General features: G+C 58.6%; 6 protein-coding genes across 8 annotated transcripts; 4 read left to right on the top strand and 2 right to left on the bottom strand.

Annotated features, from left to right (window-relative positions):
- Positions 1 to 848: 848 nt before the first annotated feature.
- ARPC2 (actin related protein 2/3 complex subunit 2) lies at positions 849 to 22,775 on the top strand. 2 transcript variants are annotated; one of them, XM_061456296.1, is made up of 10 exons: positions 849 to 1,054; positions 12,397 to 12,431; positions 13,437 to 13,549; positions 15,536 to 15,581; positions 16,149 to 16,335; positions 16,753 to 16,846; positions 19,109 to 19,235; positions 20,778 to 20,878; positions 21,301 to 21,401; positions 22,331 to 22,775. In XM_061456296.1, exons 1-10 carry the CDS (start codon positions 981 to 983, stop codon positions 22,353 to 22,355), a joined length of 903 nt encoding a protein of 300 aa, XP_061312280.1. In that variant the 5' UTR covers positions 849 to 980; the 3' UTR covers positions 22,356 to 22,775. The 2 variants fall into 2 exon arrangements, with proteins under 2 accessions (XP_061312280.1, XP_061312357.1); XM_061456373.1 differs by lacking the exon at positions 12,397 to 12,431 and having other exon boundaries at positions 928 to 1,054.
- Positions 22,776 to 23,152: 377 nt separating this feature from the next.
- AAMP (angio associated migratory cell protein) lies at positions 23,153 to 35,119 on the bottom strand. Its single transcript, XM_061455852.1, has 12 exons — positions 35,107 to 35,119; positions 27,102 to 27,193; positions 26,632 to 26,781; positions 26,122 to 26,241; positions 25,848 to 25,987; positions 25,602 to 25,746; positions 25,374 to 25,457; positions 25,008 to 25,123; positions 24,602 to 24,705; positions 24,073 to 24,163; positions 23,631 to 23,785; positions 23,153 to 23,426 (listed from the first exon to the last, which is right to left on the bottom strand). The coding sequence occupies exons 2-12, from the start codon at positions 27,187 to 27,189 to the stop codon at positions 23,351 to 23,353; spliced, it is 1,269 nt and encodes a 422-aa protein (XP_061311836.1). The 5' UTR covers positions 27,190 to 27,193; positions 35,107 to 35,119; the 3' UTR covers positions 23,153 to 23,350.
- Positions 28,727 to 34,682, bottom strand: TMBIM1 (transmembrane BAX inhibitor motif containing 1). 2 transcript variants are annotated; one of them, XM_061456109.1, is made up of 12 exons: positions 34,521 to 34,682; positions 31,424 to 31,686; positions 31,226 to 31,308; positions 31,092 to 31,156; positions 30,907 to 30,960; positions 30,714 to 30,764; positions 30,512 to 30,551; positions 30,316 to 30,353; positions 30,005 to 30,092; positions 29,799 to 29,894; positions 29,487 to 29,540; positions 28,727 to 29,391 (listed from the first exon to the last, which is right to left on the bottom strand). In XM_061456109.1, the coding sequence occupies exons 2-12, from the start codon at positions 31,656 to 31,658 to the stop codon at positions 29,248 to 29,250; spliced, it is 948 nt and encodes a 315-aa protein (XP_061312093.1). In that variant the 5' UTR covers positions 31,659 to 31,686; positions 34,521 to 34,682; the 3' UTR covers positions 28,727 to 29,247. The 2 variants fall into 2 exon arrangements, with proteins under 2 accessions (XP_061312093.1, XP_061312180.1); XM_061456196.1 differs by lacking the exon at positions 34,521 to 34,682 and adding an exon at positions 34,470 to 34,504.
- LOC133270580 (probable hydrolase PNKD) lies at positions 35,106 to 38,978 on the top strand. The gene is made up of 9 exons (XM_061455985.1): positions 35,106 to 35,180; positions 36,323 to 36,438; positions 36,638 to 36,750; positions 36,997 to 37,055; positions 37,192 to 37,284; positions 37,525 to 37,688; positions 37,800 to 37,886; positions 37,985 to 38,100; positions 38,290 to 38,978. Exons 1-9 carry the CDS (start codon positions 35,146 to 35,148, stop codon positions 38,461 to 38,463), a joined length of 957 nt encoding a protein of 318 aa, XP_061311969.1. The 5' UTR covers positions 35,106 to 35,145; the 3' UTR covers positions 38,464 to 38,978.
- A 100-nt stretch (positions 38,979 to 39,078) lies between these two features.
- Positions 39,079 to 41,795, top strand: CATIP (ciliogenesis associated TTC17 interacting protein). Its single transcript, XM_061453073.1, has 10 exons — positions 39,079 to 39,147; positions 39,294 to 39,386; positions 39,611 to 39,823; positions 39,937 to 39,992; positions 40,308 to 40,394; positions 40,538 to 40,708; positions 40,870 to 40,994; positions 41,077 to 41,156; positions 41,253 to 41,341; positions 41,554 to 41,795. The coding sequence occupies exons 2-10, from the start codon at positions 39,311 to 39,313 to the stop codon at positions 41,776 to 41,778; spliced, it is 1,122 nt and encodes a 373-aa protein (XP_061309057.1). The 5' UTR covers positions 39,079 to 39,147; positions 39,294 to 39,310; the 3' UTR covers positions 41,779 to 41,795.
- Positions 41,796 to 42,609: 814 nt separating this feature from the next.
- Positions 42,610 to 49,328, top strand: SLC11A1 (solute carrier family 11 member 1). Its single transcript, XM_061455716.1, has 15 exons — positions 42,610 to 42,759; positions 43,329 to 43,462; positions 44,165 to 44,287; positions 44,621 to 44,740; positions 45,449 to 45,555; positions 45,648 to 45,718; positions 45,827 to 45,894; positions 46,029 to 46,184; positions 46,351 to 46,509; positions 46,683 to 46,772; positions 46,938 to 47,057; positions 47,526 to 47,675; positions 47,756 to 47,829; positions 48,513 to 48,666; positions 48,754 to 49,328. The coding sequence occupies exons 1-15, from the start codon at positions 42,720 to 42,722 to the stop codon at positions 48,862 to 48,864; spliced, it is 1,677 nt and encodes a 558-aa protein (XP_061311700.1). The 5' UTR covers positions 42,610 to 42,719; the 3' UTR covers positions 48,865 to 49,328.
- The last annotated feature ends 3,897 nt before the right edge of the window (positions 49,329 to 53,225 follow it).

Here is a 53,225-nt window from a genome sequence, read left to right as displayed (position 1 = left end):
CTTTGTAACCCTGGGGCACCCTCACTCCTCTGAGTACCTTACAGCCTTTAGGGACAACCTGCACCCAGCGGAGCCCCCCGGAGACCCTCGTTCCTCTGGGGCATCTCAGACCCTTGGGACATCCCCGTTGTCACGGCTGTGAAACGCTTGTCAGTCTTAGGGGAACCCCACTCTTCCCGGGGGACACCTCTACAGTTGTAGGGCACCGTTATACCCCTCGGGCGTCACCACAGAAGCCAGGATACTCCAATTTCCCGGGGACACCCACAAAATTTTGGGCACTCCCCCAGCTCCAGGGCACTCCCACAGCCCCCCTAGGGTGTCCTCGCTCTCTGGGGGCACCCCACGCTTTTGGGACCCCGTAACCCTAAAATCATGCAGTCCGCAGGACACCCCTCTCCCCTGTGAGCACCCCGATACCTCCAAATCTTGTGCGAACCCCAATACATTGAGGCACACCCACTACCACTACTTCTGGGGCACCCCTATATCCCTGGTGCAACCCCCACTTTTGGGGGTCCCCCCATACTTTAGGAGCACCTCATATTCCTGGGGAAACCCCACACTTCTGGAACCCCCTTAGCCCATGTGCACCCCACATCCCTCGGGTACCTCCGCACTTTTAGGGACACCCCCTGCCCCAGGCGAACCCCATACTTCTGCCCCCACAGCTGGGGACACCCCCACCCCCCGAAGCACCCCTCTTCCCCTGCCCCTCCGCATCTGGGGGTCACCCCTTGTACCCTGCTCCCCGCCCGCGGGCCCGGGGGGAGGGGGGCGGGCAGGGCATCCAGTGACGTCACGCGGAGGGGCGGGCACTTCCGCGCCACCGCCCGCCGGCCCCGCCGCGGCCGGACGTGACGCGCGGGCGCGGTAGCGGAAGCGGCGGCGCAGGCTCGGGCGGGTCCCCGGTGCGCGCAGCGGGCTCGGCTCCCTCCGGCCTCGGCTCCCTGAGAGCCCCTCCCTTCCCCGGCACCGACATGATCCTGCTCGAGGTCAACAACCGCATCATCGAAGAGACCCTCACGCTCAAGTTCGAGGGCGCGGCCGCCGGGTAGGAGTGAGAGGGCCGGGCCGGGCCTCACCGGGGCGGGGACGGGAGCGGCGGGGAGCGGGATGGGGCCTGAGGGGGGAGGGGCGGGGGGACAGGGCTGTGCCAAGCGCCTGGGTAGAGGGGGCGGCCCGGCGGGTGGCGGGGATGGTGGTGCCGGTGTAGGAAGGGGCCCGGCAGAGGATGGGGCTGATCGGGGCGCCGAGGCAGGATGGGGTGTGTATGTGTGTGTATGTATGTGTGTGTGTGTGTGTGTGTGTGTGTGTGTGTGAGTGTAATGACAGGGCAGGATGGAGGCCTGGAGAATGATCGGGATGGCACTGAGGTAGGATGCGGACCTGGGAGAGAGGAGGACAGAGCTGGGACAGGGTGGGGGGCTGCGAGGTGGGAGGGATGGGAGGAGGGTTGGTACTGGAGGAAGGTGGTTTGGGTGAAGGTAGCTAAGGGGGAGACCACGGAGTTGATCAGATCTTGGGCAGAGGGGAGGCTTGGGGGCTGAGGAAGCAAGGTGGGATGGGCAGAATTGGAGGGGAGAGCAGGTCTTGATGGGGTGGTTAGTGCTAGGGCAGTGAGGAGGTCCCGGGAAGGAAGAGGGAGCTGATGATTGCAGTGTTAGGAGGGCTGAGGGAGCAGAGCTGGGAAGGAGGGAGTTGGGAAGGGAGGGAAGATGGATTGTCAGGAATGTTTGGGTAAAGCAGCCTTCATCAGAATGGGCCCAGCATGGTGCCAGTGCTGGTACAGAATGTGTGTGGGGAGCTGAGGCACAGGAAGCCTTTGTATGGAGTTGTGGTCTCAGCCTGTTGTTTTGGGGGTGGGGAGCAGATTCTGCCCTGTTGTCCTTTGCTTTCCTGAGATGCAGGTGAGAGATGCAGGCCCAAGGGTCAGCCATGGACCCTGGTGCAGGCCTAGTGGTGTCCTGGCCCCAAGGGGATGCGCTGGGGGGACTCATTTGTGCCTGCATCTGGGACACCTCAGTATCTGGGGAGCTAGTGATTATTTTGCTGTGAGTGTTGCACTGGGGCTGTAAAGGTGCTCATCTGAGCACAGCTTAGCCCAGAAGAGCATAGAATCACAGAATGGTTAGCATCCCTTTGTATAAATGTCCTTATCTGCAGTTGAGCTACCCAGGGGCTTGTTGCACTGCCTGCTGGCATGAGGAACGCTGGGCACTTTTGTATGGAGACAAAGCCTAGAGAAGCAAAGCCTGGTGCTGGTTATTTCTGGGGTGGAGACAGCCCTGGTGCCTCAGAGAGCACAACTCCCGGAAGGGACCCCCTAGGGAGGTGCTTTTTTTCTGCATCACGTTTTTCTCCAGCAGCTTTCAATGCTCTCACCTTTTGTGTGGAGTACTTTGATAGAGGCCATTTTCTCGGCTTTCCTCTCTCGGTGGACTTGTTGCACAGGGTTGGGTTTTTTGTTTGTTTTAGGGATCATTTATCTGCTTGCTTCATAAAATAACCTCGGAGACTGCACTGCCTTGCAGGGTAGCTGAGCTGCTCACAGGCATTTTCTTCTTCTTCAGCCTGATTGTTTAATGCAACAAGTTCTCCCAGAGCACAGGCATTGAACTGGGAAGAGAGAGCTCCTGGGTGACAGCTATGGTGTTGCAGCTGCATCCACTGGGAAATTATGTATGGAGGTTAATAGTGTGTGTCAAAAATGCTTGCCCATCAGAAGTTCATACCAAAGCACTCCTCTTGCTGGATGGGGAGACATGTGCATGTGTCCCTGTGTTGGTGTAAATGTGGAAGTGGCAGTGTGCAGGTTTAAACACACCTTGAAACCCTGACTTGGTGTAACCAGAGCTGGGGTTGCTCAGTCTGATCAACCTGCAGGCCCCTGAAGTTCCCTTTTCACTGTACAGCAGAGCCTCCTCATTTTGTGTTGGCATGCTTGCCTGGCAGCCAGACTGTTCCTGGATCAATTTGTAGTGCTCTGCTTCTGCCTCTTACTCATCTGTGGCATGTTCTTTTCTTCAGATGTCGTTTCTAGATAAGTGCTGTGCTTTGAGTGTGTTGCTAGAAGAGAGGAAGTTATTTACTTCTGCATTTTCTTTTGTGCTCATTCTGTGGCCTTCTTGTCAAGGCAAGCGCAGGGCGGAGACAAGGGTCTGAGATGTGCAGGGAGGTGTATTTCTTCTTGGTTTCATGTCTTTTAGGGAATGAGTGTCATGGAATGTTTATTCATGTGAAATTTCTTTTCTGTCCAGTTCTGGGGTCATTCCCATGGCGCTGAACTTGGAGGCAGGAAGATATTTCCTGTATTTCACTATTTTGGTGATGGTTTTCCCAAGGGACAGCATAGGACAGTCAGGGCAAGGTCTAGCCTTCAGGGGTTCCATGACTGGGAGGAGTGAGTGTGGACACTCGGCTGGTTTTGCATCATTTTCTCTAAACCAGGAGTGGAGCTGATGCAATGCACTATGCATTTGTCCGTATCTGTTGCTTTTGGAACCAGGTGTGCCTGGTGGCTTCAGCACCAGCCTGGGAGTTGGGCAGGGCAGGGTTTGTTTCCAAATCCTTTGCCAAAGACTTGTTGTGTGACTTGGGCTGTGTCACTCCCTTCTGCTCCCCACAGGCACACATGGCTCCCTACAGGGCTTTCCTGGGCCATCAGGTGAGAGACACTTTGTATGTCACTGTATCAGATAGAACTAGGTCACATTTAGGAGAGACTGCCCATGACACTATTGTCCTGTATTGTATGTCAAAGTCCACTCTTCATAGAGGTCCATCAGCTGTCTCTGGTGTTCCCAATGTGGAAAGTGCCTTGGCAGTGCTGCACACAGATCAGCACTTGAGGTAGGGCCTGACTCATATCCAAGAGTCCTCCCTTGACAAGGTCCTTGGATCTTGGCAGCATCCACCTGTAAAGAGGGTAATTCCAGATGCAGTTTGGTTTGGTGGGCAAAAACCCATGGAAATCTCTCCTTGGGCAGCTGCCATTGAACAGTGGTATTTAGATCAAGGTGGTGACAGGTAATGGACTTCAATACGTCTTTTATTTATATATTTAATATTGTGATTTCTTGTTTTAAACCCATTTCCTTAAACCAACTACGTTTTAAAATGAAGGTCTAAAGCTGCCAGAACCTGTTGTAGTTACTTGAATTTTCGAGCGCCAGACTGCTGCAGTGGGGGAATACCTGGTCAGTATCTGAAACAAGTGTGTTGAAATGAAGCAGCTCATGAGCTTCTGTAGGTGTCAAGAGAATAAACTGTTCCATAAGCTTTGACTAATTCATTTGGACTTGAGAAGAAGCTGGAGTCACACTTGGGTTCTCCGATTTCTGATAGGGACATGATGTGAGGGGATGAGCTCCACCAATTGGAAGTTGTTGTTTCTCATCATTTTTGCTAATTGCAAAAAACAACAAATAATTTAAGTATAAAACATTTTGATGATTTCTTTCAGTGTCTGGTGAGTACTCATTCTGTTTAACACATGGGGAGGAACTGCCTCCCAAAACAGATTCACTGCCCAGTTTTGTCCTGCTCTAATTTAAGTGACCCCAGTGGAAGTGTGGCACAGGGCTTTGTTCACGGGGTTTGGTTTTCCAGCCATCCATAGCTTGCCCTAAATCTCTGGTAAATTAATCATCTCTCTCAAACTGTTGCTTAGTATGTATCCACTGTGAAAAAGAAAACAAATTTGCATAGCTGGAGAACAGAGTGCCTTTTCCCTTGGATGGGGGTGGAAGGAAGAGAATCTCAAATCATCAATTTCTTTACAGCCCTTGGTAGGTACAAATCTGCAGGGCTTCATGACTGCATAGGAGAACAGCTTGACCTTCCCTGGTGCAGAGCAGTTCCTGTGTGCTGGTTGGAGAGCGGGGTTGAAGCTGCATCTGTATGCTTGATGGTATTTCCCATTTGTGGTCACTTTGGTGCTCATTGACTGTAGAGCTGAGCCTTTCAGATGGAGAGGCTGAGCACTGGGTGAAACCTGGTAGCGTGAACTTTGTGTTTGTGATGTGACATGTGGAGTGAGTTCATTGTGAGGAGACTGAAGAGCATCTGGAGGCTGCTGGGCATGTTGGGAGGGTAGAGGAGCTTTGGGTCCTGATGGGTGCCACTGAGAAACATTCTGCGGGAATGGCTGTGGCCATCTGTGGCTCTGGCACTTCAGGGGAGCTCAGCAACCCCATGGAAAACAGAGGTTTGCTCCTCTGCTGCTTCATCCTTCTTGCTGACACAGCCACATTTTTGTGGCTTCAGGGGAAACAGCACTGGGGAAGTGACCTAGGTTAAAATTAAACAGTCAAAACTGGGTATTTTTAGCCCAGATGAGTTTCCTCATACCATTCATTGTGTGAAGGCTGCTCACCAGCAGCTGAGGAGCAGGGATCGGATCTCCTTCCTGCAGCAGCAGTGGCAGGTGCTGGCTCAGTGGTCTCACAAGCCTAGCCTGGAGCTACACGTCTGCCCCGGCATAACCTCCCCTACTGAAACCATTTGCCTGACACCAAGGCGTGCTGTGGTGATGCTGCCGACAGAAAGTGGTACTCTTGGGTTCAGCATGGCATGGGCAGCACCAGTGGTAGACCTTGACTGTACATGTTGACTGAGCATGTTTGAGCATAGCTCCTGTGCTGCCACAGTAATCTGGCTTCAGCCACCAGGGAAGATGACTTTGTGTTAATGGTGGATCATGAACCACCTCTGTCTGGAGCTAGGCAGTGCTCCACTTTTGAGCAATATTGCAGGGAACAGGAGGGAAGAGCAGCCCAGATCTGCAAAGTGTTAGGCTTCCACAGCTAGTTCTCTCATCACTCCAGCCTCAGTTTTCATCTCAGGTTCCTGAGAGGGGTCTGCTCCTTATTATCCTCTGAGAACAGTTCTTGCTGCAGTCACCTCTGCTTTGCACCAAAGAAAAGTGGGAATTGGTTGCTGTACTAAGGAAATGCAGTGAATGGTGTGCGCAAAACAAGGCTCTTCCACAGAGGCCTGCCCCAGCATCAGATCACTGCAGCAGGGAACCACGGGCTACCTGCCTGCATCTGGAACTGAGATGTGTGGGGCAAAGACCTGGCTGGAAGCAGACCTGTCCAGACCTGTGCTGCAGGACTAGTCTGTGCTTTGTCCACTGGGAATTCCAGTGTTGCTTCCTACCAGCCAGCCTCCTCCAGGCTGCTGGGCACAGAGGAGAAGCTTGGCCACGGAGGGGTCACAACCAAGAGGGGAGAGCTGGCACGTGTAGGGGCTGCCATACACAGCTCAGCATTGCCGGGCTCCTGCTTGAGTGCGTGGTGGGTGTGCTGCCAGAGCTATGGGAGCTCTTTAGTTGCACACACTCCCGCAGCTTACGCAGAGTAGCTTTTGTTAGCTGAGCAGGCCTGGGGTGGAGGAACTGTTCAGATAATTTTAGACATTGCTTATAATTTTCTTTCTTGGGGTGACCTTTCTGTAGCGGGAGCCTGCAGTCTGTCACTGAATCTGGCTTGCTCTCTCCACACTATGTGTCAGCTCCGCTGATCTGAAAGCTCTGCTCGGAGCTTTAAGCTTTGAAGATGCTGCCTTTCCCCCTCCCCTCCTCTGGGGCAAGAGATTAGAATATCTGTATGTCTGCAGCTTTTAAAATAATTGTCATTCACCCTTATTGGGTACAGGCCTTAATTGTAATGTGGGAGATGTTTCAGTACGATTGTTGGCCAAGTTTGCATTTAGGTCTGTTTAATACAGAACATGAGGGCTCTGCATAATTACAGTCTTCGTTCTTCTGGTCTTGTATTTCTCGTAGCATATGGCTAAGAGCCTCCATGGCCTGAGAATGAGGCAAGGAAGTTTGGAAGTTGTCCGAGTCAAAATTGAGGAAATGCTGTCAGGAGAAGAAGATTTGCTGTTTACTTAAGTGCTCGCTGGCGCCCTTCCAAGGGCACTGTGACTTCTCATGGATGTTCTGCTGGGGTGAAAAATTTGATTTGGGTCTGGCTCTGTATTAGCTAGATGGAGTGGAGGATCCATTTGGAGATGAATAGGAGTAATGCAGGCAAGAAGATGTAAAACCTGTCAGGGTCTTTTATTGTTACAAGCTCAGGGCAGATGGGATTTGGTGTGGATTTGACTTCAGACCTGTATTATCAGAAAATGGACTGCTGCTGCTGCTCGGAACAGCTGCCATTTTAGCATCTGAGTTCAGGCAGGGTTTTGCAGAAAGGTCTGGTCTGGCTTCGGTGTTTAGTGCAGAGAGGAGCCATCTCAGTTATTCCTGGTATGAGGTGTTTTTATTGTCCGTGTGGGGCAGAGGGTAGCAAACAGGATCGCTGGGTGAAGCTGTGGTTCAGGTAGCACTGGTGATAAGGAGTTTGCAGGGGTCACAGCAGCTCTGCCCCAGGAACAGATGGGCTGTGCTGTCTGAAATCCTTTGAGAGTAGTCTGGGTCTCGGAGACTTGAACCGGGGTGGAAATGAACCCCAGATGAGCTGGCTGCCCAGAGCCCTGCTTTGAAACACAAAAGGGATGTCTGGGACTGACAGTCACTGTGCTGATTCTCACCATGGTGTGGATGGGTGTCATCACAGAGGCAGGGGACACTGGAGCATGCTAGACCAGGCAATGCTCTGAGACCATGCCAGGAACCTGACAGTAACCAGTACCCACCCTGCAGCATTGCAGCCCTGGTCCCAGGCCTGCTGTGCATCCTCTGCATGAAGCCTTCACCTGCACGAAAGCAGGGTGGCTGGGAGGCTATGCACGGAGCAGACATGCTGTGCTTCGCAGGGCATTTGGCACATCCCCTGCTGCTGTTTCTGCTGGCAGAAGATGGGGTTGCTGGAGGGTTGAGGGGAAGCGATCACGTGCAAGCGACCTGCAGTGCTGTTACTTGTCCAGAAGCTGCAGGAGGCTGGAGGTGAGAACTCCAATCTCTTTTGCCTGGGGGCTTCTTGATGGGGGAACAACAATATAGGCAGCAAAAGGGGTGATTTTTGTTTTGTAGAAATGTTTTAAGCAGCCAGAATAGTTCTGGTGGGGTGAGCCAGAGAAATAAATAGAAGCACTTAAACTTTGGGGTTGTAAGGCTGTTGAACTGTGAAGGACTTAGAGAGCTTACCTCATTCCCAGACACACTTCTGATGCTGTGCTTTGTCCTCCCCTGGGCCAGAACAGGCCTGGGTTACTCGGGTGTGTGCCAGCTGAGGTAGAAAGCCCACCCTGCAGGAGACGACAGGGCTAGTGTGGCTGCAAGGAGCTCTGTATGTGGCTCACATGAGTGGTTGCTTCACTGAGGCTGTACCAGGAAGTGGGCGGATAGTCAGCACCCAAAGTTCTGCCCAGTTACCTACTTCTTCCTTCAATATCTTGCCATCCCCAAGCACAAAAACCAAGCCACTTGGGAAATAACTGTTAAAATAACTTCTCTAAGAAATTATGCTTGCTCAATGAAAGGCTTAAAAATGGGGCTGTGTTACCTGTAAGCTTCTGTGTGCAGAACAAAGGCTCTGTCCTGCAGAGAGACATTAACTGTCTTTGGGTATGTGGGTATGTGGTCTCCAGCATCTTCCTGTCATCTCCTGGGGTACTCAGTGTGTGAGCCAGGGAATTGCCCTTCCGAGGCACTCCAGGGGCTAGCTGTCAGTTGTTTCCCTGCCTTTCTAGGAGGGAGGTGCTGTGTTCAGAGGCTTTGCTGGGAGCCGGTGCTCTGGGAGGCATCAGCTCTGTGTGTGTGGAACACGGCTTGAATGGTGGAGCTTTGAGAAGACGGAACAGAGGCTTGGGGGTGCGTCCTCTTTAATATTCCTGGCTCTCATGTGCCTGACTGTGCTATCTTTGAAACTTCCTACATAGGTTTCTTTTTTTATAAAAAAATTATACTGCCATCCAAGCTCATTCCCAAGTCTGAGTGTGGTGCTCTAAAAGAGGAACACGTCTGCATCGACTGACCAAGTGGGATCAGTGGGGTTTTCTTTTATCTCTGCTATGAGCAATCCTCAGTGAGCAGAAGTGGCTTGGGTACGGCTTAGGGAATTGCTCCCCTTTCCAAGAGCCCAACTTAAATATGAAGCCTTTTGAGCCTCTGTCTCAGGCCCAGCTGGGAACAGGAGATGAGAGCAAGAGAAGGTCACAGGTAGCTGGTACGGCGCTTAAGCTAAAAGGCCTGCCTCAGGTACACTCGCACTGCTTCTTTCAAGTGTGTGGTTTTCATCTTCAGTGATGCAGCACAAAAGACAGAGGCTCTCGAGTCTCCCAACAAAAAGGGCTGTTGCTTTTCTTTTCACAGCTAATAACTTTCAAGAAGAAGCAACACCTCATCGTTTCCACTTAGGATCTGTGGCTGGGGGTTAATTCCTCTGTTTTCACCCTGGTAAAATGTCACTGACCCAGTGCATGGTCTGGGATCATTGCTGTTCAATGCCTTGGTCTCCCTGCATTGTCCATCTTGTGGTTTGGCACATGGTGGTCATTCCTGACCTCTTGGAATGAGGCTGTCTGCAGAAGACCTGATGGAAGAACAGTGCTGGGGAGTAAACAAATACCAAATCATTAAAACCTTTCCAGAATATGGTGAGAGGAAGCAGGTACTGAGTCATGGCTTCCCCCATACATCTTTCTCAATGTATGTTCTGCTGGTCCCCAGCAGCATCCACGTGCATGGACAGAGCAAGTTTTGGCAAAAACGTTGAAGTTGGCCTCTGGGCAGCATAGTTGAGATCACAAGGCTGCCTCGACACATTGGCTTTGGTGTGGGGAATTATTTCAGTGTGTTGGTTCAGACAGGTGTGAATGACCTGCTTTAGAGGCTGGATTTCTGTTAGCAGCACAGCAACCTGTACACTGTTAATAACCAGGATTTGAAGAATAAACAGAGAGATGCTGTGAAACACCAGTAGCACACAGGCATTTTCATCCTGTTCTGATATTCCACTCCTGCTCTCAGCAGTGGAGGTATCTTTGCATTGCTTCCTGGTGGAAAATGACCTATTAATACGAGTCCCCTTGGAGCTGCCAAAGCACTTACGTTGTGCCAGTCCCAATAGAATCACTTTCCAGAAGCAGTTAGATCTTTCACGGGATCTTGCTTTTCTCCAGATCCCAGACAAGCTGGCAAATAGGGTTTGTTAAGACGTTAAATCATCATGCCCACAGTGTAAGATGTGATGTGCCTTTGGCTCACAAGGTATCCCTGTTGATTATTGGGGATCCTAGAGACCACACTGGGCAGAATTAGAGAAAACCCAGATTTACGCTTTTTGCTGCAGAGGTAGCTGGCATCATGCTGGGGTATTTTGGGGGCACAGCTCAGCCTCGGAGTCCATTCCATGAAGTTGCAGGAACTTAAAAAAGAGCCTGTCCCCAAACCTGTATCATGTCTGTTCTGTATCTCTGCCAGCTTCAAGCACTGTTTTATATCATCTGGAGTAAAACAGGTACATAGCAAATAAAAAGCAGGCAAGGGAGAATGTAGGCCCCCTCAGGAAACTCTCGGGAGAACTGGCTACACAGGATTTGGAGAAGGCTGAGGTTCTGAATGACTTCTTTGCCTCGGTCTTCACTGGGAAAGGCTCTGACCAAACCACCCAAGTCTTGGAAGGCAGACACAGGGACCATGAGAATGAAGGCCTTGGGCCCACTGTAGGAGAGGATCTGGTTCGAGACCATCTTAAAAATCTGAACGTGCACAAGTCCATGGGTCCAGATGAGATCCATCCGCGGGTCCTGAAGGAGCTGGTGAATGAAGTTGCAAAGCCGCTGGCCATCGTATTTGAGAAATCATGGCAGTCAGGTGAAGTTCCCAACGACTGGAAAAAGGGAAATATAACCCCCATTTTCAAGAAGGGGAAAATGGATGACCCAGGGAATTACAGACCAGTCAGTCTCACCTCTGTGCCTGGCAAAATCTTGGAGCAGATTCTCCTGGAAGGCATGCTAAGGCACATGAAAATCAACAAGGTGGTTGGTGACAGCCAGCATGGCTTCACTAAGGGGAAATCCTGCCTGACCAATTTGGTGGCCTTCTATGACAGGGCTACAGAACTGATGGACAGGGGCAGAGCAGTTGATGTCATCTACCTGGACTTGTGTAAAGAGTTTGACACTGTCCCACACGACATCCTTGTCTCTAAATTGGAGAGACATCAATTTGATGGATGGACCACTCGGTGGATAAAGAACTGGCTGGATGGCCACACGCAAAGAGTTGTGGTCAATGGCTCAATGTCTGTCTGGGGACCAGTAACAAGTGGTGTCCCTCAGGGATCGGTGTTGGGATCGGTCTTGTTCAACATCTTTGTCGCTGACATGGACAGTGGGATTGAGTGCGCCCTCAGCAAGTTTGCCGATGACACCAAGCTGTGTGGTTCGGTTGATACGCTGGAGGGAAGGAATGGCATCCAGAGGGACCTTGACACGCTTGTGAGGTGGGCTGATGCCAACCTCATGAAGTTTAACCATGACAAGTGCAAGGTCCTACACCTGGGTGGGAGCAATCCCAGGCACAGCTACAGGTTGGGCAGAGAAGAGATTCAGAGCAGCCCTGCGGAGAAGGACTTGGGGATGCTGGTTGATGAGAAAATGAACATGAGCCAGCACTGTGCGCTTGCAGCCCAGAAAGCCAACTGTATCCTGGGCTGCATCAAAAGGAGTGTGACCAGCAGGGCAAAGGAGGTGATCCTGCCCCTTTACTCTGCTCTTGTGAGACCTCACCTGGAGTATTATGTACAGTTCTGGTGTCCTCAACATAAAAAGGACATGGAACTGTTGGAACAAGTCCAGAGGAGGGCCACGAGGATGATCAGGGGACTGGAGCACCTCCCGTATGAAGACAGGCTGAGAAAGTTGGGGCTGTTCAGCCTGGAGAAGAGAAGGCTGCGTGGAGACCTCATAGCAGCCTTGCAGTATCTGAAGGGGGCCTGTAGGGATGCTGGGGAGGGACTCTTCATTAGAGACTGTAGTGATAGGACAAGGGGTAACGTGTTCAAACTTAAACAGGGGAAGTTTAGATTGGATATAAGGAGGGAGCTCTTTCCTGTGAGGGTGGTGAGGCACTGGAATGGGTTGCCCAGGGAGGTTGTGAATGCTCCATCCCTGGCAGTGTTCAAGACCAGGTTGGACGAGGCCTTGGGTGACATGGTTTAGTGTGATGTGTCCCTGCCCGTGACAGGGGGGTTGGATGATCTTAAGGTCCTTTCCAATCCTAACTATTCTATGATTCTATGGTGCTTACAGGAGTGGGGAGAAGTCCAGGATCTCTTGTTGAAGGTTATCTGCTGGTTGAACAGCAGGAGATAGAAGGGTTTCCAGGTAGAGCTGCTTATGAGAAATAAAGGCATGGGAAATAAATCCTCTTTCCTTTGCAGGTCGGAGGCTGCTGAGTTCTCACTTACCTCCTTTGTTTTCTTTGCTTTATAGAAATAAACCAGAGGCAGTAGAAGTAACATTTGCAGGTAAGCTCTGTGGCTCTCTTGTCTTCTCTGAAAAACAGGGCTGGCTTGAATGGTCTGCCCAAATTACAGACTGGTGTGCCCAAATTCACCCAGCATCACTGCAGGGGCAGGAGAGCTGCTCAGGGGCAGATGGTGTGGACACCCTGCAGCATCCCCAGAGCTGGGGCTTTGTTGGCTGCCCCACTGTTTTCTCTGCCCATCTGCCTTCCCTAGGACTTTCCCCACAGCAATGAGTTCAGTGGTGGCAACAGTTTGTTTGCTGTGCAGTCTTCTATTTTACCTTGCCTGTTCTTCAGTCCTGACCTTGATGCTATTTGTTATCAAGTCTTTAGCATCATTTGGTTTGGGCTGTTAGAAAGCTGTCTCGGGGTGGCAGACAAGATGAATTCAGTGCCTGAAGTTTGCTCTCCAGGATGAGAAGTGCCAAGGAAGTTCAAGTGTTCATTCACCAGCTGATTTTTTGCTTCCATTATCAAGAATCTGTGTAAGCTGCAGAGCTCCATAAGGAAGGCAGCTGGAGGGTTGCCTTTCCCTGCCTCCTGCCCTCCCTACCCATTCTTCAGTAAAGTGGAAGCTGTCTCAGCAGACAGTCACTGAGCTGCCTTTGCTGGCAGAGATGTTTTTTCCTCCAGGCTGCATCTCTGGCCTGGTGGGCATGTCAGTCACTTTATGTGCTGGCCATCCAGAAGGCTCCTGTCTCTGTATGTTTGTATCCTGTGTGCGTTGAGCGCAAGCGGATGTGTCAGGGACGGTAAATGACACTAGACTAAAGCTCTCTGTGATGGACAGGTGTCAAAACTGTTTCAGCCCTTTGAGTGATACCAGGTCTCCCTACATGACAGTACCACTTTCTTTAATTATGGGTTTCCCTCTTGCTGTATGTGTGAGGGCTGGAGTGGAGGGAACAGTATTGCTTTATGCAGTTCTTAGAACATGTAGAGAAAACCTTCCTCAGAAATAGGAACCAGTTCCTTTTCCCTCATGTTTCTCTTGCTTGCTTCATAGACTTTGATGGAGTCCTTTACCATATTTCAAACCCCAATGGAGACAAGACAAAAGTGATGGTCAGTATTTCTCTGAAATTCTACAAGGAACTCCAGGAACACGGTGCTGATGAGGTGAGTGAACATCTCTGGGCCTTGAGCCTGTGGATCCTGTCTTACCATGGGCAGTGTTCTTGCAGTGGTGATGGATCTCATGTCTAACCCATAGAGAAGCATCTCTGTCTAACCCATAGAGAAGCATCTGTGCTCCCATCTCATGCTGGTGAAGGGAGCAGCCCTGCGCTTCGAAGACAAGGGCAGAGTGTGTGCACTCTCTCATGAATATGAAATTATCTTATATGACCCTGCAGCCTGAAGGGCGAAAGGTGCCATTAATTTTGGAAGTCTAAACGAGTGTGAGAGCTGACCATATAGGATTACTTTCCCTAAATGATGTGCTGAGCCCACAAGGGAAAGGATGGCACCAAGACCAGTCGGGAGACACGTGGCACTGCTCTTCTGACTCTAACCACACTTGAGAGCAAGTGATGGGCTTCTTCTGCATGTGCAGACCTTGATCTGCAGATTGGTTCCCTTTTTGCTGCTGCTGTGAGAATCAGCAGGTTCAGTTCCTGTTGAATGGGCTAGGGTTGCAGAGAGCCATTTATGGTAGAAAGAAGGAGCCTCTCTGAGCTGTGGTTGGGTGGCGGGGCAGGAAGTGTGACTCAGTTCCTGAGTCAGTTTTCAAATCTTCGAATGGTAGCAAAGGGGGTTCACCAAGGCTCTTCAGCAGGGTTTTGCCTCTGGGTTTCTGCTCTGGGAGGAAAACAAGGGAATGCTCCATGAGTTTATCCTGAGTCTGGTGAGAAACACCAGAGGTGATCTGAACCCAGAGTTAATTCCTGCGAGTTGCTGCAAGGACTACAAACATCAGAATAAACGTGACTGAGTGTCCTGCTTTCCTGGTTCCTCTGTGCAGAGCTTTTGAGGAGCAGCATTGCCTGCTTCAGAAGGTACTGCTGTTCAGTGAGGGTTGGTCTGGTGTGTGATCCCAGGAGAACTGTGTGTGTGACACCACTGTGCACCAGCAGCCGTTGTGGTGGTGGTGGAAGGCAACTTCGCAGGCTTTTAGAGGAAAAGGGGATCCCTGAAGAACTGCCTTGGGAGTGCTGGCTAAACAGAAATTGAATTTTTAAATTGCTATTTAGCAAACTGCTGCTTTCTGTGCTTCCCTGGAGATGATGGAGCTTGTTTCTGCTCTGTCTTGGGTGAAACCCCACTGTGAAGAGCACAAAGTGGGGTTCCTGCTAATACAAAGCATCCCCGTGGGCTGCTGCAGGCAGGCAGGCTGTGGCTCCCTGCTGAGAGGAGAGAGGCTCCCTGCTAGCGCACGGAGAGCCAGTGCATCCTCTCGGTGTGGTGGTGGGTGTCATCCCAGGAGGGCTAGTTCTGCCACAGCATTGAAATACCTCCTGTTCCCAGCCCCCTCATTGACACAGAGCTGTGGCTCAGTCGGAAATTGTCATTGATATAGAATTCAGCAGTGATTATGTTTGAAGAAAGGTTTTTCGCTGTGCTGTAGGCGGCTGTGCTCCTGGGAGGCATCCAAGCTGCCTGGCAGCTTCCTCTCCATCCCCATCTGTCCCATGCAGTAGACTGAGGCTGGGCAGGGGATTGCCTGATCCCAGCTCTGAACTTGCCTTCCTGCAGGTAGAGGGACAGGGTGTGCTTTGCACCTGCCTTTGAATGGGCAGAAGGGTTGTAGCCCTTAGAGCTGTTGCGTCAAGCTCTGCTGATAGCTCTTTAAAGATATGAGGCATATGGAAAGGGTTTTCTTCCCCATGCAAGGTCAGTTCTGGCAAGAACTTTAAAAAGTTCCAGCTTTGAGTTCTGTCCTGCAGCGTGTCCCTGTGAGTGGAGCTCAGGGAGCTCTGCTTAGAGCAGGAGTAGCCAATAGTACTAGAAGCTGATGACTTAATATTTATCTAAGTTTAATTAGACTAGGGGGAGGCAGATGCTGTAATTTGATGTTTGTGAATGGAGACCAAACATGGCCTGGGTTATGCAGGAGGAAATAGCTCTTGATAGCTTGTGCTCTCAATGTGTAATTTTTTTTCCTAGGTATTGAAGAAAGTCTATGGAAACTACTTGGTAAATCCTGAATCAGGTAACCCTGCAATAACATTTACTCTGTGTGTATGTGAATGCAATTCCAAAATGACTTAAATTGCCCCAGAAATGCTCAAATGAAGACTGCAGTTCAAGAGTTTGGTATCTTCGGCTCTCTGTACAATGAATGGCAATTTAAAAGGTAGTTCAGGTACAGCAGGGCTGAAGCAGCTTGCAGCACAAACTGTAATTCTTGATGCAGCCCTCCTCCAGGAAGTCTCTGTTCCTCACAGTTGGGGTCTTTGTTCTGCTCAGAGACACTTTGTGAGACACAGGAAAACCATGGTTACCTGTGACAGCACCTCTTCCTACTCACTGCAGAAACTTGTGAGCAGTTCAGCCAGCACGTGCATCTGGGAGCTCGGGAAGGAGCCCTAGGAGCGTTGCCATGGCCACACATCGAGTTCAGGCATGGCTTCTGGCTGTGCTTGGAGTGGGAAGCAGTCACCCCTGGGGCTTTGGGGGGTGGCTTAAAGCAAAGGTGGGACTTTAGGTGTCTCTCTCTCTGGAAAATGCTGCTGGCTTCATTAAGATATTACTAAGTTTAGTGGTTGTCCATCCCCAGGTTACAATGTCTCTTTGCTCTACGACCTGGAGAACCTCCCCGCAGACAAGGACGCTGTTGTGCACCAAGCTGGCATGTTGAAGCGCAACTGCTTTGCTTCAGTCTTTGAGAAGTATTTCAAATTCCAGGAAGAGGGCAAAGAAGGAGAAAAAAGAGCTGTCATCCACTACAGGGATGATGAGACAATGTAAGTGTTCAAACCAAGCAGCACGGGAGTTGGACAGCTTTCAGTAGTCTCTGCTGCTGCTCGCAGCTGTAGGTTTTGGTGGAAAGTCAGGAAGTCCAAAATACTTTGGCAGGGTATTAAGGGCCTGTCCTAGGCTGTCAGAAGTATCCAGTGAGGGTAATGCTCATCCCTTGGGCTGCAGAGTTGTTACACAAGTCTCTGTTAGTGGCAGCACTTGTGGCTGCACGCAGGAGAGGAACTGACGGCTCGCAACAGAAATGTTTTGCTCCCTGTAAATACTGTCTCGAGGGAGGGGAAATTTTTGGCAGCTGGGCCTGTGAACAGTTGTTGGATGTGCTTAACCTCATCACGCAGTTGCTTCCTCATTCTCCTTAGCTCCTGTTCACAGCTGGGTTCCCCTCTCTTGCCCACCTGCAGGTATGTCGAGGCAAAAAAGGACCGTGTGACGGTTGTGTTCAGCACGGTATTTAAGGATGACGATGATGTGGTGATCGGGAAGGTGTTCATGCAGGTATGGAAACTGAATTACAGGGAAGGGGTCTGGTCTTCGATTCAGATGCCGTCATGCTTGCAGCAGCCAAAGAAGCAGATGTTAGGGTAAAGTGAGCTCACAGGCAATTTAATGTACAGAAATGCTTTGCAAGGCTCCAGGCTCCACTGGGATGGAAAAAACATGTTAATAGACATAGGCGGTGTATTTTGTAATCCAGGCTCTTGCATTGGCATCTTCATTATTGATGGTCTTGCTTGTACGAACAACCAAAGATTATGTGTTACTGAATGAGACACACCATGGTGAATACTTCAGTATCCACCCTGAGGCCTTGTAGTGCAGCTAGCTGTGGTGTAGGGATCACCAGCCAGCTAAGGAGCTGAGCATGGTAGGGAGGATGTAAAGGGAGAAGAAGGGGCGAGGTGATGATGTGCCATGCCTGGGGTGATGCTGAAAGTTGTCTTCACCTCAAAGCTTGCTCCTGCTGATGCTCAAATGCTGCAGGGAGGCTCCAGCTCATTGTGGCTGCTCTCACATGCTGCAATGAGCTCTGAATTTGAGATTTTCAGAGCTATGGATTTGCTTAGTTTGTGGGCTTGAATCAGTCATAATACCAAGTATTTCTGAACTCAGCTAACCTTTGCAACTGCTGTTTAGCTGGGAAGTGTTAAGAGGCTCATAGTAAACACTTTTCATGTCTGTTAGCGACTGCTTGCAGCCTATGGAGATCGAGACATTTGCTTGCAGCTAGGGAAGGCTTTGTGCATGCTGGTGATCCATGTCCCTGGCCCACCTAGCTGATGTTGTGTGTTGAAGCACCTGGGGAGCCTCCTGTGTGGGCATCGCTGCGGATAAGGGCCCTGCAGGGTGTTCCAGGGCTGGAGGATCTTTAGCTCATCCATTCAGGGGTGCCAGGCCATGCTGCCAACAGCCTCATGGACAGTAACTTACTGGTTCAGTCTGCTGGATACCAGTTTACATGTGTTGGGGTCATTAGAACAGAGTTTGTTGTGATGAGAGTCATATCTCACAGCTCTGCTGTCTCTGTTCTTTGCTATGGACAGGACATCTGCTCTAGCTTTGAGATTTATCCCACCAGCATATCCCATAGCCTGGAATAGAGCTTTTAAAACAGGGAGGGAGGTGTGAAATGAACAAAACAGGGTTTGCAAGGCTCCTGGGGAGGTGGCAGGGCTTCAAGGCAGTGGCTGTCCCAGAGTCTCCATGTCCCAAGTTCTTGGTTTTACAACATCAAACCCTGCTCTTGCCCAGCCACAAGAATTTCCACTCTGAGTCACAGTGGCTCCTTGCCTCCAGCTGTTGCTCTTGCATAACCCAGCCCAGTCGGGCATGGTGGCTGCTCACCTGGGCTCTCTCATGGAGAAAATCTGACCATTAACTAACCAGTGAAGCCATCTGAAACATTTCACTATCCAACATGAGCAGGCAGAAGTGCAAGCTATGCATTTCATTAAGGAAACCCCAGTGAACTACTTTGTTCGGATGTTTCTGTCCTCCCCAGTGTGAGCTGTGCTCAGCAGGGGGGAGAGGCCAGGGCTGACTGATGATCTGTTGGTTGGGCTGGTGATCAGTGAGGCAGAGGGGAGGCTGCCTTGCCTTGGGGCAGGAGAATGGTGTCTGGACTTTCCCAGCTCCACACAGGGACAGTCATGTAATTCCCGAAATGCAGGGCCAGTTCATTTCATGTGAGGTGGGGGTCATGCTGCTGTCGGAGACATTCCCTGATGGAAGGCGTCTCCCTGCCTGGAAGTATTGTTTCAAGGTGTAAAGAAGCATTAGGGAGGAGCAGGCTTTGCACACAAGCTTCAAATGCCATAGATGTCTCCTAATGCTTAGGCAAAGTTTCCTGGTGGGGGAGATGCTTTCTCAGACAGATCTTTACATGAGGTGCAATGGAGCCCTTGCCTTGCAGCCCTTCCTGAGCGCTTCATTTCCTGTGGGGTGATGAGTGCTGCCCAGTTTCACTGGAAGCATCAATGGTGTTGACTTCCCAGCAGGAGCTGTGCTGTTTCATGCACTTGCTCAGACTGAGGTGTCCCTTCCACAAAACACCCATGGCAGGAAGTGAGATGTCGAAAGCCACCCCAGACCTGGTGCAGCCATTTGATTTGTTCTGGTTTTGCTGGGGATTCATCCCATTCAGGGAAAGCTGGGAAACCTCCCGCTCAGTGCCCTGTAGGACTGGGGAAACCCCATTTGATTTCTCTGTGAGTAGCTGGAAGGCCTCAGATGGACTCACATTCGCTTTGTCTTGCTCAGGAGTTCAAGGAGGGTCGCCGGGCCAGTCACACAGCCCCACAGGTGCTCTTCAGCCACAGGGAGCCGCCCTTGGAGCTGAAAGACACAGACGCAGCCGTTGGCGACAATATTGGCTACATCACCTTTGGTAAGAGGCAGCTCTGAGGCGTGGGGATGCTTCGGGGGAGAGAGGTTCCCACTGCTGCATGAAAAGCAAAGAGGGATTCACCTTCTCTGAGTGTTCAAATGGGTCGTTGGAGCTGCAGTGACTCTGGGGTTGTGTTCTGTGCTGTCTGCCCCCTTTGGTGTGTCCCTTTGCTGTGTCAGGTCACCTCAGCTCTGCTGTGGGTGAGAAGGTGTGGAAGCAGACAGCTGTTAATGGGTTGCCCAGGGAGGCTGTGAATGCTCCATCCCTAGCGGTGTTCAAGGTGGGCCAGGTTGGACGAAGCCTTGGGTGACATGGTTTAGTGCGAGATGTCCCTGCCCATGGCAGGGGGTTTGGAACTAGATGATCTTAAGGTCCTTTCCAACCCTAACTATTCTGATTCTATGATCCTATGTCTGCCTAGGAAATAAGCTCAGCATTTGGGAGCAGGGGAAGGGTGGCTCTGCTGTGATACTGTGGAAAATGGAGGTTTCTTGTGGGTGGTTTCATGCAAGTGTATTTATTTGTTGCTTGTCCAGCTGCAGGTACCTGTGCAGTGCTTGATCAGCAGAGGCAATGAGAGCAGGAGCAGGGCAGTGAGTTCTGTTTCTCCAGCTCTGCCTCTGCTCTGGGCCAAACAGTCCCATCTCTCATAAGCCTTTCCCCTGCCTGCAGAGGTGGCTGGCCAGCAGAGTCATCGCCTCCTTCTGGGCAGCGCTGCTTAGGGCTGAGCTGAGGAGACCGAACCCTGTCCTGTTCACAGGGAACAGTCTTTTCCAGAGAAATTGGGGGTCAGGGTTAGGGTCTGACAGGCTGACATTCCTGCAGTTCAGAGCTCAGACATGGAGCACAGGCACTGCAGGTGAAGGTGAGGATAGCACTGCCCCCCTCCTGTGCTGGGAATGGTGCCTCAAGGTTAGAGCAGCTCATCAGCTATGAGAGGGCTGTCTGACAGCAGGTTTAGGACATGAGCAAAACTTCATTCTTGTTGAGACAATTTCCGTGTTATCTGATCTGACAGTCCCAGGTGAGATCATCACCCAGACAAAAAGGTCTTTCAGCCCTTGGATCTGGGACACAGCACAGCCCCAGCCAGTGGAAAGAGCCAGCAACGAGCCCAGCCCTGGCTATAAACAAGTGTAGCTGTGTCACAGGGCCAGCAGGCTGCCAGGCAGAGACCCACAGCTGATTCCAAGATCCAAGGGCAGACTGGATCTGCCTTCCTTGTCTGCTTCCCAGCTCTCTCTTCCGTTTGTTCCTCCGGGGTACTGAAGTAGCATCATGCAGTTTCCTGCAGTGCCGTCACCTCTGGGCACTTGGCCTTGTCTGTGTCCTCTGGAAGGCAATGGTTGTGTCCAGGCTGCTGTGGGAGATGTGGGTGTGTTTAACATCACAAGTGCTGCTTAATCTTGGTGTTAAGGGCTCTCTGTAGAGAGCAAAGTAGTTATTCGGAGCAGCACACTGAAGCCTCCGGCACTGGAGGAACCTGAAGCCCTTTGGTGGCCTCAAGAGGCATTAACAGTTTGTGTTGCCCTCTTCTTTCAGTGCTGTTCCCCCGTCACACCAATGCTGCTGCCAGAGACAACACCATAAACCTGATCCACACATTCCGGGACTACCTGCACTATCACATCAAGTGCTCAAAGGTACTGATGGGATGGAGCTGGGGGATACAGGGTAGCTTCAGCCCATCTAACCTGGGTGCTGCTGGGGAGGAACATGGAGCATGGGTGTTCCCCTAAGACCTCACTTAGGGTCTGGCATTGCCCTACGCTGTCATGCAGGGGTGGCAAGTGATGCATCATTCACCTTGTCCCTGCTCTTTTGGCACAAGCAATACCTGTTTGCTTCCTGTAGCAGTGAACTAAGACTTTTCCCTTTTGGACCTGATTTCCTTTCTTTCTGGGAACAGAAATGAGGGTAATTGTTCAGGGGAGCTACTGTCTCCTGGACTCCCCTCACACTTAGGTGTTTTCCCAAGGAGCAGAGAGCTCCTACCCGTGTCCTGAAATCTTATTTGTGAAAACAGGATCCTGACGTGTTCCCCTTTTTTCCTAATGAAACACAGGCCTATATTCACACGCGGATGAGGGCGAAAACATCCGATTTCCTCAAGGTGCTGAACCGTGCCCGTCCAGACGCAGAGAAGAAAGAAATGAAAACAATCACGTGAGTAACAAGCTCTGCAAGCCAGGAGTTTGCTTATTCTCACCTTGGCATACTCTAGCCTGGGGAGGGCTGGGATCCTGTGGGGGTGACCAGACCAGGGGTGGTGTGCTGGGACTCCATCTGAGAGAGAAAGGGGATGTTTCACAGAGAGGTGCTTGCCTGGGTGCTTCGAGGTGAAAGGCTGGATCATGGTGTGTTGGCCTCCCAGGACCCCTCTACTACCTCCATCACACTTCTTGCCTCATGTGTCCTTTCAGGAGCCAGATGCGTGGCAGACCCTGGGCCAGCAGGTCCTTTGCAGAAACCTTTTGTACATGGCTCTGTGAGCCCTGGTGTTTCCATTGTCCTCCACCCTGAGCCTGCTGGGGCATTCATGAGGCTTTTCCCCTCTTGTATTAAAGCTGACTCTGGGATCTGCTCTGGGTGCAGCTCCAGTTCTTGTGGGTACAACGGCTAGGTGCTTCCTGGGGTTTGTGGTTGCTGGAGCAGGTTCCTGCTGCCCACTGTCTGCTGCTCCTTGGCCTTGGGGCCAGGAGCACTCCCAGGCCACCACGCTGGCTGGCTGGCTCCCTCTTGTGAATAAAGCAGCCCAGGACAAGTGAGTGGAGGAGACCAGTTCATGAGCGCATTTCCTTGGGGTCTGTTTCCCTCTGCTGATCCCAGAGCCCCTTGGTATCCTCCTTCTGTGCATCTTGGCATGTCCCCTGTGAGTTCTGATCCAGGGCAGCAGGGTTGTCCCCTGTGCAAAGACCAGCCCTTCCACACAGCCCCATAACCTCGTTCTGCAGCCACAAATGCCTGCAAGCTCTGAACCAGCAGTGCCTGCCTGGCTCTGAGACCTCAGTGCAAGCTTGTGCCCCTCCAAAAGCCACCCTGAGGCACCCAGAACAGCGCTGGGGGCGTGCTGACCTCTCCCTCCATCCTTCCAGGGGGAAGACGTTCACAACCCGTTAACGCCGGGGTCCCTGAGGCTGCCGTGGAGGACGAAGGTTGGGGCACTTGCTACCTGATAATCGTAGCTTTTAATGTTGCACCTCTGTGGGCTCATAAGGAATTCAAGCAATCGGGGTCTGTTTGTACGACAGTTTGGGGAGTAATCTGCAGAAACGAGCTGTGCTTGCGAGGACTCGATCGTTCCAAGAAACAAAAACCTTAATTCCAGTTTGATTGACTTAATTTCTTTTCTTTTTTAATGTTTTTTTTTTCTTTTCAAGCTGTTTCGCTTTGCAATATGTTACCAGAGATAAGTTGCAGTATTTCTTAGGAGAATAATGCAATATTAACTCGTTTTCTTCTAAATATTTGAGTTCAAAACTCCTGTATCTGAAGAAATACTGTTGGGGTTCATTAATAAAGAAGATCTTTCTATCTTAAGGGGCTTTGGCTCATCAACATATGTGGCCGTGTTTGAAGTCACAGATGCAAAGGGCCTGTTATTTACTGTATAATGACTGTACCCCAGAGCCACTTAGTTCTGGAGCAAGTAGCCTGTTGCGTTAAGGATCTCGTGGGCTGTACAGAGCAGGATTCTCCTACCCTCAGTTAGCAATCTGTACCCTACCCTAACGCCTTCCTTCCCCCTGACAGGGAGAACTACAACTGAGGGTCTCTGCCTCCACCCAGACCAGCATAAAAACATCTGCTGTTGATCTTCAGGCCATGGCTGGGTGCTGGGGAGATACCTGAGGAGGGAGGGAGCGTAGTTCCGCAGGTCTTCTTCCCTCCAACAAGGAAAGTGGATGGCATCCAGATAAGTGAAATAATTTATATAATTAAAAGACACTTTCATACAAAACCCCAGCCTTGGCCCCCAGATGGTGAGGGCAGAGTGAGGCAGACTGGAAAATTACAAAGCATGTGCTGGAGAAGGGTGGTGGAACCCGTCTCCTCCTTCCCTCTGTACACAAGCCCCTGGCAGCAGAGCCAGGACACATCCCTCAGCACAGCTCCTAGCGATCAGGACGCTGCACGCAGAACACTTTGGCTTGGTGGTCACCAGAGGTTGTCACCACAATGGAGGCATCCCTGGAGGGAGACAGGGCTCAGAGATGGAGCTGGGGGCTTCAGGCATCTTTGGGCCCAGCTCCATCTTGCTCCCTGTTGGGACCCTAAAGTCTCAGCATGGACCTGAGCAACAGACCCCAGGGGCACCCAAAGGAGAGACAAGCCCATGATGGCACCCCCACCCCCAGTCCCATGAGGGAAGGGGTGCAGGGGTTCCCCACTCACTTGTTGACAGCAAAGTCGAGGATTTCGGCCGAGTGCCCTCGGTACTCGCTGATCATCTTCCCTGAGCGCGCGTCCCAGAGCCGCACGGCCCCGTCCAGGCTGCAGGTGTACACCACGGCCGAGCTCTCCTCCCACAGCAACTGCACAATCCCCGACTATGGCAGGGGGAGGCCACAGGGTGAGGACTCGGGACCCCAGCAAGGCTCAGCTCCCCCCACGGGTTCCCCTAGTGCTGTCTGCATAGGAGGGCCAGCCCCCAGGGCCAGGCTCTGGGGCACATCCTCTGTGCAGGGACTGTGACTGCCTCTGGGGAAGCCCAAGGGGCTGAGGGAGAAGCACAAATTGGGAACTGGCCCCAGGAAAGGCCCTGGGCTCCAAGGGAGGTCTTGGCTGGGCCCAAAGAGTACCCCCCAGGCAAAGGGAGGGGGTGGTAGGGCAGTACCTCATGTTGGCACTTATGCCTCAAGCTCTGTGTCGAGAGATCATAGATAGCCAGCGTGCCATCCAGGTACCCCACAGCAGCCAACGGCATCCTGCAGAAAGGGGAACAGGCATTACGTGGGCCTGGGGGAAGCAGAGATGGAAGCACGTCAAGGTTGAAGGCAAACCCTTGCGTATCAAGAAGGTGAGGGACAACCTGATCAGGAAACACAACAGGACAGAGACAGTCAGTAACCAGCCTGAGGTTCACAAGACAGAAGACACTGTCCTGGTAGGAAAGATCCCCAGCAGCCAAGTCTGGAGGCTATCCTGGCCCAACAGTGGCCCATCAGGCTCTCTCAGAAACCCACCGGGTTGTAGGGAGGACTGATCATATGGTGTCTCTTGTCCTCCGTGTCACACCCAAGTGACCCAGGCTCTCCACAGCCAGCTGGGGAGGATGGAGATGAGAAACGTAGCAGAGCAAGTGCAAGGGATGGAAACACCCCCTGTAAGATCCCACACTGAAGAGGGGCTGTCCCCACACTCACACATTACAGAAGCCCAGGGACTCCACCGAGTTGGACTCTGCCTCTTCGCTCTCACCACCAGGGGCCTTGGGGGACGTGCTTTCCATCTTGAACACGCACACCACCTGCGTGGAGGGAGGCTGGAGAGTGTCTGAGGGAGGGGAAGGGACCCCCGCCGCATCGAGGTTCCCTTCGGGATCCAGCCCAAAACCTCAGCTCCTCGGAGCAAACAAGGGGGGGAACCTGCTCCAGCTCCGAGCCCCGCGGGACCGGCCCTGAGCCCCACCGCGGCTGTGTTGGCCGCGGTCGCCTCCTGTTGGCTGCCGGGGAACCACCACGGGCTGCTCGGGGCCGGCAGAGCTGTGAACCGCCGGCACACCCAGGCTGGTCCCCGGCGGCTCCTGGCTCCGCCTGCGCGGACACCCACCTTGCCCGTGGCGCAGTTGACCAGCTTGGCGTTGCAGTCCACGGAGCCCGTCAGGATCAAACTGCCGTCCTGATTGCTGGCCAAGCACGTCAAGGGGTCCTGATGGCCATCCTGGCCTGGGGGTGAGCAGGACAGCTATGAGCTCCACATGTCCTCCCCATGGAGATCGGGTGGGCCTCAAAACCCTTCCTGCAGCCTCCACCTGCCCCGGCTCTGCCAGCACCCGCAGGGAGGGGGAAACCCAGTACCAGTCTCCCTCCCTGGCCCTGGAATGTGCCATCTTCCCACCTGTGCAGAGCTCAGAGCCCACTGGAAGGGGATGTTCCCCAAATAGGGAGCACCCCAGGTGATTAAGCTCTTCTGTACCTTTCAGGACATGCAGTGAGGTTCCCTGCTTCAGGTCCCAGATTCGCATGGTCCCATCCTCGTACCCCACCACTGCTCTCTTCCCTGGGTGAGACAAGACCAGCAGATAGAACCAGAGCCCCACTCATCCCTCAGCACAGACTGGCAGACACAGGAGGACAGAGGTGGCAGCAGGATCTGTCACAGTGCTGGTGACATTCCCCACCCTGGACAGCCTCCATGCCTCACCGTCAGGCAGGATCCTGCCACATGTGGCTGGGCACGCAGGGCCCTGGAAGGTTTTGCAGTCTCCGCTGGGGATTTTCCACATCCAGGAGTTGCCATCCGCTGTGCCTGCCAGAAGGACGTGGGCTTGAGGGTGCCACTCCATCCACTGGGCAGAGAGAACAGGCAGCATCATGAGGGTTGCGTGTCCCCACCACCACCCATGCTGGCTCATGGGCTTCCCATAGCACCAGGAATCCTACCACTCACCTCCAAGTCCCCCACTTCAAAGGACCACACTTCTTCCTTGGCTTCCACCCGCCATACTTTGATAAGCCCGGACATGTCACCAGTGGCAACAAACACAGAGTCATGACTGAAGCCAGCACAGGTGACTGAGTCCTTGTGCCCTGGAGGCATTGGGGGAGAGACTGCTCAGGCAGAGCCACGGAGGACAGTCAGGAGACTGGCTCCAGCAGAGCATTGGCTGGGGATGAGCATGGCCAGGGAGGGGCAGGGCTTGAACAACCCTCGAGCACCTCACCTGTGCATTCGAACAGGAGCTCTCCATCACTCACGCGCCACACAAAGGCCTTGTCGTCCTCCCCACCCGTCACTGCCAGCGTGTTGGTCTTAGGGTCAAGGCTCACGCAGAAAACAGAAGCTTCACAGAAAAGTAAAGAGAGGCCACACAGCTCAGACACTGCTCACACCCCACTTGGCATTCCAGGGCATCCAAACCGCACAGCCAGCTGAACTCCCAACCAAACCAGTGGGAATCGCTTCCCATAGGGGAAGCGCATCACGCGCTCTCTGCAGAGCTCAGGGTGTGCTACCATGGTAAGGGGCTCAAAGGGCTTCTCTGCCAGAGTGTAAGGTATAAACGAGCACAGCCCGAGGCAGCCCCGAGTTCTGATGGCCATCCCAGGCACAGCCAGGAACCAGTGGTGTTCAAGGACCTTAACCTGCACCCCCCTCAACCCGGTGAACGTCAGCCTGTGGGAGCAGGTCCCGAAGGAGACCCCGGCGGCCACTGCCCGTGCCGCGCACTCACCCGAGTGCAGGGAGAACGTGACCTCGCTGTCATCCTGCGGCTCCATGCTGTCCCCCCCGCCCTCCTCGTCCTCCGTCTCCCACGTCTCAGCATCGGGCTCTTCTCCCGCCTCGTCAAAATCCACGTCCTCCATCTCGTCGGCCAGGTCATCTGGAGGGGGCAGAGGTCAGGGCTCGGCTCGCGGCCTGCCCGGATCGGCCACCGCAGGGCACTGGGTGTGCTGGGGGGTCCTTGGGGCCCGCGCCACCACGACGCCACCGCGGCCAGGAGACCCGGAGCGAAAGAGCCGCACAGCAGCGGGGCGCGACGCAGGGAGAGGCCGAAGGCCCCGGGGGGATCGGAGGGGGAACAGAACAGGCCGGGCGCCGCGGCAGGGCAGGGCCTGGCCTGGCGCTGGTGCGGGGCCAGAGCGGGCCCGCTGCCCCGGCTGGAGGCGCTGCCCGGTGCGAGGCGCGGGGTCCCCGTCTCACCCGGACCGGGCGGGCCCAACTCCACCACCTCGATGATCTCCTCATCGCCGTGGAAGTCCACCACTCCCGGCCCCTCGGCGGGCTCCATGCCGGTCTGCCCGCGCGCCCCGCCCCGCCGCCGCCGCCACTTCCGCCGCTCGGCCCGCCCTGGCCAATCCCCGCCGGCCGCCCCGCCGCCTCAGCCAACCCGGCAGCGTCCTCACCCGGACCCCGCCCCTTCCGCCAGCAGCGCTGGGCAGAGCCCGCCCCGCGCGGTGCCCTCTGGGAGATGTAGTTTTCCGCGCGCAGTCCTGTCAGCGCCTTGCACGGCACCCCCGCTCGGCGGACTGCAGCTCCCGGCATGCCGCGGGGCTGCCGCGCACCTGCACGGATCGCCATGGCGGCGGCGCTCGGCACGCTGCGCGGTAACGGCGGGCGGAGGGGCGCGGCCCCGGGGAGGGAGGGTCCCCCCGCGGCATGCCACACAGCCACCGGGGCCACCCGAGAGCCGGCCCGCTCCGCCAGGCGGAGAGCCGCGCCCCTTTGTCTAGGCCCCGCCCTCTAGCGCCCCCTGCCGCCGGGGTTGGGCGGGGCAGGGGTAGGGCTCAGGCTGGGCTCCCCACGCTGCCCCATGGTCGCCTGTCCCTGACGCCTCTCTCCCCGCAGGGCTGCTCTTGGCAGCAGGACCAGCAGCGCGTAGTGCCCGGCCCCGGTTTTGCCTGTCCCCTCCTGGCACACGGCTCCTCAGGCAGAGCTGCCACCGGCCAGCGGGGCCACAGTCCGGGCCGGAGCCTGGCCGTGGCGGGCTCCCCGAGGGGGTGGAGTACATTCCCACCCGCAAGAAGGGCAAGAACCCGATGAAGCCGGTGGGGGTGGCCTGGTGAGTGGCTCGGGTGGCAGGAGAAGCTCGGCACCAGGAGACTGCTGCTCTGCAGGGCCTGGGGGTGGACACAAGGAGTCATGGGGGCCTGGAGAGCTGAGCTGGGAGGTGTCTGTGCGCCCCAGAGTGGCACAGGGCAATTGTTTCCCACCAGCTCTCTTGCATCTTCTGCCCCCTGTCTGTCCTGCAGGGCCATCGGATTGCCCTCTGGCATCATCCTCTTCCTCCTGGTGAAGCGGGAAGTGGACAAAAACCGCCTGGAGCAGCTCAAAATCCGCCAAAAGATGGTAGAAGCCACCCGGGGCGAGTACGAGTCAGAGCGATACAAGAGGGTGGCCAGGGGGGCATAGCCAGGCTGCCCCCACCCCAAGCCTGGCACCCCAAAGGGACTGGTCAAGGGGACACCAGCCCCACAGGACACACAGCACCGGCACCTGCACTCCCTGTGTAGCCCATGGGGTGGTTGTGGGGTTGGATAGGGACAAATAAACACCATCCCTCATGAGTGGAACAGCTCGGTTGCCACTGCAGTCACTGCCTCAGTGCTGAGTCCCAGTCCTGCCTGCTCCCCTGCTCTCAGGGAGGAACCCAGCTGCTCTGCAGCCAGGTGGAGGAGTACAGGCCAGGGAGGGAGGCCAGCCCTGGGCAGCTTGACCTTGGTTTATCCATCCCAAAGCAGGGTTTGCGCTGCCCAGGGCCGCAGCCCCCATGGAGGCTGCCTGTGGGGTTCCAGGGCAGTTGCCACCGCAGTGAGACTGGGACAGTCTGCAAAATTAAAGTGTTTTATTTAGCAAGTGCAACTTCGTCCACGGCCACAGCTGCAGGGCCTTGGGAACACGAGCTCTGCCACGAGTACCACCACAGGGTTCCCCACCCTGCCCGCACCGGGCACTGCCGCAGCTCAGGAATGGGACATGGCCTGAGCCGCGTTTAAGGCACCGAGTGAATGACACTGACCGGACTCTCCCAGAAACATCCCAACACAGTCCCAGTGCTGCTGCGAGCTCCCTGAGCCCAGGCAGGACCGTGGCACTCTGCTACCAGCCCGGCACCGCCAGCATGGCCTCAGCAAGCAGTGCTGAGGTTGGGCACTGCCTAAACACAGGCAGCTGGTTCCCCCACGCTACCCTTGGAGGCTTGTGGGGGTGGGTCAAGGGAAGCCCTTTCCTTAGCAGTCTATGGGTAGGGATGCCAAAGCGTTAGGAGTTGTGGTAAGTGGCCATATCCTGTACAGAGGCCAGAGAAAGGGGTGAGGGGCAGCAGGGTGGGGACAGGAGGGGTCTCAGGCTAATCGCGGCCCACGATCTGCAGGATGAAGGTGAAGATGTAGATGATGTCGGTGTAGATGGTGAGGGCACCATAGATGTACTCCTCAGGGCTTAATGTGTTCTTCCTGTTCCCCAGCACAAGTTGGGTGTCATAGGCAAGGAACTGGGGTGGAGCAGAGAGCGTCAGGCAAGTTCCAAGGCAGGGTTCCCCCCCAAGTCCCTGCCTGACACCCTCTGCCACCCCAGCCATCAACTCACCAGGGTGAAGGCGATGGCGCCGATGGCTGCATAGAGCATGTGGAGCCAGGGGACCTGCGCGGGGAGAGGGACACGGGCAGGGTGAGCCTGGCAGGCAGCGGGCAAGGCAGGGCACGTCCTGCCCGCACCCGGATCCAAGGAGCTGCTGCTGACGCCAACCCACCCTCTCCCTGCGGGCAAGCTGCCTGTGCCATGGCCAGCACCACACCCTGCTTCCCTCAAAGGGGGGCACCCGAACCCCCCTGCCAGCCCTGCAGATGCCCCACCAGGGACACCCACGGCACCCCACAGGCCCTCTGCCCCCCCACTCACATATTTGAAGGAGAGGACGATGGCGGTGACGATCCCGGTCACCATGACCACGATGCCCAGCACACAGAAGAGACCCGGACACGATGTAAAATCAACCTTACAGAGAAGGAGACACACACGCACGTCATGGGAGAGCCCAGCGTGTCCCCACCACCTGGCTCCCTGTGCCCGACCCCCACCAGGGCAGGGCACATCCCCCTCCTTGCCTTGGTCTGGAAGCAGAAGATGGTGACAATGATGGCCACAATGGCGGTGATGAGCATGGCGATCAGGACAGCATTGGTGCGGTACATGCTGCAAATGGAGGGGACAACCAGAGTCACCCCAAGCTTTGGTGTCCCCTTCCCAGGGGGTTTTGGTGACCCTCCCAGCCCCGATCCTGGACAGGGACCCTGCTGTCCCCAACCCCAAGGGATCAAGGTGTCCCCTGGCTTCCAGCAGCCTCTCATTTGAGCCAGCTGCATCGTGCAGGACGAGAGGGAGTCCAGTTCCTGTCACCACAGGGCCCAGGGCATACCTGGCAATTGTCCCCGTCATCAGCCCCATGGCCAGCGTCTGCAGGAGAGAAGGGTGGGCTCAGGGGGTGGGCAGCCCCATGGAGTGCAGCAGTTCCTGGCTGCCCCTGCCTATCCCTCTATCCCCCCAGCCGGCACGGGGAGCTGGGTTGCCATGGGGGCACCGCCAGCTCCCCCCCCCAACCCTATCCCACTCACAAAGATGCTCAGCAGGATGATGTTCCAGGGAAAGCGTCTCCTGCGGATGAAACCAGGGTAGGGAGGTCAGCTGGTGACAGTGGCCATGTTGTGTCCCCCTGCTCCCCACCCTCTAGGCAAACACCCTGCTCCTGATGCCCTGGAGACCCCCCCCTACATCCACACCCTGTCATTGCAGTGGTCCCAGCCACCATCAACTCACCGGGGACCCTGGCAGCAGGCAAGCACCAGGTAGGTCACCAGGAACACAGCACTGCAGAGACAGAGAATGTCAGAGGGTGTCAACTCTGCGATCCCCCCACCAGGACCCCCAGGGCTGGAGACTGTGACTGTGGGGTGCCAGCTCCTGCAGACCACCCAGGATGGGGGGCATAAGGCAGCAGACCCCTACTCACTATGAGGCATAGTAGATGGCGACGTTCCTCTGGACGAAGGAGCGGACAGGGTGGCTGTGGGATAGGAGGGACGAGTGTCAGGGAAGGGGGGTCAGGAACGATTGTCTCCTCAGGATCCCCCAGAGGACAAAGGGTCAGGACCCCTCCCTCTTCTGGTCAAGGCTAAGGAGGAACCCTCCACTCACACAAAGGTGAACACGGCGATGATCCCCACTGTCACCAGGAGCTGCAAGGAGATGATGGCATAGACCTGCAAGAGAGGGGAGGGTCAGCGCATGGCCCCCACCCTAACAGGTGCCCCCAGCCCTGTAGGACTTGCCTTGCGGATGAAGGTGTGCCGGACTTTCCTGTCATCCCAGTCGGCCGATTGGAATGGGGAGCCATCCCCCATGCCATTGTCACCTGCGGTGAGGGACACCATCAGCACCAGGGTCAGCCATGCAGCTCCCCCCCATAGCATCCCTATTTCTAGTGCCCCCCTTCCTCCCCCAAAGAACCCCAAGATGCCCCCACTTACCAAACCGCATAGGCATGGTGGGCATGGCCATCCCCGGCTGGGGGTATGCCCCTGCCCCTGGGTACCCCCCTGGTTGTGCATACCCCCCTGCTGTGGGGTATCCCCCAGGCTGTGGGTGGTAGCCCCCAGGCTGGGGGTACCCCCCATAGTGGGGTGGCTGGGGGTACCCGGCCGGGGGTGGGGGGTACAGAGGGTTCTTGTCATCATAGGCAGGGGGTGCACTGGGCTGCGCCATGCTGGCTCCCTGCGTCTCCCACAGGCACCTGGAGGGGAGAGAAGATGGGGGGGTTCTTAGCTCAGGTCCCCCTCCCCAGGCAAGACGTATCCCTGGCGAGTGGAGCTGCAGGGACACAGGGGACAGTGGAGCCCGAAAACTTCCCCCTCCCACTTTAATAGAGGCATCTAATTAATAAGGGTGAGTTGACCTCAACAACAGTGGGTCAATGAGACGTGCAGGAGGTCCCCAGTCCTCCAACCAGGGCCACCCCATTCCTGTGTTCTGAGTCCCCAGCGCCTGCGTCAGTGGCAGCCACGGGCAGGGCATGGCCACGCGCTGACTCAAGACACCACAGCAGGGGGGGACGTGACCTCTGTGGCCGCTGGAGCCCACCCTGCCATTGCCGGGGGGTACAGAGCACGTACACCACGCACCATGCCCGGGCTGGCCTCTGGCTCCTGGTAGCAACGTGCTGGGGCCAAACAGCATCACCCTGATCACACCCGTGCAGACCCCACTGCCCCACTTCCATTCCGGGGTGCGCCCACCCGTCAGCCCAGTGGGTCACACAGCAGCTCCAGAATGCCAGAGTCCTCCCAGGGGCTTACAGTGACAAGTGCCATCTGCATCACCCCAGAAGGAGGTGGATGGCCCCTGGAGAGCCAGGACCCCCCACTCCGGGGCTGAGCTCCCCTCCCCGGCTGCGCCGGGCCCCCGTGCAGAGCCCCAAGAGCCGAGAGCAGCCAGCCCGGGCCCAGGGCCAGCTGCTGGGCAGGGTGCCTGGAGGAGGAGCAGGAGGAGCAGGAGGAGGAAGAAGGCAGGATCTCCAAACCCTGGAAAACAACAGAATTGCCAGGAGCCAGTGCCAGGCCTGCCACCCGCCAGTGCTGTCAGTTGGGGATGCCCACACTGAGCCCCAGACAGGAGCCAGGGCCCCCCACAGCCTCCCCACACACAGCAGGGATGTGACCCCAGGACAGTCCCTGCGAAGGGACAAGGATCCAACCCCTGACGGGAATAGGCTGGGTGGGAATGGGCACTTCCTCCAGTGTGACGCCAGCGCTTCCCGCAGCCAGGCTGGGTGGGCCACAGTGCCAGGGCTCAGTGTCTGTCCCTCTGTCCCTCCCACCTTCTGTCTGTCCCAGCCATGCCATCTTTCACCATCACAATGACAGGGGTACCAAAAATAACCATCGTGGCAGTGACCAATTGGGAAGTTTCACTTTCCCTACTCTGCAGAGTCCCAAAAAGCACACGGTGCCCCTTGGCACCACCTCCTCTCTGAGGCCAATGAAGGCCTGAAACAGGGGCCTGACCACAGGAAAACCTCCATGACTGGCACCTGGTTAGGTAGGACCAGAGTGGTCAGGAGGGAACCGACGGGAAAGCGGGCTGTATGCAGCCAGCACACGGCCATCGGGGCGTCTCACCCTGTGCCCATGCCAAGCACCTCATGGCAGGGTCTGCTGCCTGCCCCAGCCCCCCCTGTCCCACCCCAGTGGGGTGGCCTTGGGGATGCGGCAGAAACCAGCCTGACAGGTCCCTGCGGCCGCCGCACCCAGGGAGGCAGGCAGCACCCTTCACCCTCCCCAGGCCACGGCACTGCGGGGCTCTGAAACCACAGGTTGCCAGCCACAAGGCCACTGGGGCTGGCTCAGTGGCCCCGTCGTGACGTGCCATCCCCTGGGACAGGGTGCTGCTCAGCACAGCACCATGACTCAGCACAGATAAGGCACATGTGGCAGGACCCAGGGCACAGGCGGCTGTCACCCCCAGCACAGCCCCCCGAACGGACTGGGAAGTGTGCCCAGCAGACACCCCAGTGTTTCAGCTAGCTCAGGCCCCACCATCACCAGCTCCACAGGGAGCCTGGGTGCCAAAGGCCACCTTGGGGGGGCACCAAGGTTTGAGGTGGGGGCCAGGGCTTCCTGCTTTTCCCATGGCTCCCCATGTTGAGGCCGCCTGGAAAAGCTGCTGACTTCCTAGAAGAGCCTGGAAGCTCCCACCAGGATGGTACAGCTTGGTACGGCACGGAGCTGCTGACAAGGGTGAGACACAGAGGACCCCGTGGTACAGCATGGCATGGCTTGATACAGGATGGCACAGCCTGGTACAGCACAGCATGGCCCCGTACAGCACAACCCAACTTAGCCTGGCTCAGCCCAGCCCTGCTGAGCCAGAGGGTTCCAGCGCCACCTGAGCCGGGATCCCTGCCGCCTGCCCCCGTGCCGCTCACACAGGGCACGAGTTCGCCAGAGTTCAGCATCACCGCTGCCTCTCTGTACCCCACCCCAGTGCCTCACCGCGGGCGGGTACCCCACGGTGCCACGCCATACCCTGCGGGCACAGACCCGTGCCCTCACCTCCTGAGACACCCCACCGGTCCGCGGGTTCACCTTCCACAGCACAAAGGACGGTGCTTCCTCTCGACCACCCCACACTGTGCCCCGGTTTCCTCTTCACGTTATTCCGTGGGGTCGGGAAATCAGAACCAGCCCCACAGCGGGGTCCTGTCCGTGGGCTCCTGCCCTCCGTCCCTCCCGCGGGACCCCGGTCCGGCCCAGCTCCCCCGCCGCGCCCAACCGCGACCCGAAATGTCCCCCACCCCAGGGATGCGGGTGCGAGGGGTCGCAGCACGGCCCAGAGGTTCAGGGACAGGCCTCCCACCCTCACTCAGTCCCCTCTGGGACACGGCCCCGCTGCCTGTGGCACCGGAAGGCGCCGGGACAGGGGGAGTGAGAGGGGACCCGGGAGGGGGGAACCCGCGGGGGGCAGTCGGAGAAAGAGTGGGGACACCACCAGGACGGGGGGTGGTTCCCCGTGTCTCACCCTTGTCAGCGGCCCTACGCGGGGACCGGGAGCGGAACCGGGTCACCCTACCTGCTGCGCACTGCTCCGCCGGGCGGCGGCCGCGACCAGCCGGGACGGGGCAGACGGAGCGGACGGGGCGGGGGAAGGCACCGACCGCCCTCCCGCCTGCCGCGCCCCCCCGCGGCAACTCCGCGCTGCTGCGCCCCAGGGGCCGATAAAGCAGGGAGATGAGGGGGCGCTCCCTGGGACGGACCCCGCTAAACCGACCCCCTCGCCCCGAACGGGACCCCACCCGCACCTCCGGGATCTCTGACGTCACGTCAGGACCCTCCTTTTCTATGCAGTGACGTCAGCTGGAGGACACCCCTTTCGGCGCCGGTAGGGTGGGGAATCCCCTCCTCGCCGCCGCTCACGCGATCTCTGCGCTCCTTCGCGTCCGTCCCCCCCCGTTCCACGCGGCAGTGACGCGCCGTAACCAGCAGGGGACGCGGCGGCGAGGAATGGGCGTGGCCGGGATGGCGGCAGCGTGACCCACGTTGCGGGGCGTGCCGGTGGCGGCATGGCCGCGGGGCGGGGCGGGCGGCAGCGGAGCTATGGCCGGGCTGCGCTACGGGCTCTGGCAGCCGGTGCACGTGGGTTCGCGGCCGCCTGCCTGCCCCTCCGCCGCCTCGCCTGCCGCGCCGTCGTCTCATTCATGGACCTCGCCGGCCCGCTGCTGTTCCGCCTGGGGTGAGTGCCCGCCGCTCCAGTAAGCCCCGCCGGGAGGGAGCTGCCGCCGCCCGCCTTTGTTCTGCCTCCGGGAGGAGCGGCCCGTCCGTCCCTGCTTGCGCGGAGTCCCCCTTTGGATTGCAGCGGGGCCAGCCCGGTGCGCTCCAGCACCGCTTGGGTGTTCAGCCCGCCCGGCTGATGGGGAGAAGGGCAGGCGGTGTCAGCCGCGTTACAGGGATGCTCCGCAGGGCCGGCAGTCAGCCCTTGGCTCCCCAGCACGGTTATGATCCCCCTCGGACCTGGTACTCCATCCCGGCGCTCCTTCCCTCGGGTCTAATCATTAACCCGCCCGGTGCCCCCGCCGTGGCCTTGCTGCCCGCTGCTGGCAGGAGTTCCCGGCTTCGGGTTCCCAACCCCCACGGCTGCAGAGAGGCCCGGCTCCTGCCAGGATCCCTCCCCGGTGTACCTGCCCGTGCCAGCGTGGAGGATGTGGCCATCAGGGGCATGCCCTTCGCCCCGGGAAGGGCTTTGCAACCCTGGTCTTTGCATGTCCTTCATGGTACCGGTCCCTGTCCCCAGTCCCAAAATGCTGCTGTATAAATGGGGCGTTCCCCTGAGCCCCCACTCTGCATCTGTTGCACCCCTGTGTAGAAATGCTGCGGGAGCATTTCTTGCTTCCCTTTTCCTCGGCCTGTTTTCCTCCCTCTTCCCTCTTGCCCAGGGCCGTGGCACCCGGAGGAGGTCCTCGGAGTGGGGTTAGCCCTGGGCACGGCCCCCCCAGGGCTGAGGGAAAGGAAGGGCAGCTGGGGATACTCAGCAGCCAGAGCACGGTTGCAGGCAAGGCCGTGGGGCTCCATCCCTTCGTGGTGAGCAGAGCCATCCTGGACAGACAGATGGACAGATGGACACCCCTGCTGTGATGCCTTCCCACCCCCACCCTCCTTCCCCGTCCTTGCTGCCCATAGCAATTGCAGTGAAACCAGCTCTGCTCTCTGCAGATGCAGGGCAGGAAAGTGGGAAGGACACCACTTCCATCCCCTAAGGTGTGAAAGTGACCTTGTACGTGTCCCCCGTGGGGGTCCCGAACCAGGCAGCAGCCCCCTCACGGAATGAGCCCCTTGGGGGTGCTGTAGGTTAATGCTGGGGGTGTCTGCCCTCCCCAGGTACAGCCTGTACACCCGCACGCGGCTGGGCTACCTCTTCTATCAGCGGCAGGTGAGGAAGGCCCGGGAGCGGTACCCACACGGCCACTCTGTGTCCCAGCCATGCTGCTTCCCTGGTGAGTCCTGCTGAGACACCCCGCGTGGCCCCGTCATGTCCCCACTGGCACTGTGGGGCAGGGAGGGGTTTCCATTGCCACGTTGCCCAAAGCGTGTTTAACTGAAAACTGGATTTAAGACATGGGCAGTGTGGCCTTCCCATGCAGTCTTTCCCACATGGGGGTTGTGCCTTGATGTGTGTCTGTCTGTGCCCCACAGGGGTGAAAATCCTGCCTATTCCCGTGCTTTCCAACAACTACAGCTACCTGGTCATTGACACCAGCTCTGGCCATGCGGCCGCCATCGACCCCTCTGACCCGCTGGCTGTGCAGGTGAGGTCCCTGCAGCCCCCCCGACCTGCAGTTTGGGTGTCCCTGCTTGAGGGGGTGGCATGTCTCTGGCTTTTCTGGGGTCAAAGGGGTTCAGATGTGCTCCTCACCTGCAGTCCTTTGTGCCTGAGGCAAGGCTGGAGGGTGGAAGGGCCCATTCTCACGTGGGGAGCTTGGGGAGATTTAGGGAGAGACTGGTACTTGGGGTTTTGTGTCCCTCCCTAATCCCTCTGTCCCCCCCATTCCCAGGCTGCCATTGAAAAAGAGGGGGTGATGCTGGAGGCCATATTCTGCACCCACAAACACTGGTAAGAGGCAAAGAGGGGACACTGAGTCAGTGGCTGCTGTGGAGGGTGTCCCAGCTGAGGTGAAGCCCAGCCCAACCCCGGTTGGGGAGGGAAATGGGGGGGACGCATTCAGGGGCACTGACCTCCCTGTCTGCAGGGACCACAGCGGGGGGAACGCAGAGCTCTGCCAGCAGCACAGCTCCTGCAAGGTGTACGGCAGCGCCCTCGATTCCATCCCAGACCTCACCAAGTAAGTCCTGTACCCCCCCAGCACCCCTGTAAATTTGGGGTGGGCTTCACCCCCAACCATCACTATCTGCTCCACCCACCAGTCCATCTCGCAAATACCACATTGCCCCCTTTGTGGTTGGAGACCTGGCACACTCACAACACTGATGCACCAGGGAAGGGTTGCACTGGGAGGTGGCGGTTTTGAGGTGCTGGGGAGGGGACACAATACCCTGACGGTGCATCCCTGTGCCCGGAGCAGCCCACTTACAGACAGGGAGAAGGTGAGCGTGGGCTGCCTGACCTTCCAGGCGCTTGCCACGCCTGGCCACACTGTGGGCCACATGGTGTACGTGCTGGACGGGGAGCCCTTCGGTGGCCCCCCCTGCCTCTTCTCCGGGGACCTCCTCTTCCTCTCTGGCTGTGGTGAGTGTGCCTGACCCCATTCTGGGTTGATAGCGGGTTCCCACCCTGGGAAGAGCTTGGGGGGACCCCCCAGTCCTTCCCCCCATGACAGGTGGTTGCATGGGGGTCCAGGCAGGCTGTTTGAGGGCTCTGCTGAGACCATGCTCGCCTCCCTGGACTTGGCCATGGGCTTGGGCGAGGACACACTGCTGTGGCCAGGTGAGTGTCCCCAACAGTGTGGCAGAGCCATTGGTGTTCCCCTAGCTCCCGCTGGGGAGCTGGTTGGAGGTAATGCTGGAGGGCATGGGGGTCCACAGGCCACGAGTATGCACTGGAGTGCCTGACCTTTGCCAGCCTCCTGGAGCTGGACAACCCTGCGCTGGACCAGAAGTGGCAGTGGGTGATGCAGCAGCGCCAGGAGAAGAGGATCACGGTGAGAGCTGGGGGGTCCCTGACTGCACTCTACCACCACCCAAGCCCCTCCCAGGGTTTCCCATCACCTCTCTTATATGGCAGGTGCCGTAGGGGAAGGGGGTGCTGGGGCAGATGTCCTGACTCCCTGATGGGGGTGCTGCCTCCAGCGGGGGTCTGAGACACTGCCCCCCTCCTCTTTCCCCTGCAGTGCCCCTCCACGCTGGGGGAGGAGCAGACCTACAACCCCTTCCTGCGGACCCATCGGCCAGAGCTGCACGCAGCGCTGGGGCTGCGGCAAGGCGCAGGGGAGCACCCCAATGCCTTCCGTGCCCGCGTCCTCAAGGAGGTGCGGCGGCGCAAGGACCTCTACAAAGCCCCCTAATCACCGCCTGCCTGGGTCCCCTTTCCATGGGCTGGGTGCTGCTCTGGCACAGGGAGCCCGGGCCCATGTGGTTTGTTTTGCTGTGAATCTCCTTCCTGGGGTGCAGTGTTTGCAGGGGTGTGGGGAAAGAGTGGGCACCCCATAAGTGATCCCTGCCTTTGTTCCCCCAGACTTGGGGGTCACCAGCTGTTACACAAAAGCACCTTGATACCCTTTGTGGGGGTCTGTAGCCCCCCACCCCACTGCTGGGGCTGTAGCAATGGCACCAAGGGCTTTTCCTAACCCTGCCCTAACTTTTTGGGAGCCCCCAGTTCCTCCCCCAGCACTCAGCCTCCCCCTGGCAGCTCCACTGCTGTGGATCTCCTCTGGGGGGGCTGGGATGGAGCCAGCAAGGTGGGCAGCCCAGTACTACCTCCAGGCAAGGGGCTCTTCTCCAGCACCCCCTGTTTGGGGCCATGGGGCCAAACTGGGTGATGGAGGGGGGATTATTGCTGTACTGGGGTCTAGAGTGTGTCGTCCCGTCCCGTCCCATCCCGTCCCCCAAATAAAAGACAAAGTCTATTTGGTAGAGTTATACCTATTTGGCCTTATCCCTCCGCGGCTTCTTTAAGAGGCGGGGCCAGGCCGTTGCTATAGGGACCGCTGAGGCGTCGCTGGGGAGGGCACCTGGGTCCGGCGCGGCAGGTCTGGGGCTCGGGCGGGTGTTGCGGGCTGCTATGGGGCCAGGGGCGGATGTGGGTTCCAGGAGGCCGGGGGGGTGACATGTGGGCCCTGGGGTGTGCCGCGGTCTGGGGGCACACGCTGCCCCTCAACCGGGGGTCCGGTAGCAGGAGCCCCACGGCGAAGCATGGAGCGCCCCCCGGGCTGCCTGCAGGAGACCCCAGCCCTCGCGGAGGAGAATGCCAAGTTCCTGAACCTCATCGGTGGGTGCCTACACCCCACAGCCAGTGCCCGGGGGTCCTCGGGGCAGGGTGGATGGACACACACATGCATACGGGACCGGGCTTAGGGGAGCTTGGACAGGGCAAGTGGTGAGGGGCGGGGCCCAGCCCACTCGGAGGGGAAGGGGAGACTGAGGCGGGAGGTGCCTGGGCAGGCTCCGAGCCGGGAGCGCATCCCTCGGCAGGGTGACAGTCTTTCCGGGCAGGGCCAGGGGAGCTGGACCAATGTCTGTTCACCGAAACGCTGGACGTGGTGGCGGCTGAGGCCCAGCCCAGGGACACGGCATGGGGCCAGTGGTGGGTGTCAGCCCGGTGGGCACCATACAAGCGGGAGGGTGAGCAGGTGCGGAGCTGCCTCCTGGTGCAGGCCGGGTGCCGCCGCAGGCAGGACGGGGTGCCAGCCTCCAGCAGCCTCAAAGGTAAAGTTCGGCGCAGTGTGGGGTGTCTCCCTGCATCCCAAGGGCTGGAGCATCCCCATCCCACCGGCCCCCAGGGCTGGGATGGTGGGCTGAGTGTGGTTCTGCTCTGCCAGCCTATGTGACCCCAGAGATGGAGACCCTGGAGCAGGAGGAGCAGGAGTGCCTGGAGGTGACTGGGGTGGCGGTGGCAAGTCCCCTTTCCCTGTGTCCTGCCCCCTTGTTCTGGGATGAGCACTGCAGAGATGCCCTCTTGGAAGCTTCACTCCACACAGCGTTGCTGTGGTGTCCCCTCCCCAGCTCAGACATCATCTCTGTTCTAACACCGTGGTCCGCAACCCCTACTCTGGGTGGCAGCTAGGGCAGGAAGCTTCTTACAATGCATCTGGTGCGGTATCCTGATTGAAAGGGGTGTTGGGGTGTGCCACTTCAGAGATGGGGTTCCCTGGCTCTACCCTCTGCCCTGTGCCCCCCACCCCTCCCACAGTGCAGACTGTACCCTGTACGGAGGAGGACCCACATGGTGAGCCACCAGCATGGGATGACTGTCACAAAGACCCTCCAGGAGGGAGAGGTGAGGTTGGGGGTGGAGTGTCTCTTCCCTCTGTCCCCCAGATGGGTCATATCGGGGGGGTGCACCCCCCAGGCTCCGGTGGTGCTGTGCCTGGGGACGGTGGGGCTGTGGCTGTCCCATGAGGTGGCTGGGTCTCTCTGCAGGCAGAGCCACAGTGCTGGAGCTTCATCTATAGCCGGGCCGAGCTGCGGGGGCTGCTGCCAGAGGGTGCCAGTCTCTTGCTGCTGCGGGTGCTGGCACGCCGGCGGGAGGTGCCTCCCGGCCTCGTCTTCCCGACCATCAACACCGAGGGCCACCTCTGCACCGTCAGCTACGTGAGCCGCCGTCCGGGGGAGGCCGTGGGATGGGGCTGTGATCAGGTGGGGGGGCCAGGGTGGGATGTGGGAGTGTGGTTGACAGCACCGAGGGCACGGGTTGGGCCCCCGGGAGCAGGGATGAATCCAAGATGGGGTGACCCCTGGCTGTGCCTCCGCAGTGTGCCCTGGGTGTCCAGCCGCAGGCGGTGGACTCGGCGGAGGCAGAGGTGTTTGTGATCGAGCGAGCCGTGCACGCCGGTGCGGGAGCCTCCACCGTCTGGCACAGCAGCTTCCTCCCTAGCGGGTATGGACGGGGGAGGTCCGGCCGGGGCAGCCCCAGCCCCGCGGGGACGCAGGTGGGGCGTCACTGGCTCTTCCCCTCGCAGGCGGCTGGCTCGGCTGGTGCAGGTCGGCAGCCCGATGGTGATGTGTCTGCAGGATGAGCCTGTCCCTGCTACAGAGACAGGTACTGAAGAGGCAGAGGTTCCCCAGCACAGGCAAGCCCTTGCCTGCTGCCTGGTAGCCAAATAGCGAATACCCTGCCCTGCCTTCCTGCTGCCAGGTGGAGTCAAGCCCCAGCCCCCCTTCCCAAAGCAGCCCCTGGACTGGGAGGAGGACATCCAGCTCTTCTCCTGGTTCCTGGACAGAAAGGTGAGACAGTGAGACAGGGTGACAGGGGGGCATGGGGTTGTGCCTCCCCCCAGCAGGGTCACCCCTGAGGTGCCCAGGGGTCGGGGAGAGGGGAAGCAGGGTGGCCAGCATCCTTCCCAGCACCTCCTCAAGTGTGGGAAAGGACCCAGGCATCCTGCACCCCCCACGGCGCAGCGCCGGTGCCCCTGCCCACCCCGCCCACCCCGCCGCAGGGGGAGCTGCAAGAGTACCACACTGCCTACATACAGCAGCACCCTGAGCTCCAGGTACTCCTGTCCGACTTCCTCCTGGCCCTGCTCCTGCAGCAGCCTCAAGACCCTGTCTCATTTGCCGCAGAATTCTTTGGCCACAAGGAGCCCCCCAAAACCCCTTTTACATCCTCTAGGGCTGCCAACCCCAGCCCCTCACCTTCCCACCCTGTGGCTAACATGGAATAAAGCTGCCAGCGCTGCCTGTCCAGGCTTGTTTGCTTTGGGGAAACTGAGGCACGAGGAGTGCAGGGGGTACTGAGGTGTGTGCGTGCCAGTCTCGGGAAGACCCTTGTCCCTCACCCAGCTGTTCTAGCTTTTGCCTGGGGAAGACACCTGAGGCAGACCCTGGAGAAGGTCCAGGCTCTCCTCCCTGTGCCCATCATCACATCTCCATGGGGGCAGACCCCGATGCCCACCTGTCTGTGGGACGCAGCCTGGCTGGCAGAGGACTGCCCTGAAGAAACAGCCAATACTACCCAAGCACCCATGGGTGCACCCAGAGTGCTCCCCTCTCACCTCCACAGCCACGAAGGGTTCTAGGCATGGGGTGCCCTGCTTTTGTGGGTATAGCCTGACCTTCAGTGACACTGATCACCCCATCATTGGGGTCAAGTTCCCCAACCTGTGAGTGGTGTGAGCACCCTGTGCTGCAGAGCCTGCAGCTGAGCATGCTTTTTGACCTCCTCACATGCTTGTGCAACACCGGCCTGCTTCCTCCTCTCTCCCACTCCTCCAGCCTTTCCCCTACTCCCACGGGTCAAGGCTTCCCCATGCTGTGGGACATGATTCCCTGTTCCCACAGCCACCCAAGAAGCAGGAACCCTGGCATGAGAAGGTGACACCTGAGTATGCTCCCATACCCCTGTGTGCCCCGTGTTGGGATGCATGGATATACAACAAAGGGGAAGGAAGGCACTCGGTGCACTGCTGCTGGCACAGGATAGGGGAACTGAGACCGTGCACATTCATAGCACCCAGCCCCCACCAGGCAGGGCCCTTTCCCAGCCCAGGAAAGCGGGTGGGAAGGAACACTTCCTGCTCCTCCTCCTCGGGGAGGGAGAGAGGAGGAGGGCAACTGGTGGATCCTTTAAAAGCTGGGCGCAGGCATTGCACCCAGTGTTGAGATCATGCCCGGATCAGGCCCAGCCATGGCATCGCTGGAGCCAGGTGAGCCCTATGACACTTGGGTCCCCCTGCGCCTTCTTTCCCCCCCTACAGCCCCTTCCCTCTGCCCCAGGACCCCTTGTTCTGTCCCCACCCCACAGTGGGCACCATTTCCTTGAAGCCTGTCCTGGCTTCCCCATATGCCCATCCTCTGTTCCTCCACACCCATCTGTGATTCACCCACACTCCCAGAAAATGGGGGCCGGAGGGGGGGCTGGTACCAGTACCAGCCTCTTGTCCCCACTTCATGCCCACCCAGCAGCAGAACACAGAGCATGGTCCCCTTCTGTCCCTCCTGCCCAGAAATGCACTTGGCTTTTGAGCTGGTGAAGATGGGTCTGGGATCAGGAACTTTTAGGGACCCATGAGCTGGAGGCAGCATCTGACAGCTGCTGACCCTATAGCCACCCTCACAGCTGCCCTGTAAAAATGGGGTTCATGCCTTATGGGGCTCCCTGGGCAGGGGCAGGTGGGACCAAGGGGCTGCTAGCCAGGTAGGCTGCCACTCTTGCCCCTGTGGTGGGCTGCTACCTCTCCTCCTTCTCTTCCTCACTCCCCACCTCTCCTCTCAGGCCTCACGGGGTCCCTGAACCAGGGTCAAGCCCAGACTTATGGCACCAGCAGGAGCCTGGTGGCCCCACAGCACCCTGGCACCCTGGACCAGACCTACCTGGATGAACGCATCAGCATCCCCAAGGGTGGTGGGGTAGGTGTTGCTAGGCTGGCACCTCCATCTGAGTGTAGGCAGAGACTGAGCAAGGAGCTGGGACAGCAGGGAGCTGGAGGTGGGGAGGCAGAGGGAATGGGAGACATACCTAGGACGTGCCCCGGGGACCTCAGTGTCCCCAGACGGTACTCAGGCAAATCACAGCCCCAGGGTGAACATTCCCACACTTAAAGGTTTCCAGATTGGGAAACTGAGGCAAGGAGTGAGGTGCTACCCAGCTGTAGGCATCACCCCGTTGCTCACACACCACCCGTGCCCAGCCCAGTGAGGGTGTCTGTGTCACACCAGCCCTCCCCAACCCCATCCGGTCCTGGGGGATGAAAGGGAGAAGGGGAAGAATCGGGGTTTTCTCTGCCAGGAAGGATAGTGAAAGCAGGGCTTGGCAGCAGGATCCCATGAGGTGCAATAAACGGTGCCTGACAGCCCAGAAACCCCCTGCACATCACTGTCCAACCTGCCCCTGGCTGGGGATCTTGCTGTCCCCCTGGCACTGCTGCTAACAGAGAGGGGCTGGGGCTGGCAGGTCCCTCCCCAGAGCAGAAGAAACATCCCGTGTGCGAAATGCACCCGTGCAGGCAGCACCGGGCTTCCTAGCACCGCGCTGAAGGGGACCGGGAGTGCAATTGGGAAACGCTGGTTTCAAACGGGAACTCTTTGCTCTGATCTGCTGCCTCTTCCCAGGCCGGTTTCAGCTTTAGGAAACTCTGGGCTTTCACCGGTCCTGGCTTCCTCATGAGCATCGCCTACCTGGACCCGGGCAACGTGGAGTCAGACCTGCAGTGCGGGGCTGTGGCGGGGTTCAAGGTGAGCCCTGGGCCTCCCCGGCCCTGGCTCAGGAAGCAGCCAGGGCTTTCACAACTTTTCCTGTGCCAACGGCCACCCAGCCCCATGGCAAGCCCCATGGCTTCCCCTGCATGGGAAGTGGGAACGGGGGGGGGGGGGGAGGGTGGGGGGGCCTTGGCCCAGGCGGAGGGCACCCAGGGGTGTGAGGGGGCAACTCCTCTGCCTGGGGACCACCTCCAGCTCCTCTGGGCTCCTCTTCCCGTGTCCCTGGGCTGGCTGGTCCTTGCTGGGAGCCCCGGGTGGCCACATCCCACCCAGTACCCAGCTCCTGCTGCCTCCCTCCTGCCCCCCCAGCTGCTGTGGGTGCTGCTGTGGGCCACCATCCTGGGGCTGCTGTGCCAGCGCCTGGCCATCCGGCTGGGAGTGGTGACTGGGAAGGACCTGGGTGAGATCTGCTACCTCTATTACCCCAAGGTGAGCACCACAGGGAGCCCTTCTGGGGTCATCGCCTTGGGGGATCCCACTCTCAGGCTGGTGATGATCCTGGCAGGGCCTCACCTCTCCCAGGGACTCTCCAAAGCTCTTCCAGCTCCAGTGCCCCCTATCTAGCACCCACACAGCTCTGCAGCACGGGGAGGGGCGAGGAGGGGGAAGCAGCTCCCACGGTGTCCTGGTCCAATGTGGGGACACACAAGCGCGTCCCCCGGGGGGTGAGCCCTGGTGTTGCGGCAGCAACGCGCAGCAGGGACGCAGGGCGAGCCTGGGCATGCTGGTGCAGGAGGTTGGAGGGGCTCGGGCAGGTGTCATAGGCCAAAGGAGGTGGGGAGCTAGGGATCCCATCTAGGTGGCAGGATCCTGGTGGGGGGAAACGAGTGACGAGATGATGGCTGAGTGACAAGTCCCCAGAAGAAGGGCTGGATACATCCCTCTGCCCTGTCTGGACACGGTGTCCAGACAGCTGAGTCCTATCCTCAGCTCCCACTGGGGCAAGGATGGGGAGGGGGTGCAGGCTGTGATTGAGGATCCATCTTGCACCCTAAGATTGTGTCATGGAAGAGGCTGCTGCTTTGGGTGGCCTGCCAGAGCCTGGGAACAGGGGTCTCCACCCTGGATGTTGTGCCAGCTTGCCCAGGGCCAAGCCTTGCTGTGGGCTCAAGCACCTCAATGCCCTGGTCCCCCCAGGTGCCCCGTGTACTGCTGTGGCTCATGATCGAGATTGCCATCATCGGCTCTGACATGCAGGAGGTGATCGGAACAGCCATCGCCTTCAGCCTGCTCTCAGCCGGCCGGTGAGCTGTCCCATGGGGAACCCCCAGCCTCTCCTGTGGTCCCACTCCACTGAGGAGCATGTGTCTAACAGGCTACCCTTGCCATCCCACAGCATCCCCCTCTGGGGTGGGGTCCTCATCACCATCGTGGACACCCTCTTCTTCCTCTTCCTCGACAAGTACGGTGGGTGCCGGGCAGGGGGGATGAGGGGATGCTCACTCACGCAGCCCTGGTGCCCATGTGGCACTGGTGTGCCTGGCTCTGTCCCACCACATCTCTCAACCCCTCTAGGGCTCCGCAAACTGGAGGCTTTCTTTGGCCTCCTCATCACCATCATGGCCCTGACTTTTGGCTACGAGGTGAAAGGGGGAGCTGGGGACACCCCTTTCCCTGCAGGGCGCTGGCAGGGGACCCCTGTGGTGCATCCCCACTGGCACTGACCCGCAGTGGTGGTAGGGGGCAGCTCACAGTGCTCCTTCCCACTGGTCCCCAGTACGTGATGGTGAGGCCAGGGCAGGTGGAGGTCCTGAAAGGCATTTTCCTGCCCTACTGCCCGGGCTGCGGGCGAGAGGAGCTGCTCCAGGCTGTGGGCATCGTTGGTGCCATCATTATGCCCCATAACATCTTCCTCCACTCCTCCCTGGTCAAGGTGAGACTAAGGCACTGCAATGGGCACTACCATGGGCACTGCCACCCAGGGTGTCTCAGGGGACACTTGGTGGGGACCAGCTGATCCTGGCTTGTCCAGGACATCCCCATCCAGGACACGGATGCTCACCTGACCCTGTGGCACCCACGTCACCTACCGTACCCAGACACGGGACATCGACCGGTCCAAGAAGGAGGCAGTGCAAGAGGCCAACATGTATTTCCTGACTGAATCCTGTCTGGCGCTCTTCATCTCCTTTCTTATCAACCTCTTTGTCATGGCTGTTTTTGGTGAGGCTTTCTACCACCAGCGGAACGAGGATGTGGTGAGTGTCCACCACAGGGAGGTGTTTGCTTTGCCAGGCTGTGTAAACAGGCAGGGTGAGCATCCCTTGAAAAATGGGTGTCCTCATCCCCTGAGACACGGTATACGAGAGGCCCTGTGTCTGTGGGGGCTACCGGGTGGCCATCATGCTTGTACCCACTGTGTGCATTGCAGCACAACAAGTGCATCAACAGCAGCGTCAGCCACTACGCCAGCATCTTCCCCACCAACAACGAGACGGTCTCTGTGGATATCTACCAAGGGGTGAGTGGCTCCAGGCTGTACCCCATGGGCATCCATACCCATCTGGGGGACACAGTGCTTCCCTGGGGCTGGGGGCTGCAGTGACCCTGCTGGAAGGCTGGGAGCTGATTGGGGTGCCTGGGGTGGGGGACGCCTTGGGGTCCCCATGGGACTTTTCCCATACAGGGCGTCATCCTGGGCTGCTATTTTGGGGCAGTGGCACTGTACATCTGGGCCATTGGGATCCTGGCGGCGGGACAGAGCTCCACCATGACCGGGACCTATGCAGGGCAGTTCGTCATGGAGGTGAGGGATGGGGTGCTCGGATGCTGGCCCTTGGAACACGGGGAGCAGCTAGGGGGGACCACGAGCTATTTGGCAGAGGGAATTACCCTCCATTCCTGAAAGGAGCTGAGCATGGAGCACTGCCCACCCAGGGGGTGGCAGCTTGCTGGTACCAAGGTCCCCAGGAGAGGTAGGATAGGGACAGTGCCCGCCCATTGCCGCGGCATGGCTACCCCCGGCCCCTGTGACACCCTCCCAGAGGCACCCTGTGGGTGCCCCACACATTTCCTCAATGAGATCTTTCGCTTAATGAGCTGGAGCTGACATCTAGCGGGGCCCAGCAGCTCTGCACGGGCCCGCTCGGCGCCTTGGCACGGGCGAGGGAGCGATGGTCACCACGTTCCTCCGAGCAAGGGTTCGGGGGAGCGCACTGGCCTGGTGCCCCAGGCATGGTGAGAGGTGAGGGCGCAGCTTTCGCCATGTCCCCAGGGCTTCCTGCAGCTCCGCTGGTCCCGCTTCACCCGAGTGCTCTTCACCCGCTCCTTCGCCATCCTGCCCACTGTCTTTGTGGCCGCCTTCAGGGATGTCAGCCACCTCACGGGCATGAATGACCTGCTCAACGTCCTGCAGAGCATCCTGGTAAGGGCGGGGGGGGCATCACCTGCCCCCCAACACCCCAGCCTGGTGGTTGTGTCCCCCTCACCTCTCTCTCCTTCCAGCTGCCCTTTGCTGTTCTGCCCGTCCTCACCTTCACCAGCCTGCGCCCGCTCATGCAGGACTTCACCAATGGCCTGTGAGTGCCATGCCAGGGGGAGGCACGGAGTAGGGGGTTCCAGCTGCAGGCACCCTCCCTTTGGCCCATCCTTGCCCTCCAAACCATGCCATGGGGGCAAGTTGCTGTATGGGCATTAGGGGAGGATGCTCATTCCCACCGGCCCAGGGCAACCAGAGCAGGTATCAGATATTAGGAAAATTAGATCCTAATTAGATATCAGGAAAAAATCTTCACTGTGTGGGTAGTGACAGAGTGGCACAGGTTGCCCAGAGAAGTTGTGGCTGCCCCATCCCTGGCAGTATTCAGGACCAGCCTGGACAGGGCTTGGAGCAACCTGGTCTAGTGGAAGGTGTGGGCATGGGGGTTAGAAGTAGATGATCTTTAAGGTTGCTACCAACCTAAACCATTCTATGACAGACCCCATAACTGACCCCTCCATCCTCACCCCAATTCCATGTCCAGCCCCCTTGGGCATTCCTGGGTACTTAGCATCCCTCTGGCACTGCCATCCCTGCATTTGGAGGGTGGACAAAGCCCATGCCCGGAGCCCCATCACAGGGATGTAGTATGGCTGTGGGGAGCAGAGATGGCCCATTTGGGGTCTTGCTTACCTACGAACTCAGGTCTCTCAGACTGCTGTGCCTGGTGGCACACGGGGTGGGTGCTCTGCCCCTGTGCTGATGCTCACTCCCTGCCCACAGCCCAGGGAAGGTGCTGATGACTCTCATCACTGGGCTGGTCTGTGCCATCAATGTCTACTTCGTGGTGGACTTTCTGCCCACGCTGCAGGGCCTGGGCTACTACATCCCCCTGAGCCTGCTGTTGGTCGCCTACGTGGTCTTCATCACCTACCTGGTAGGGCTGGAACCGTGGGAAGGGGCAGCCGGGTGGGGAACAGCATCCCCGTGGGTGCCCACAGACCTGCCCTTTTTGCACCCCCAGATCTGGACATGCAGCGTCGCACACGGAGCCCGGTTCCTGGCAGGGGGCCATCATGACCGGTTCAGCTTTGGCGTCTCCCTCGACTCACGGGCGCTGGCAGGGACCCAGTGACAGACCCCGATCCCACCTGCCTCCCCAGCACAGTCCCCCCACACTGATTTGATGCCACACCAAGCCCCCGGTTGATGTTCTGGCCGGACACGAACCCATCAAGGAACTGGTTTAACAGCCGGGCAACCCTTCCCCCAAGTTTTTAGACTCCCCCTGCTCCCACCCCAATTCAGGGTTGCTGGTCCAAGCTGGATGCGGGATGGGAAGGGTGCAGTGGGAAGCGCCCCCAGCCCTTGGAACAGAGGCTTCCGCGAATGAGCCGCCCCTTCTCATTAGTGCCGGGAACCGCCGGCCCCAGGGACCGCTAATTACCGCCCGGGACCGCTAATTACCGCCCGGGACCGCTAATCGCCTCCCAGGACCGCTAATCACCGCCCGGCACCGCTAACCAACCCTCACGGCCGGCAGGGCCAGACCCGGGGAGCCGAGGCCTCCAGTCCCACTGCCCAGTACCGGCCGCAGCCGCGGACCGGAGCCCCACCGGGGGGTCCTAAACTCGGGAGGGGCGGCTGATAAACGGCGTGCTTGTGACCTGCCCTCAGCCTCTCTGCTGCTGCGCGCCTGGAGCAGAGAAGGGAGGGGACCACAACGCCCCCCCCCCCCCCCCCCCAATAGTCCGGGTCTTGTGCTTTACCCAGTGCTGGGGAGTGCATAGACCGGGGCGCGGGAGCTCAGCACCAGCTCCCTGCATTCCCCCGAGGGCAGCGGGAAGGTGGGGGCGCCTCTCCGTGCCCTCCCCGCCCCGGATGCCCCGTTTCCCGCCTGCCGGCACCGCCGGATGCAGATGCGGGGCCGCTCGGGTCCCCCTCCGGGGGGCGGCCGGCCGTACCCCCCTTCACTTCCCTCGGCCCCAGGCTCCGGGGGGGGGGGGGGGTCCGCCGCGCTTCGCCCCCCGCCGCGGCCCGCACTTGCGAGACGCTCCCTGACTGTTTCAAGGCTCCCCCTCTCCCCAGCCGTTCCCCCCCCCCCCAATCCCCGCTTCCCAAACCACCCCGGCCAGGAGGTGGAGGGGGGAATTAGGAGGGCTGGACCCCCCCTCTCCCGCCCTGAGCCCCCCCCACCCCTGGAAGGGGACACCCCCCCTCCCGGGGGCCACGCTTGTTTATGTGAAGAATTTCCCCTTCCTTAAAAGGGCGATGCCGGCAGGGTGGGGCGGTGCCTCCCCCCGCCTCCGCGTTGGTCCGGCCTCGGGCTGCTTGAAGGAGGAGCCGGAGCGGTGGGGCCCACTGAGAGGCGGGAGTCGTGTGTCCCGTCCCGTGTCCGTCCGTCCGTTCTCCCCCCCCCCCCATCCAGCACAGCCGTCCCCGGGCGTGGCGAGCAGGAGCATGGGGACCCCGGTGCATGTGCCCGGGGCTGTAGGACCGGGAGGGCGAGGGACGGGAGCTGAAGAGCGCAGGGACCAGCCCCACGGCGCGGCTGAGGGTCTGGAGATGTCCTCAGGGCTGTTGCGGGGATCGCATTTCTCCACCCGGGACCCCCAACCCGGGGTCCCTCAGTGCAGGTCCCGGTACTTTCCGGTGCTCACAGCCTACGTGTCTGTTTGCTTATTCTGCAGCTCCTGAACGAGGACAACGTTGCCCTAAGTTCCTCAGCTGCCTGATGTGCTTCTGCGCAGGCAGCAAAACGGAGCGATGCTGCAACCACTGCCGGAGGCGTCGAGCCTGGAGACTTCGCTAATTGCGTTAATTAGAGGCCAGGCAGGGTCTGGTTGAACTGGGGTTGGTGCCTGTACGTTGCTGATCGCTCAGGGAAGAAAAGGATTCTGCCAGAGGAACATCGGTCCTGGAAGGGAGAATGTGTGGTCTCCACTGGTGTTCCCATGGTGAGCAGCATCCCTGACACCCGGGGGAGCCCGCTGGGATGAGGCCCGTGTCCTGCCCGGCTTCACCAGGGCTGAAGGAGCCGCCCACGTCAGCCCAGAAGAGAGTGGGGGAATCACAGTCTTTTCCATCCTCTTTCTCCTACGTGGTCGGGCGCAGCGCTGGCCTGGACAGCGGAAGCGGCTCCCCTCTGCCTGGCACTGTTTATGGGGCAGGGAATCCAAGGCCCGGCCTCTCACTAGAGCAGGTGGCAGCGGTGGCAGGATGGGCCCTCCCTGGTTGTCTCGGGGTGCGAGGGGGTCCTGCAGAGCCTGGAGCATGGGAGCTACAGGTGTGAACCTACTTCTGCTTCCACCGCCTGCCTGGTCCTGCAGCATCCCAATTGCTGATGCCAGTAACATTACCCAGCGGGGTCACCTGTAGGTTACGTGTTGTGCCCCAAGCTGTCAGGGGGACAGGTCCTGTGTCCGAGGGGCTGCTCCCACAGCACGGAGAGATACCCTGATCCCGCCCCCAGACCGGAAGGGACGATTTCAGCTCCCGAAGTTCCCAAAACCGCATCTGGGACAGGGGGAGAGGCTCCAGACAAGCTCAGACGAGAAATTTACAGACTGCTTTCCCCCACCTCTTCCTTCCCACGGGCAGCGCTGATAGAGGGAACAGCACCTCCTGCCACCGAGGTGGTGAGGGACAGGGTGACCGGGACCGGCTGGAAACCTCCCTCCCGGGTGCCTGCGGGCAACGGGGAGCAAGGTGCGGGGAAAGGGGCTGGGGAATGCCAGCACATGGGGCACTGGGGGGGACGACACAAGATTCTCCTGAGAAGATTGTTGCATTCTTAAGCTCTCGCTAAAAGCTGCTCGTCGGGAGCCACCTGGAAAGAGACCCGCTTGCCCCGAAGGCGGGAAGGGAGGCTCTGCAGGAGAAAATACCTATATCGATGATAAATCTGTATTAATTCACCGAATAACTGGCGAATTGCAAGAAAAACGCAGACTGTTACTGTTGCAGCCCCACGGCACCTGCAGCCTTCACACTCTCCTGGCAATGGGGAATGAGCCCTGCGGGTGGGGGATGGGGACCGCCGGGTCCAGGGGTCTCTAGTCCAGGGGATACCCAAGCATGCGGGGGGGGCTGGCTGCTGCGGAGGGGGGATGACCCCCTTTTCATTACCCCGGAGTGTGGGTACATGGCAGGAACCCCCCTTCGACCACCGCAGAGCAAGGGAGGGGTCCTTCCCCTCCAAACCGCGTCCCCTGGTGGTGGGGCGGCTGCGGAGAGGCGGAGGTGGGAGGAGGAGGCAGGCGGCCCCCCCCCTCTGCGTTGCCCTTTTAAGGGGTTCCTTGAAACCGCGCCCGGGTTCCATGTTTGCGGCCCCAGCCCGGGCGGAGGAAACTCCATGTTGTAACAAAGTTTCCTCCGCGGCGCCGCTCCCGCGCCCGTCGCCCCGCGCCGCCGCCGGACCCCGCCCCGCCTCCCCCCCCCCGGGGGGCCGCGCCGGGGGGGGCCGCCCCCTCCCACCCCCCCTCCCCGTCGCCCATGGAGCACCAGTCCATCATCGCCCAGGTTAGCAGGGAGGAGGGGAGCGCCCCGCTGCAGGAGAAAGGTAACGCGGGGGAGGGGGGGTTATCCCTGCCCCCACGGTGCGGGGAGGTCGGGGGAGGTCCCCGGGGTCTCCGGTACCGGGAGGGGGACCTGCTCCCGGTGGGTGTGATGAGCTGCGGGCAGCCTCAGCCGGCCCCCGCGCGTCCCGCTGCCACAGCGCTGGAAGGGGGATGCGCGGGGGGGCTGGGGCGCGGGGTTGTCCGTACCGCTTCCCCCCGCCCCGAATCCCGTCGGTGACGCCGGGGTATTCGGGGCGCTGCTCAGGCCCCGGCGCTCTGTGTTTCTGCGCGGTTTCCTCCAGAGCCGGACGGACGGACGGGGGGGTGTTGCACGCAGCGCCAGTGGGGATACTGAAGCAGGCAGGGAGCCGAGCACCGGGCACCCGCTACAGATCGACGTCCCCCTTCTCCTGCGCGCCCTCCGCCCGGCGCAGGGGGGTTGGTGGGGAGCGCTGCCCGTCCTGCTGCCCGCCCGCCTGGGGAGCTGGCAGGGCCGGGGCTGGGGGAGAAAGCGGTGGAACGGACCCCGACCCCATCGGGGAGCTCCCTGCCATGGGGCGCCCTACAGGCCAGCCGGGGCCCTGAGGGGGCAGAACCAGGGGGACCTGCAGCTCCCGGCCCGGGCTGTCTGCAGGATCCAGCCCGCGGGGTCGGTAGGGAAGGGGCTGGAGCCGCCGCGCTGCCCGCTGAGCCCAGGGCTGGCGGGAGCTGCCTCTCTGCCTCAGTTTCCCCTTGATCCGCCAATGGGGGCTGCGGGAACGGCGCCCAGGGGCGGGCACTTCGCCCTGATTGGTTTCTGACCTCAGGTACGCTCGACTTGGCCAATGAGGAATGGAGGCAGGCTGGGGGCGGGAAACAAAGCGGCTGTAAGCCCCGCCTCCCGCGGCTAGGCCTCGCCCCCCCCCCCCCCCCCCCCCCCCCTCGGACCCCCCCCACC

Source organism: Pezoporus flaviventris, unplaced genomic scaffold, assembly GCF_033815535.1.
Source record: "Pezoporus flaviventris isolate CSIRO_AGI_PZ_B2104156 unplaced genomic scaffold, CSIRO_AGI_Pfla_v1 ptg000001l, whole genome shotgun sequence".
Classification (NCBI taxonomy): Eukaryota; Metazoa; Chordata; class Aves; order Psittaciformes; family Psittacidae; genus Pezoporus; species Pezoporus flaviventris.
Note: the sequence above shows the minus strand (reverse complement) of the source record. Positions and strands in the feature narration are given on the sequence as shown.

Bases quoted from the DNA above. Each gene is read 5' to 3' on its own strand.
- LOC133270580 (XM_061455985.1), top strand. From the start codon at position 35,146: ATGGACCTCGCCGGCCCGCTGCTGTTCCGCCTGGG. The intron at 36,439-36,637 runs GTGAGTCCTGCT...TGTGCCCCACAG, and splicing joins CCAGCCATGCTGCTTCCCTG to GGGTGAAAATCCTGCCTATT. The intron at 37,285-37,524 runs GTAAGTCCTGTA...TGCCCGGAGCAG, and splicing joins TCCATCCCAGACCTCACCAA to CCCACTTACAGACAGGGAGA.
- ARPC2 (XM_061456296.1), top strand. From the start codon at position 981: ATGATCCTGCTCGAGGTCAACAACCGCATCATCGAAGAGACCCTCACG. The intron at 12,432-13,436 runs GTAAGCTCTGTG...CTTGCTTCATAG, and splicing joins AGTAGAAGTAACATTTGCAG to ACTTTGATGGAGTCCTTTAC. The intron at 16,336-16,752 runs GTAAGTGTTCAA...GCCCACCTGCAG, and splicing joins TACAGGGATGATGAGACAAT to GTATGTCGAGGCAAAAAAGG.
- CATIP (XM_061453073.1), top strand. From the start codon at position 39,311: ATGGAGCGCCCCCCGGGCTGCCTGCAGGAGACCCCAGCCCTCGCGGAG. The intron at 41,157-41,252 runs GTACTGAAGAGG...TCCTGCTGCCAG, and splicing joins TGTCCCTGCTACAGAGACAG to GTGGAGTCAAGCCCCAGCCC. The intron at 41,342-41,553 runs GTGAGACAGTGA...ACCCCGCCGCAG, and splicing joins CCTGGTTCCTGGACAGAAAG to GGGGAGCTGCAAGAGTACCA.
- SLC11A1 (XM_061455716.1), top strand. From the start codon at position 42,720: ATGCCCGGATCAGGCCCAGCCATGGCATCGCTGGAGCCAG. The intron at 46,185-46,350 runs GTGAGACTAAGG...TACCGTACCCAG, and splicing joins TCCACTCCTCCCTGGTCAAG to ACACGGGACATCGACCGGTC. The intron at 47,830-48,512 runs GTGAGTGCCATG...CCCTGCCCACAG, and splicing joins CAGGACTTCACCAATGGCCT to CCCAGGGAAGGTGCTGATGA.
- TMBIM1 (XM_061456109.1), bottom strand. From the start codon at position 31,658: ATGGCGCAGCCCAGTGCACCCCCTGCCTATGATGACAAGAACCCTCTG. The intron at 31,309-31,423 runs GTAAGTGGGGGC...CCCTCACCGCAG, and splicing joins CACCATGCCTATGCGGTTTG to GTGACAATGGCATGGGGGAT. The intron at 30,093-30,315 runs GTATGCCCTGGG...CTCCATTTGCAG, and splicing joins ATGACGGGGACAATTGCCAG to CATGTACCGCACCAATGCTG.
- AAMP (XM_061455852.1), bottom strand. From the start codon at position 27,189: ATGGAGCCCGCCGAGGGGCCGGGAGTGGTGGACTTCCACGGCGATGAG. The intron at 25,988-26,121 runs GTGAGGTGCTCG...CAATGCCTCCAG, and splicing joins GCTCCTGTTCGAATGCACAG to GGCACAAGGACTCAGTCACC. The intron at 23,786-24,072 runs GTACTGCCCTAC...CCCCTGCCATAG, and splicing joins GGCATAAGTGCCAACATGAG to TCGGGGATTGTGCAGTTGCT.